Source organism: Sapajus apella, unplaced genomic scaffold, assembly GCF_009761245.1.
Source record: "Sapajus apella isolate SASKATOON/1434 unplaced genomic scaffold, GSC_monkey_1.0 scaffold102, whole genome shotgun sequence".
NCBI classification, from domain to species: Eukaryota; Metazoa; Chordata; class Mammalia; order Primates; family Cebidae; genus Sapajus; species Sapajus apella.
Window position 1 is genome coordinate 3563048 of NW_022437042.1, and position 72089 is coordinate 3635136.

At 42.9% G+C, this 72089-nt stretch overlaps 2 protein-coding genes, 1 long non-coding RNA gene and 1 pseudogene across 3 annotated transcripts in view; 2 read left to right on the plus strand and 2 right to left on the minus strand.

Moving 5' to 3' along the window:
* Positions 1 to 2746, minus strand: part of NKAP (NFKB activating protein) — a 19551-nt gene extending 16805 nt beyond the window's left edge. The window contains exon 1 of the mRNA XM_032258388.1: positions 2196 to 2746. Coding sequence (XP_032114279.1) covers positions 2196 to 2581 — 386 coding nt within the window. The 5' untranslated portion in view covers positions 2582 to 2746. The remainder of the gene's footprint in view (positions 1 to 2195) is intronic.
* Positions 2747 to 23933: 21187 nt separating this feature from the next.
* On the plus strand, positions 23934 to 26145 carry LOC116536624. Its single transcript, XR_004262728.1, has 2 exons — positions 23934 to 24442; positions 25797 to 26145. It is a non-coding gene; the product is annotated as an uncharacterized LOC116536624 (long non-coding RNA).
* An 8347-nt stretch (positions 26146 to 34492) lies between these two features.
* LOC116536575 lies at positions 34493 to 35609 on the plus strand (annotated as a pseudogene).
* A 14726-nt stretch (positions 35610 to 50335) lies between these two features.
* LOC116536625 (rhox homeobox family member 1-like) lies at positions 50336 to 51998 on the minus strand. Its single transcript, XM_032258389.1, has 2 exons — positions 51603 to 51998; positions 50336 to 50676 (listed from the first exon to the last, which is right to left on the minus strand). Exons 1-2 carry the CDS (start codon positions 51806 to 51808, stop codon positions 50604 to 50606), a joined length of 279 nt encoding a protein of 92 aa, XP_032114280.1. The 5' UTR covers positions 51809 to 51998; the 3' UTR covers positions 50336 to 50603.
* Positions 51999 to 72089: the final 20091 nt, after the last annotated feature.

Below are 72089 nucleotides of genomic sequence, written 5' to 3' on the forward strand. Positions count from 1 at the left end.
ACATAGCAAAACCCTATCTCTACTAAAAATACAAAATTTAGCTGGGTGTGGTGACACATGCCTGTAATCCCAGCTGTTCAGGAGGTTGAGGCAGGAGAATCACTTGAACCCAGGAGGCAGAGGTTGTGGTGAGCCGAGATCACATCACTGCATTCCAGCCTGGGAGACAGAGTGAGACTCCATCTCAAAAAAAACGAACAACTGGGATAAAAGATAAATTATTTATTTTCTAAATATACATATGCAAGTTTCATCCAAGCAGTTCTGACATCTTTTGGTGAGGATTCTCTAAGAAGAAACCATTTACTTTTTGATTGACATAGCCTGTGGATACTTTTCCGGAAAATTTACTTTGGAGAGAGATAGGTCTCCAACCTAACTCAGGACTGTTTTTACTGTTTTTACTCCCATGCATGAAACATTAATAGCTAACACTAATGCAATAGTTATTATGTTCCAGACACCTAATTATTACAATCCCCAAATCCTTAGTACTTATTTTATCCCCTTTTAAATGATGAAGAAATGGAGCTCAGAGAGGTTAAGTAACTTGACCAAGGTCACACAGCTATTAAGTGGCAAATAAGGGATTCATACTCAGTCTGATTCTGGAGCTTGTCCTTTTCCTTTCTTTCTTTCTTCCTTTTCTTTTTTTTTGAAACAGGATCTCCCCGTCACACAAGCTGGAGTGCAGTGGTAAGATCATGGCTCACTGCAGCCTGACCTCTCCAGCTCAAGTGATCTCCCACTTCAGCCTCCCCAGTAGCTGAAACTACAAGCACGTGCCACCGTGCCCAGCTAATTTAAAAAAATTTCTTTGTAGAGACCGGGTAACCCTATATTGCCCAGGCTGGTCTTGAACTCCTAGATTCAAGTGATCCTCCTGCCTTGGCCTCCTAAAGTGTTGGGATTACAGGCATGAACCTCTCCACCCAGCCAAAAATGGATAGTTTTAAGGAGAAAAGAAAAGGTTCATAATTATTGTTGTATCTTATGTTTTCTAACTGTTAAATTATGTCTCAGGCACTGTGCTAAGTTATTTATGTAAACATATGCCTAAAAATGAGAAAATTAGAAATATTACAGGCATTGAGGGACAGGTTAAAGTTCCAACAGTTGGGAGAAGTCTTGATTCTTTTCCTCCCAGCAGTGGGAGGTAATGAAGTATGGTGATGAAAAGGACAGGCTCGGCCAGGCATGTGGTCACACCTGTAATCCCAGCAATTTGGGAGGCCAAGGGAGGAGGATCACTTGACCCCAGGAATTTGATACCAGCCTGGGCAACAGGGTGAAACCCTGTCTCTACCAAAAAATACAAAAATAAGCCGGGCGTGGTGGTGCACACCTATAGTCCCAGCTATAAGACTATAGGAGCCCAAGGAGGTTGAAGCTCCAGTGAGCTAAGATCGCACCACTGCACTCCAGACTGGGCAACAGAGCTAGACCCTGTCTCAAAAACAAAACAAAACAACCCCCAAACTATGCATTCTTCCATTCCAATATTCACTTTCATTAGAGGTCTAGTCTCATCCTGGCATCACTTTTCGTGGTCAAGGTTGAGACCACTTAACAAGGCTTCTCAAGGTAGGGTTATCTATAGCTTATCAGATCACTTTCCCTACAGGCATCTAATCGTCCTGTCTGAGGGGAAGGTTTATTTCCTATCCAACTTAAACTTGATTTCATCCCTTCCTAATTCCCCACAAAACACTTCTACATATATATCCTGTTATCTCAGACCTGTGAGTTCCTTCAACAAGCAATGGTTGAGCGCCTATTAAGTACTAGGCACGTAAAATTCTGTGATCAGAACTCTTCTCTGATCACAGGCTCCTCCATGAGCTCAGTCTAGTGGGGAATACAAATATGTTCACGAATGATAATGACACAACCAAGGAAAGGCTACAATTTTGGTAGGTCTGAGGCTGTCAGCATTATCTGCTAACAAGACAGGAGGCGGAAGGGGGTAGCGGGAGAATAGGGTACCATATGAAGAGGTCTGAGGGTAAGGGAAAACGTAACGGAAGAAAAGGACGAATAAAGGGTTGCCGTGGGTGGATTAAAGAAAGGAATGAAAATGGGCGCAAGGCAAGCAGAGTGAGCGAAATGCGAATTGTCAGAAGCGGAATGAATGATAGATCGGACTCCAAAGGCACGTAGGCTCGTACAAGAGAAAGTGCGGCGGTCTCACTCACTTCTGCCGCAGGCTCTCCTCCCTCTCCTTGTCGAGGAGGCTAGGCCAAGGCTTGTCGCTCCCGTAGGGGCGCGAGTAGCTGCCATAATAGACTGACGAGGAGGCAGAAGCGAAAGGGATGCCCCGGGGCGCAGAGGGCCGCTCTCGAGAACGCGACCGCGAGCGTGAGCGGTAGGACTGGTTTCGGGAGCCTTGGCTGAGGCCACCTAGCTGATGGCTGAGTCCATTCCGGTCCCCGGACCGAGAGCAAGAGTGCGAGCGAGAGCGGCGGCCCCGCGGGGAGCGGGCAGATTTGCTGGGCTTCGGACTCTTCGACGAACTGCGACGTCTTCCTCCCGAACCCGAGACCTCCCCATCCGGGCTGCGCGAGCCGGACACCGGAGCCATTGCTACTGGGGGAGCCCAGCAGCCGTGGGAGAAGGGGGCGCTCTCGCGAGCCTAGGAAGAGCTCTGTTTCCTTGGGTCCCGGGACCCGCCACTGCGGAACACCCCCAAATCTGAGGAAACCTTGCAAACAGTTCCCTGTACGTCTGCAAAACCCTTCCCCGGACCTACGCATGCGTCGCCGACCGGAAGCGATATGTGTATCGATATAAATAAGCCGGTGGGGCAACTAGATTGTATGCATCCTGCCAGTTCCGAGTGAGGCTCCTCAAGCCTAACAAAGAGACCAAATCCTTTCTCAGCCTTGAACTTGAAACACCTGAAAGGAAGTATATTTCATTGAGTATATATTTCTTTTTTTTTTTTTGAGACCGAGTCTCGCTCTGTCGCCCAGGCTGGAGTGCAATGGCGCGGTCTCGGCTCACTGCAACCTCCGCCTTCGGGGTTCTAGCGATTCTCCTGCCTCAGCCTCCCGAGTAGCTGAGATTACAGGCACCCACCACCATGCCGAGCTAATTTTTGTATTTTTAGTAGAGACGGGGTTTCACCATGTTGGCCAGGATGGTCTCGAACTCCTGACCTCCTGATCCGCCCGCCTCGGCCTCCCAAAGTGCTGGGATTACAGGCGTGAGCCACCGCGCTCAGCCGAGTATATTATTTCAAACACAGTATACAGTATACATTTCAATGAGTGGCTGTATGAACAACAGTTAATTCTGCTTGTGTTTCATGTGCTTTCTGTGTGTAATTATATATAAGTGTGTGTGTGTGTGTGTGTGTGTGTGTGTGTGATGTATGAAAGTATGAATGTGTCCGTGCGCGGTGGCTCACGCCTATAATCCCAGCACTTTGGGAGGCCAAGGCAGGCAGATCACAAGGTCAGGAGTTTGAGACTAGCCTGACCAACATGGTGAAAGCCCGTCTCTACTAAAAATACAAAAATTAGCCGGGCGTGGTGGCGCATGCCTGTAATCCAGGGTACCTGGAAGGCTGGGGCAGGAGAATCTCTTGAACACAGGAGGTGGAGGTTGCAGTAAGCCGAGATCGCACCATTGCACTCCAGCCTGGGTGACCGAGCGAGACTCCATCTCAAACAAAAACTAAAACGAAAGTATGAATGTAAATTTTCTTTTTCTTTCCAATACCAAGCAAATAAGGAGGACTTTTCGTGACGGGATGAGCTATGATGTCTAAGCCCCATATTGCCCTGTTTGCTTAAACGGCACAAATTTTGTTAATGACTCGGGCCTGATAAACGCCAATTAAGCTTCCGGCCTAGAGAACAAAAACTGCTTACTTATCCCTTAGCCACCTGTCTCCACCAATATGCCCCAGCAAAGGGAGGTTTTTGGTTTTTTTGTTTTGTTTTGAGACTGGGACTCACTCTGTTGCCCAGTGTGGAGTACAGTGGCCGGATCTCGGCTCACTGCAAACCTCCACCTCCTGGGCTCAAGCAATCCTCCCACCTCAGCCTCCTGAGTAGCTGGGACTACAGGCGCCTGCGACACCAAGCCCGGTTAATTTTTTTTTTAGGTGGGTGGGGGAGAGACAGGGTTTCACCTTGCTGCCCAGGCTGATCTCAAACTCCTGGGCTCAAGCGATCCACCAGCCTCGGCCTCCTGAAGTGCTGGGATTATAGGTGTGAGCCACCGCGTCCGGCCTGTATTTTTTTTGCCCAAGAAGTGTTATTTAATTTTTTAATTTTTGAGGCAGGGTCTCACTCTGTCACCCAAGCTGGAGTGCAGTGGCACGATTTCAGCTCACTGCAACCTCCGCCTCCCAGGTTCAAGCGATTCCCCTGCCTCAGCCTCCTAAGTAGCTGGGACTACAGGCTGTGCCACCACGCCCAGCTAGTTTTTTGTATTTTAGAAGAGCCGGGGTTTCACCATGTTGGCCAGGATGGTCTTGATCTCCTGACCTCGTGGTCTACCTGACTCGGCCTCCCAAAGTGCTGGGATTACAGGCATGAGCCACCGCGCCCAGCTCAGAGCCATCTGTTTGTGCCGCACTGGCTAACTCTCAGAGGATGCCCTATTCACAGCTCCCCTTTACTAAATAGCTACCTAAAAGTGAACATCAGCTCTGGGCCCAGTCATTGCCATGGGTTTCTTTCTCGGCTAGGTTTCCACAGCCTCCTTTTCCACTTCTGATTTTAAAACATCTTTTGTTTCATCTTTTTTCCCCTTGTTCAAAAAAGAAATGGACAGAGATTCTTCCTGAGATTCTTCCTTGCTTTCTACCTTGCCTCCATTTTTTTTCTTCTTAATCCAGAATTCTTGGGCCTAGCATAGGAAAAAGTCATGCTCCAAATCTGCACATCTCATAGTGGCCCTAATTTTGTCTGGGTGCTGTGCTTGGGATGAGTCTAGGCAAATCAGTTGTGGTGCCTATGCCTGAATGTCACCACTTCAATCTTCTGTGTCTTTTGTTTGTGAAAGTAAGAGCGGTGTATGAGGCATCTTTTGTATTCCCAGAATCTAAAATACTGGCATATACATGTTAGGAATTCACACATTCACTTTACGATCTACCCTTTGGCTGGATGTGGTAGCTCATGCCTGTAATTCCAGCACTTTGGAAGGCTAAGGTAGGAGGATTGCTTGAGGCCAGGAGTTTGAAACCAGCCTGGGTAACAAACTGAGACCTGGTCTCTACAAAAAATAATTTTAAAAAGATGTACACTTTGTATGGGGGAACCCAGCCCATTGGTGTGTAGTTGATAATTAAATTTTGTTTATACTGTGTTACCAGAAGAGGGTGTCCAGGTTCCTGGGTTTTGAACAAAGAATTGGACAAAACACAGAAACAAAGCAATGAAACAAGCCACAAAAGCAGAAATGTATTGAAAACGAAAGTACAGTCCACAAGGTGAAGCAGACCCAAGCAGCCGCTGAAGGGCCCAGTTACAGAATCTTCGCTGGTCCAAGTACCCCCTAGAGGTTTTCCACTGGCCACTTGGTGTTCACCTTATGTAAATGAAGTGGTGGCCTGCAATCAGTCTGATTGGTTGCAGAGAGCAAAAAAAGAGCCAATCAGAGATACTTTCAATTTCCCATCTGCCAGTGCAGAAAAGATGGGGGTTTGCAAAGGGAGTAGCCACTTGTCATTTTGTTACTTAGGCGTGGAAAGTTAGAGTTTTCCTTTTAATTTAGTTCTAGGAAGTCAGTGTGAAGTGGCCTTAGATTCCCTGCCTCCAGATCTTATTCTTCTGCCTCAATTGCACTCGGGTTCCCTGCCCCATAGTTCCGTGCTGATATCTGGGATATGAAGTGTGATACTGACTGAGGCAAAATATAAATTACCAATTTCGAAACAAATACTAATTGCATAATAACAGTTTCCAAGCTGTTAGACTGCTTTCCTAAAAAAGCACAGAAGTGGCTTTTGCTCATGGGTTATGTTTTCGGTTGGCAGATTTTGCTTTGCAAAAAGATTGGGAGAAATGAGAACTGTTGCAGATGAAGCATATTTGGCCTTTTCTGAAGAGGGTACAAATTGTATCAACCTCTCAAGGCCTGGAAGTGTTGACACAAGGACACTTACTACCTTCAAGAGAGGTTGATTACTTTTCCTAGAGGTAAAATGACACAGTGCTTCAGCTTGAGTGGGATCCTTGAGTTTTCAGCCCTTTGAAGGAGAGTTTTGTGCAGGATGGGGGTGGTTAAGTGCTGCGGAGCTGAACCTGGGTTGGTATGCACTGTCCATAGGATTCAGGACCCAGGGGAGGGCATGGTAGCTAAATGGCTGGTCTTCTCTGGGATGAACTGTGTGCTTTCTTTGGGAGGCTACCCTACTGCTCTGGGCCTGCACCCTGAATCTGCAAAATGAAGGGACAAGGATTCACTCTCCTTGGGACACCCTACTGCTTTGGCTTAATGGGCTGGAGTAAAAGGAAAGTTTCCAAGGAATCCCAAAATAAAGCTGATGTCCTGTAGCATTCTTAGAATGAGGGATATGTAGTGAGGGTTGTGTTATAGCGACTGACTTCAAAGGATGGCCACTTTTTTTTTTTTTTTTTTTTTTAAGACAGGGGTCTTGTTATGTTGCCCAGGCTGGCATTGAACTCTTGGCCTTGAGTGATTCTCCTACCTCAGCCTCCTGAGTAACTGAGTCTACAGGTCCATACCACTGCCCATGGCTTGTCACCTAGGCTGGGTGCACTGATGCCATTTCAGGCCACTGCAATCTCTACCTCCTGGGTTCAAGTGATTCTCATGCCTCAGCCTCCTGAATAGCAGGGATTACAGGCATACACCATTACGCAGGGCTAATTGTTGTATTTTTAGTAGAGATGAGGTTTCACCATGTTGGCTATGCTGGTCTCCAACTCCTGGACTCAAGTGATCTTTCCCGCCTCAGCCTCCCAAAGTGTTGAAATTACAGGCATGAGCCATTCATTGTGCCCGGCCACTTTTCAGAGTCTTTAAAACTCCAGTCCATGCCCTGGACTATAGGAAGTCGAATGAGACCTACTTGGGCTTAACAATTAGGAAGTCCATTGAAGGAGTCTATTTAAGCCCCACTATTTCACTTCAAGAAGTCCAATGTTTCTTAGAGGAGTCACCACAGTACCAAATGACTGCATGGGAAAATACCGCAACCACAGGTGTGCTCAGAGCATGCACAGTTGCAAGCACAACACCCTTTGATTAGAATTCAGACAAATGTATTTTTATTCTTTTGAAAACAACTCAGAATAAACTCTATTCCCCTAGTTTGTATATGTTTATTGTAACCCTTCTCTTTATTTAAAAAGTCATTTTTTTATACCTGTCTTGAAGGAGACATGTTTTTGATGTGAAACAACCCTAGAAACTTCAAAAAGCAGACCAGGCACAGTGGCTCACATCTGTAATCCCAGCAATTTGCGAGGCCAAGGCAGCCAGATCACTTAGATCAGGAGTTCAAGACCAGCCTGGGCAACATGGTGAAATCCCATTTCTACTAAAAAATACAAAAATTACCTAGGTGTGGTGGCTGGCACCTGTCGTTCCAGCTACTTGGGAGGCTGAGGCAGGAGAATCGCTTGAACCCAGGAGGCAGAGGTTGCACTGAGCCGAGATTGGGCCAGGAGCCAGACTTTGTCTCAAAGAGAGAGAGAGAGAGAGAAACTTCAGAAAGCAAAACCCAAAATTTTTTGATTACTATAGAATGCTGAAGCTACTAGACTCCGCCTGAGATTGTGTTCATAATTTTTCAGCTGAAACTAATATGTACAAAGATCACCTATCTTGAATGAATCTATTTACTGGCAGCCAGTGTTATATTTTTAATCAAAAATTTAATACTTGCATTACAATAATTAATGATCTTTGCCTTTTTAAGTATATATTTTAAAAAATCTATTTTTGAGAGATGAAGTCTCACTACATTGCCCTGGCTGGTCTGGAACTCATGCGCTCAAGCAATCCTCCCACCTCAGCCTCCCAAAGTGCTAGGATTACATGTGTGAGGCACTGTGCCGAGTCTGATCTTTGCCTCTGAAATATTTGAAGTACATTTTAAAATGCATGCTTTTTGTGGGATTATATTTAGAAGACTTCCCTTTTTTGAAACTTAGAAAGAGTGGAAATTATTATCCATAGCAGTGTTTTTGAATATTTCCTCTGCCACATGCCTTAATTCTTGTGGAACCTGGAAAAAGCAGAAATGCATTAAAAAATGCTACATATATCAGCCAGGCATGGTGGCTCATGCCTGTAATCCTGGCACTTTGGGACGCCGAAGTGGGTGGATTGCTTGAGCCCAGGAAGTTCGAGACCAGCCTGGGCAACATGGTGAAATCCAATCTCCAGTAAAAATACAAAAATCAGCCGAGCATGGTGGCACATGCCTGTAGTCCTAGCTACTTGGGAGGCTGAGGCAAGAGCATCCCTTGAGCCTGAGAGGTGCAGGTTGCAGTAAGCTGAGATTGCACCACTGCACTCTCCAGCCTGGGTGACTGAGGGAGAACCTGTCTGAAAGAAAAAGCGTATATATATATGTCTCTTGAAGACCCCATCAATTCTGGGAAAGGATATTCAGTATTCTTTCCCAACAGCCTGAGCATGAAAAAAAAATGCTCTGTTAGTGTGTGTCAGATTGAATGTTGGTGTTCATTGCAGGATTTGTGGGGAGTAGTTTTCCGGCTTTCAATCTCGATATGGCAAAGCCATGTGCTCAACTGTGGACACAGGTTAGAAGAGGTCAGAACTCAGTCTGATAGTATCCTGTGGCTTTTATCTTTATAGATCCTGCAGTTCTGTTTTGAGGGTACTTATAACATTGAGGAAGCTGATGTTTAAAAATAACAGGTGCCCACATTGGGAAATAAGAAATGTTGGTTTCAGAATTATCTGGTGAGGATGGCAGTGGGCATGCACAGGTGCATTCCTAGCTATTCCCCACTCCCGCCAGGTGCTGGGGCCTCTGGGTAGTAATAACTCCTCTCTGTGCAGAAGTCCCACATTACATGCAACTGCTTTGCTGACGTTTCATATCCACAACTGTGAAGGTCCCAGAGTGAAATAGTGGACAACACAGCAAAAAATGTATGCTTTCCTAAGAAAACAGAGCCTTGCTTTACACTGGGAACACACAAATGTTGTGAAACTGGACTTTGATTTAACCCCTGCGAGAGGAAATTCTGATGGAATCATGGCACTTATCTTAGCAATCACTTCATAGTGTAACCTTGGTGCTAACAGTTAAGCACTTTTAATAGCAAATGAGAAGACTTGCATTGCTAGAGATTGCTCAAAAAGCAAAGTCTGTATGGAGAAGAACTTAATGCTTTTTTAAAAAGAGGGCCTGGGCCAGGTGCGGTAGCTCACGCTTGTAATCCCAGCACTTTGGGAGGCCAAGGCGGGCAGATCACAAGGTCAGGAGTTTGAGACCATCCTTGCCAACATGGTGAAACCTTGTCTCTACTAAAAATACAAAAATTATCCAGGCATGGTGGTGCATGCCTGTAATCCCAGATACCTGGGAGGCTGGATTCTCCTGCCACAAAGGAGAATCACTTGAACCCAGGAGGCAGAGGTTGCAGCAAGCTGAGATCACGCCACTGCACTCCAGCCTGGGTAATAGAGCAAGACTCCATCAAAAACAAAACAAAAACAGAAACAAAGTGGGCCTGGCCTCCTTTATCCTCCCATTTTTCTTTTCCTTGTTTTCTCTCTGGCAGTTGCACAGGAAGAAGACAGCATGAACAAATGGCTGCCGATTCCAGTGAATCATGAGTCTGGATCACTGCTCAGGGAACCATCTCCTTGCTTTGAGTGTCAATAATCCCAAATATTCCCTTTCTATTTTTAATTAGCAGGAATTCGAGATCTCTTAAGGATGAAGAGAGCAACAAAATACATTGGGCATTGTGATTTTCCGTTTCGAGTTGGAGAATATGCAATAATGTGCCTTCTGGGCTGGGGATGGAGGAGAAAAGGGAGAACAGCCTCATTCTGGCTTTGGTGGAGTCTCCTCTCATGACTCTTCTGAAGCAGCAGGACCTTTGGGCCACAATGGCTCCTATTCCTTTGTGTCCCCCACAGAAAGTGAGGGTGGTGGACAGAATTTGGAGCACGTTGGATGAATGTGTACCTGCCACCTTCCCATAAATATTGAGTAGCCGCTTAGGAAGCTTCCCCTAGAGTCCAAAGTTGGGCCTGAATGTTCCTATTAGAACAGATGGAGCTCTACTCTGTCTGAAAACACAGTTCTCTCACTAGGGACTCACCCACCTCATCTTGCATATGTATGTGGTCCCAAAGGGTAAGAGTGAGGATGGAGTGATGGAGAGCAGAGGAGAAAAAGTGTGGATCAGTAAACACATCACGAGTACCTGGAGGACTTCTCTGAAGTACAGGGTCCATTCATGCTGACTCAGGGAGGTCACCTCATGAAAAGAGGCCTCCTCACCATTCTGTTTCAACGTCATTCCTTTAGAAATATGCATCCATACATAATCAACCCCATTTGACACACACACATACACACACACACACTCTCTCTCCCCCCCCCCCCCCCCACACACACACAAAATGGGGCACTGACTTTGTGTATTCAATTTACTTAACAGGCATTTGGTGAATTGCTCTTGACGTTGTGCCCCATACAATTAGAATCTGCCAGAAAAAACAGTTTGGAAACTGTCATGAAGACCGTACCTTAGAGAAGGGACTACAAAATGGCAGCTGATGACAGGGGATCATTCCAGGCCAAATGGGGCCAGGCCAAAGGAAGGCTACAGCAGAGGAGGTGTGGTGGTGTAGGCAGCCTTGGCAATGGTGGCTCCAGAAGAGCCCATCTCCAATAGGGCTCTGGATCAAGCATGACGTGATAAAGCCCATCCAAGATTATGCCTACCCAGTGGCCCAGGGGGAGAGGGCCATTGCCATGTTATTTTGGAATATTAATTAATGTCCCCTGACATCTCCTCTACCTGACCCTTCTATTTTTAATGCAAACCTTCAATCAGAGGTTTTATAAAGAGATCGATTTAGTATATTGAACAATTAATATCATAAGGAAAAAAACCACAACATGTAACTCCATGCCATTGGCGTTTTAAACTCCACAGGGAGAAACTAATTCCTTATTTGTAAACTATTTTAGGGAAGTTAATGCTGTACACCTTCTCTTCAGTTCTGTTTTGGACTATGCTTATTGATTTGTCTCTCTGCTTTTCATTTTCTTTAAGGGTGTTTTCCCAGCTCCTGCATGTGAGTCTAGTGGACACATGTCACTCAGTACCTGCTGTTAATGCTGTGCTTCGTAACAGGATAAAGAAATGTCAGTATCTTGATAGTGGACCATCGGGGTGTCCAGCTGCCTCACTTCATAGTGTCACCCTGGTTGTGAGGAATAGTTGAGCAAGGCATAAGGTGGGCCCCATTTGCAGTTACATGAAAGGGAATGGTCCCTCCATTTGTGAAGCTAATCTTCAGTCTGAAGTAACTAAATAAATAGGAGCAGGTTAGATTTTTAATCAGGTTTCCTCAAGGATGTCTAAGGGGCCATTTATCCTCTGAAAACTCTTCAGAGTGAACAAGACAGACTGCAAAGAAAAGGCTTGGTCATCAGGGTCCCAGAGAGTTTGTGGCTTATCTAGCTAGGACAAAAGAGTCCTGATGCTGTGACTATCACCTTGCTATTTTAGCTGCAGAGTTGAGGAAAATTGAGCTAACTAGGTCTAAATTCACTAAAAGTCACCTGCACCGGTTCTGCAGCTCCTTTCCATCAGGGCACTCACACGAACTGCAGAGTGAGGCTCCTAACCTCATCCTGGATTTTGTTTTTGTTTTGGAAAATTATCTCTTAATAAAACTTAAGTAATCTTAGTAATCCTTTGATCCCATGACTTACAAGTTAATCATCACTGCATGGGAAAATAAAAAAGCATTTCAAATTAGCACAGGTAAGAATCTAGTCAAAATTGAGCATGCTCTTCACCAATTAAGTTTCATAAATCCATCTCTTTAAAACTGTACCACCAGCAGGTAGTGGTGGCTCCTGCCTGTAATCCCAGCTCTTTGGAAGGCTGAGGCCAGTGGATCACCTGAGGTCAGGCATTCAAGACCAGCCTGGGCAACACAGTAAAATCCCATCTCTACTAAAAATACAAAACTTAGCCGGGCATGGTGGCAGGCACCTGTAATCCTAGCTACTTGGGACGCTGAGGTGCGAGAATTGCTTGAACTTGGGAAGCGGAAGGTTGCAGTGAGCCATGATCATGCCACTGCTCTCCAGCCTGGCGACAGAGCGAGACTTCATCTCAAAAAATGAAAACAAAAACAAAAAGAAACAGAACACTGTACCACCAAAAACAGTTGTTAGAAATTCCTCAAGATGGCCAGGCGCGGTGGCTCAAGCCTGTAATCCCAGCACTTTGGGAGGCCGAGGCGGGTGGATCGCGAGGTCAAGAAATCGAGACCATCCTGGTCAACATGGTGAAACCCCGTCTCTACTAAAAATACAAAAAATCAGCTGGGCATGGTGGCGCGTGCCTGTAATCCCAGCTACTCAGGAGGCTGAGGCAGGAGAATTGCCTGAACCCAGGAGGCGGAGGTTGCGGTGAGCCGAGATCGCGCCATTGCACTCCAGCCTGGGTAACATGAGTGAAACTCCGTCTCAAAAAAAAAAAAAAAAACTTATACAGAAACTCCTCAAGAGAATATTCCCTCATAAAGTTCAATTTGTGCCTTATCTTCAAGGTATATATTTGAGTGTACCCAATTCTTCTTTAACCTTTTCACCCTTCTTAGGAGAGTGGAACCTTATTCAAAATTGCTCTTGTTTTTTCCAATTTTTAGGTAAATTTCCAGTTTGCAAACCTGCCTCCCACACCCCCACTGTAATGTGACAATATTAGCACTGTATTCAGGCTTACAAATCGAAGTAATCCAGAAATTTAAAATTGAGGGCTGACACTTTCTAAGTGGCTTCATCAGACCCTTAAAAACACCAGCAGGAACACCAGGCACTTGGACTTCTAAGCTCTCTCCTCCCCATCAGTCTCAGTGAAACTAAACATACATTGATTACTCATATAGTGTTCTCTGTGTGTGTAACTTATTCCTTTACCACAATGCCTGAATGTTTACGTTCACTCCTTTAGCTAAGAACTTACCCTGGTTTAATTACTTTAAATACAGTTGAACAGTCTCTCATCCTAGCTCATTCGTGTATTAATTTGCATACTTCTCAAGTCAGACTCAGTCCCAACATAACTCCACACAGAAGTGTTCTCTGAAGGATACCATTGTTAGAGGGAATCTAATTTTATACTTAATTTTGTACAGGAAATAGAAGTCGCAGTTTGGTTTGGTTTAATTTTATTTTTCCACTAGAAATTATATTCCCTCTGGTAATGGGAAATTTCCATAAACTGAGGTTTACTTATCCCATTTTTCACTCCCTAAAGTCAAAACTCACTTCAAAAACAGAGAAAAGGCAACAAAAACAGTCAATAAATTAAACCATTTTCATAGGCTGCTAAAAGTACCCTAGACCCCATTCACTTTGCCCAGTGTGCCCGACAGATAAGTCTCTCCTGTCTCCTGTTCCTGGAGGGTAGATAGAAAACCAGCTACAGGATGGTTAGTTGACCAATTCACTCTGAAAAAGCTGTCAGGGAATTTCGCACCCACAGCCTGTCCCTGACGTTAACCATGACGTCTCCTCCTCAGGCTGCTTATTGCAGGCTTCTGCAGACCTCACCCTTCTCGTGGCCAGACACCCTGTGATGAATTTTGGCCTGAGATCAGTTATTATGTGAAAGTCCTACAATGGTTTTAATTATGGTGTGCATTAGCCCAGCTAGGACACCTGTCAGAATTGGAGTCGTGTAGGATCTCACAGCAGAGATTTCCATGACTTGCTTCAGCGCCTTCAAAGCCTCAGTAGTCATTTCTGTGTTCCTTTGGTGAGTGTTACCCATCAGGGTATCAATCAAGGTAGTATTTACTTAAAAATTTTAGTTACATTGATTCACTTCTTGCAAATGTTACGTATGTAATTGAGTGTCAGCTAGGTAAATGTAGGCCCAAATGATGGGTTTGATGTCCTAGATTTATGAAGGCAGGGATCCTGGAGCCATACTGCTGGCATCTGCATCATGGCATTGCTTGTCATTTGCTAGCTAGCTAACCTGGTGAGTTGCTTTTTCTCCTGTGCTTCAATTTTCTCATCTGTAAAATGGGGTGATAATAATAACTACCTAATGGAGCTGTTGCAGAGATTAATTGAGATGATACTAACAGTAGCTCACACTTACCTGGTTCTTACTGTGTTCTAGGCAATGGTCTAAGTGATTTGTTTACATTAACATATTTAATCCTCTTAACCTTGTAGACATGGATGTGCTATTATTGTCATTTTACAGGTGGTGTTATTGAGTCACCAAAATGTTAAGTAATCTGTTCAAAGTCACTCACCTGGAAAATGTCCAGAGCTGGGATTTGAACCCATTCTCTGAGCACTATCCCTGACACAGATGACATGCTCAATAACCTTTGCTATTATGCTATAATTATTGTTCTCTTGTAATTAGTTAGAGATAAACAGAAATAAAAGTATCATTCTGCTCAAAATTTCCTTCACTTGTTTGAATATCGAATTAGTGCCGTGGATATCTAGTGGTACTTCCATCGTTAGTAACCAAGGGATAAATGATGATATCTAGAATAATGAGTTTAAACCAAGTTGCTAAAAAAAGTGGTTGAATTCAGGAAGTTAACCATTCTCCTCAACACCACATTTTTGTCTATTGTTGGACTCAGTCCTATAGTTAACTGCTTGAATGCAGGAAACTAGTTAAATAGTGATAACTACAGCTCCTAATTACAAAAGAAAATTATAGCATATAGCACGATAGCAAACATCCTCTGTATCACGGATAATACTCAGGATAGGTTCAAATCCAAACTCTGGACTTTTCCCAAATGGATGACTTCAAGCAGGTTACATAACATCTCTGTGGCTCAATAACACACACCTGTAAAAAGTCAATAATAAATAAAGCCAGGGAATGGAGAACACCTTCCTCCTATAACCAACTTCTTGTTTCTTGTTAGCCTAATAAGTTAGTTTTATGTAACTAGGGGTACATAGGTAACTACTGAACTGGAGATAACTAGAAAACCTCAGAAAAGCCTGGAACCTGAGAAGCAATCCTCAACAAGTCGAAATTCTTACCTTTCCTTGACAAAATGAGTTTGTGCTATAGATATCTAGTGGTATGTAGGTTGCTAGTGAATTCGAATTAAGTAGAAGTAATTAGAAAAACGATGTGAAGGCACGAATCTGAAAAATCATGATTTACCACTCTAACCTCTGATTTCTTGTTATAATAATAAGCTAATACTATAGATAGCTGATAATACCTGTTTAAGTTACTACAGGTAACTAAAGATAATTAGAGCATGCATTTGAAGTCAACATTGAAATGCACAGTCTTAATTTTGTTTATTCTTGGAGATGGGGTTTTACTATGTTGCCTCAGCTGGTCTTGAATATCTCTGTGCAAGCAATCTTCCTGCCTCAGCATCCTGAGTAACTGAGATTATAGGTGTGAGACATTTGTATTTGTACAAATTTATGGGATACAGGAGAAATTTTGTTGCATATCTTTAATGCATAGTATCAAGTCAGGGTATTAGGGTATCCATCACCCAAACACATTTTTGTTAAGTATAGTCACCCTACTCTGCTATCAAACATTGAATTTATTCCTCCTAGCTCACTGTGTGTTTGTACCCTTAATCCCACTTCTTTTCATCATCTCCCTCCCTCTATTCTTTCCATTCTTTATCTATTTTTCAACTATTTACCTCCATGTGTTCACAATTTTTTAGCTCCTGCACATAAATGAGAACATGTGATACTTGTCTTTTTGTGTCTGGCTTATTTCATTATAAAGATAATGGCATCCAGTTCCATCCATGTTGCTGCAAATGACATGATTTCACTCCTTTTTTATGGCTCAATACTATTCCACTGTGTATATATACCAGATTTTCTTTATTCATTCATCTCTTGATGGATACAAATTGATTCCATATCTTTGCTATTGTGAATAGTGCTGCAATAAACATGCAAATGCAGGTATCCCTTTAATATTTTGATTTCTTTTTCTTTGAATAGACTCAGTAATGGGATTGCTCGATGAAATGTTACTTCTGTTTTTAGTTTTTTTGAGAAATCACTACATCATCGTTGATAGTGGCTATACTAGTTTACATGCCCACCAACAGTGCATACGAGTTTCCTTTCTCTGTATCCTCAGTAACGTATGTTATTTTTTGTTGTTTTAATAATAGGCATTCTGACTGGGGCAAAGTAATATCTCATGGTTTTGATTTTCATTTCTCTGATGACGAGTGATGCTGAGCAGTTTTTCATATACCATTTGTATGTCTTCTTTTGAGAAATGTCTATTCATGGTTTTTGCCCACTTTTAAATGGGATTGTGTGTTTTTTTCTACTTGAGTTTTTTGAGTTCCTTGTATTTTCTGGATATTAGTTTCCCGTTAGTTGAATAGTTTGCAAATATTTTCTTCCACTCAACAGTTTGTCTCTTCAGTCTGTTGATTATTTATTTTACTGTGCAGAAGATTTTTAGTTTAATTAAGTCCCATTTGTCCATTTTTGTTTGCCTGAAATGCACAGTCTTATATACTATATCCTTACTCCTTGCTGGAATGTTGCCTTAGAACTATAGAAAAGTAGCGATACCTAAAAACAAACAAACAAAACAAAACAAAACAAAAAACTAGGACCAGGCTCAGTGGCTCACACCTGTAATCCCAGCATTTTGGGAGGCCAAGGCGGGTGGATCACTTGAGGTCAGCAGTTCGAGACCAGCCTGGCCAACATAGTGAATCCCTGTCTCTACTAAAAATACAAAAATTAGCTAGGCATGGTGGCGCATGCCTGTAGTCCCCGCTACTTGGGATGCTGAGGCAGGAGAATTGCTTGAACCCTAGAGGCGGAGGTTGAAGTGAGCCAAGATAGCACCACTGTACTCCAGCCTGGGCGACAGAGTGAGACTCTGTCTCCAAAAAAAGAAAACAAACAAACAAACAAACAAACAGGATATCTAGGGATAACTGGAGATAACTAGAATGACTAGCATGAGCTAGGAAGCCAAGAAGCATTCTTCCCAACTCTTACATCATATTTCTTGTTGGTCTAATGTGTTCATGCTATACATAAGTCAGGATACCTAGGGAGAAAGTAAACTACAGATAGCTTGCGATAAGTAGTAAAATTAGTTGAATCCAGGAAGATTAAAAATATATTCTCAAGTCTACCTTTTAATTTCCTCTGGGAATAAGGAGTTAATAATACAGATATCTGGGAGTACCTAAAGAACTAGTTAACTAGATGCAAATAGAGTTGAATAGAGAAGTACATAGTAGCCCATAATATAAAAAACACATTTTTCTCAAAGCTAAATTTTTACTATAGTGCAATAATGAGTGAGTAGTGCAGTTATCTAGTGTTCCGTAGGTAATCAGTTAAATAAAGGTGAATAGAAATAACCAGGGTGAATATATGACTCTAGGAAGTTAATAAAGATTTTGTTTTCCATTCTTTTATTTATTTTAAAAATAATAATGAGGTAATATTATTGATAAATAGTGATACTTATTTATTTAATTAGAGGGAATTAGATATACCTAGAACAATAATTTGAAGCCAGGAAGCTAAAAAACCATTGTTCTCAACACTAAATTTAATTGTTGCCACATGTATTAGTGCTATAGACAAAGACAGGTACCAAGGTAACTACTTTACTAGGGATAGCTAGAAATAAAGGAAAATCTGTTTGAATCCAGAAGTTGAAAGACCGTTTTCCACCAACCTAAAATCTTGGTTTGTTTGTTTTGAAACAGGGTCTGGCTCTGTCGCCCAGGCTGGAGTGCAGTGCTGCCATCTCTGCTCACTGCCACCTCCATCTGCCAGGCTCAAGCCATCCTTCCACCTCAGCCTCCTGAGTAGCTGGGACCAAATGCACGAGCCACTACATCAGGCTAATTTAAAGATTTTTTGTAGAGACGAGGTCTCACTATTTGCCTAGGCTGGTCTCGAACTCTTGGGCTCAAGCAATTCACCCACCTTAGCCTAAGTGCTGGTATTACCATCCTAAATCTTAATCTCATATTTGAATAAAGACTCAGTACTACAGATAATTAGTAGTAACAGGTTAGCTAGTTTACTACAGATATCTGGTTGAAGCTAATATGTGGAACCATAATCTACTCAGCATGAAATTCTTAATTCTGGTTGAAAGAACGTATCAGTAGTAAAGTTAATTGGGGTCAACTGTTTTCCAGCTATGTAGAGAAACTTTGACTTTAGGAAGATGAAAAACACACTCTTCCTAATTCTCAATTCTTAGTGTTTTTGAATGTGGATTTAGGAATGTAGGTTACTAGATGAACTTGGGTAGAAGTTAAATAGAGATAACCAGATAAAAGCAGAACAAGTAGTTGAAGTCACAAGACTATTAAAATTCTTCTCAAGTCTGAATTCTTGTTGGAATAGGATGTTGGTAGTATAGATAAATACTGGCACTTAGATGTTACTTACATAGAGATGGCTAGAGATATCTCAAATAGTTAATCGAGGTTAGGATCTGAAATAAAGATTTTTCCAGACTCTACATTCATATTTCCTGTTGATTATTAAGTTAGTGCTGCAGATGAATAATGATACATAGGTATCTAATTAAAGAATATTAGAAGGTTAGGCCGGGTGGGTTACACCTGTAATTGTAGCACTTTGGGAGGCTGAGGAGGGCGGCTCACTTGAGGTGAGGAGTTCTAGACCAGCCTGGGCAACATGGTGAAACCCCGTCTCTACTAAAATTACAAAACATGTTGGTGGGTGCGTGCAATCTGAGCTACTCAGGGGGATGAGGCAGGAGAATTGCTTGAATCCGGGAAGCAGAGGATGCAGTGAGCTGAGATTGTACCACTGTCCTCCAGCTTAGGAGACAGAATGGAATTCTGTCTCAAAAAACAACAACAAAGAATACTAGAATACCTAGTTCAAACCATGAATTGGAAAATAACACTTCTCAATCGAACTTCTTATTTCGTGATGAAATAGTTCATAAGACCAACAGATGACCAGTGGGACCTAGGTAACTAGTCTGTAGATGGTATCTAGAGATAATCAGGAATACTGATTGAAGTCAGAAAACAGAAAAGGACATTCTTCACAAATTTAAATTCTTATTTCCTGTTGAAATAAAGAGTACCATAGATACATAGTGGCATCTATATAGAATTAAACATAGATAACTAGAGATAACTGGAATAGCTAGTCAGTCAGAAAGCTGAAAATCATGATAATCTCATGTCTATATTCTTATTTCCTTGTTGGAATAATGAATTAATTGAAGAGCTATCCAGTGGGATCTAGGTAATTTGTAAACTAGAGGTAGCCAGAGAAAACCAGAAAAACAAGTTGCACTTTCCAAGCTAAAAAAAAAAAAACAAAAAAAAAAAAACAAAAAACTTCCTCTCATTCTAAATTAATGTTTCATCTTGGATTGAAATGTTAATACTGTCGACAATAGTAATACCTAAGTAACAGCTTTATTAGAGTTAACTAAAAGTGACTAAGAAATCTCGGGAGACTTCGACACATTTTTCTCACATTAATTTCTTATTGCTTATTGGAAAAATGAGTTAATACTAGAGATACCTGTGGATAACTTGATAACTACTTAAACGCAGGCATAAAGCAATCATGGCTTGAAGCCAGAGAATGCAAAACCAATCTTTTCTCACATCCAAATTCTTGTATCTTATTGAATTAATGAGTTAGCCCAATAGGTAATTTGTCACATCTTGTTAACTAGATATAACTAGATATACTGATTTAAATTTAGAATTTTAAGAAACCCATCCTTCTTACATTTAAATGTTTGTATCTTTTGTAATATGAAAGTAGTGCTATAGACATAGCTATCTATGTAAGACTTATGTAAAGATAACTAGATATTACTAGAACCAGACTGAGCATGTGAAGGTTGGATGCTGTCAAACACGTTTTCCTCAAATTCAACTTCATAATTCTTATTTTAAAAAATTTGTTATAATATAGGTAATATGTGGTTCCTAGACAAGTACTTACTTAGAGATTTTGGAAATAAGTAGAAAAATACCTGAATCTAGGATGTTGAAAAACATATTATTTTTATATCCAAATTTAATTTCTTTTTGAAATAAGGTATTGGAAATATAGATAACTCATGGTAGTTATGTACTTTTTAAAAATTAGAAATACCTAGAATTAGCTAGAAAGCTACTTAAAGCTCTAAAGCTGAAAACTCCATGCTTTTTATCTCTAAATATCCATTTTTGTATTTCCTTTTGAAACGTGGATGTAATATTAAAAATATCTAGAATACTAAGGTAAACTTTATATTTTTTTTTTTTTTGAGAAAGGATCTCACTCTGTTACCCAGGCTGGAGTACAATGGCACCAACATGGTTCACTGTAACCTCAAACTTCCTGACTCAATTGATCCTTCTGCTTTAGGCTCCCATGCAGCTATAACTAAAGTCATACACCACCATGCCTGGCTGATTATTTATTCATGTATTTATTTTTTTGGTAGAAATGAGGTCTTACTATGTTGCTCAGGCTGATCTGGAACTCCTGGTCTCAAGCAATCCTCCCACTTATGCCTTCCAGAGCACTGGGTTGACAGGCATGAGCCACTGCACCCAGCCTCTAAGGTAAGCTTTATATAAAGGTAACTAACTAGACATAACACAGCCCGGGCAACATAGTGAGAACTTATCTGCACCAAAAATTTAAAAATGAGCCAGATGTGGTGGTGTGAGCCTGTAGTCCCAGCTACTCAGGAGGCAGAGGCGGGAGGGTCAATTGAGCCTGGGAGTTAGAGGCTGCAGTGAGCTATGATGGGCTCACTGTACTCCAGCCTGGGCGACAGAGTGAAGCATGTCAAAGGTAAATTAATAATAATAATAAAAGATACAACCTGAAGGACTGGTTGAAGGCAGAAAGCTAAAGAACACATTTTTCTCAGTCTAACTTCTTATCAGTGAAGGAATATGTTAGCAACATAGATGACTAGTGTTACCTACATAACTACTTATAGAGAAATAACTGGAAATAACTAGAAAATTTATTGAAGCCAGGATGTTGAAAAACATTTTTCTGAAGTGCAACTTCTTATTTCCTCTTGAAGTAAAGTACTGGAAAGGTAGATAAGTAGTGGTACAGAGATATATCTAGAAATAACTGGAAAATACTCTGTCCAAAAAAGAACAACCAAAAAGCTATATTTCTCCACTCTATATTTTTTGAATGCTGTTACTACAAATCAGTAGTGATCAAGAGGCAAATGGTTTACTATGGATAAGTAAATATGAGTGGAATAACTAGTTAAAGCTGGAGAACTAAAAAACACAACACAAACTTGTCAATTGTAAATTCTTCTTATGATTGGAATAATTAGTTACTACTATAAATGTTCGATTGGTACCCTTGTAATTATTTTCCTAGAAATAACTAGAAATAACAAGAATACCTAGTTGAAGGTAGGAAGTTGCCAATCACGTTCTTTTCAACTCTAAATTCTCTGCTGAAGAAAAGTTGGTCAATCCAGGAAGTTGAATCAATATTCTTTCTTTTCAGCACTACAGTCTGATCTATTGTGGATAGAATGAGTTAGTGCTGTAGATAACTATTTGTACCCAGGACACTAGCTAATTGGAAATATTTATTAATATGGAAGTGAAGATGACATAGGAGGCCAGCAGAACTTGTTTTCCAGTCACAAGGTCACGGCCCCCCTAATGGAAATAGAACCTGGTAAAAACAGGATGCAGTCGACAGTGGGGGCGGGGGCGGGGGGGAGGGGGGGGTGGTGGCTGGCACCTGTAATCTCAGCACTTTGGGAGGCCAAGGTGGGGGTATCACCTGAGGTCAGGAGTTCCAGACCAGCCTGGCCAACACAGTGAAACCGTGTCTCTACTGAAAAAAAAAAATACAAAAGTTAGCTCGGCATAGTGGTGGGCGCCTGTAATCCCAGCTACTCAGGGGCTGAGGCAGAAGAATCGCTTGAACCTGGGAAGCATAGGTTGCAGTGAGCCGAGATCGCACCCTTGCACTCCAGCCTGCCCAACACAGTGAGACTCCCTCAGAAAAACAAAAAACAAACAAAAAAACCCAAAAGCCAGGTTGCAGTGAAGAAGCCAGCCAAATCCAGCAGGTGGCGACAAAAGCTACCTCTAGTTGTATTCATGGCTTATTAGCATCAAGGCACTCCCAGAGTAAAGACAATTTACAGCTGTCATGGCAACGGGCCCTGGCAATAGCCAGGAAGTTATCTTGTTTTTTTCTGGAAACTCTTCGCTCCTTTTCCAGAGAGTTCTGAATAACCTGCTTCTTGATTAGCACGCAATTAAAAGTGGGTATAGGCCGGCTGCAGTAGCTCACCCCTGTAATCCCAGAACTTTGGGAGGCCGAAGCGGGAAGATCATGAGGTCAACAGATCGAGACCATCCTGGCTAACATGGTGAAACTCCGTCTCTACTAAAATACAAAAACTAGCTGGGCGTGGTGGTGCGCGCCTGTAGTCCCAGCCACTCCTTAGGCTGAGGCACGAGAATCACTTGAACCCGGGAGGGGTAGATTGCAGTGTGCCAAGATCGCTGCTGGTCTTAAACGATGCTCCCGCCAAAGCCTCAGGAGTAGTTAGGATTACGGGCCTGCACCACCCAGCCCAGAATCATCTGGAGGCACTATCTATATACCTATATGTATATATGTGTATATATATCCTATATCTATATCTATATCTATATCGAGAGAGGTACAGGGTATCACTCTGTCGGCCAGGCTGGAGTGCAGTGGTGCTATCATAGGTCACTGAACTCACACCCTGCATCATCCTGAGGCACACCTCTTGAAGTGAGAAGAAACACAGACCTCCCGATGTAACCTGGCTCTTTTTTATTTGACATTTACCAGCAAGGAGCAAAAGGTCAGAATGATAGTTCTAGGCAAAGAGTAGGAAAAGAAGAGCAGGAGGAGGACGGGGAGGGTGGCTAACATGAGGGGATGAGGAGCAAGGGAAAGTGGGAACTAACCCAAGTCCACAGCGTGCGCCCAGCACACGGAGCACCTGCGCTTCTGCAACCTAAGGCGCGGGAGTGGAGCAGAGCTTAGCAGACATTGCATGCTCCTCAGTCGCGTCTAGAGCCTGTGGAAGTGACACTTGCAGTGTAAGCCTTCTGCGAGGCACTAAACAGCAGGCAGGGTTCTACATGTGTACTCTGACTTGGAGTACTTGGAGTTTTGCAAGCGGCGGGTTAGGTTTCTTGCAGCTTGCCTCTGAGCATCCAGAGTGCTCTGCAAATCCCAGCCCCAAACTCTCCTTCAGCAGACCCCTTGGAGAGCGTGGCACACTCAACTTTTTGGCCATTGCTGCAGAAACCTAGCAAGCAGCCTCCGACCTCATCATTTCATCTTAATTACGGTCAGATTAGCGGACTTTGGGTGGGAACAGAACAGAACTAGAGAAACTCATTCATTAGTCATCAACTACCCAGTGGGGAGGGAGAGTGGTTCCGGGAGCCCACACCGCTAGGTGTACTGACTTCAGCTTGTCTGGGCTCTCCCCTGCGGAAGCTTTATTTTGGCCTGCCTGCCTGGAGGGCTGGACAGAGACGTGTTCTGCAAACTTTCTGCAAGGGCTTGGGGACTAGATTGGGTCTCGCTCCTCCTCTCCTCCTCCTGTCCCAAATAGGCATCTGCCAGACAGCTCAGCCTTTTCCTGCCGGCAGTCACTCCGCCCGGGGTGGGGGTGTATAAAGAAGCCACAAAGTGGAGCGCGGGTTCCCCACACCGCGCCTGACCAGGAGCGCGTCCCTGACTTTACGGCCACGCCCCGGCCGCGGCCGCGAGCCCTTGCCAGCAAGACTCTCTCTCTTCCCCTCTCTCCCTCCCTCCCTCCATCCATCCTGCTCTCTTCTTCCTCGATCTGTTTTCGCCTTTCCTTCTTTCCAGATGCGATGGATATAGAGACCTCAGTGACTGAAGCCAGAGAAGACGGTGAGAAGAAAGTACGGGACGAACGCGAGCACGGAGCAGGAGCAGAAAAAGAAAGTCACGTGTGCGCAGGGAGCTGCGGACCCCAAGATCAACGAGAACCAGAAGGGCAGCGGTGGTGGTCACCAGGAGCCCTGGCAGCAGCAGCCTGAGGAGTTGGCCCAGGACTCCTCCGCAGACGATCCGCGGCCTCAAGATCAGGAGCGCCTCTTCAGCCCCAGCATGTTCAGCAGGTTGCACCTGAAGGAGCCAGACAGCATTTTCTGACCTTCTCAATATGTTTGCTGGGTAAACAGCTGGCTCTGGGGGTGCCCAGTTCCCAGGACGCTAGGGCCGTTCTTGGGCGGCCTTTGGCCCTACCCCAGTCTCCTTCCCTCCCCTCCAGAGTCAAAAGTTACGTAGGGGGGTCAAGGTCACTGGCTATTTAGGGGTCCCAAGAGCACAGGGCTCAAGGACACAAGGCTAAGTTTCGGATTCCAGGCCGCTCTTGTGCTGTGGGGGTGGGGGCGATGCCTACTGGGCATCAAGGTATTTTTCCTGCAGTATAGAAACGAATCACTCTGGGAAACTTTGACCAGACTCCTGTTTTTGTAAATGTTTTATTGGAATCGCGATTGACATGGGGTGAGGAGAGTGAGTTGTACAGGGTTGGATATTCCCTTTCTTGAAAATGCGGACAATTTGGTTATTGTGGATTTTTTTCATTTGTCTTGATTTTTTAAAATATTTGCATTAAAAAATCTTAATCTTTGGGCTTGTGTGGTGACTCACTCCTGTAATCCCAGTGCTCTGGGACTCCAAGTCAGGAGGCTCACTTGAGTCCAGGCGTTCAAGACCAGCCTGAGCAATATGGTGAGACTCCATCTCTACAAAACATTTTTTTTTAATTAATTGGGCATATTTGCAGGCACCTGTAGTCCAAGCTACTCTGAAGGATCGCTTGAGCCCAGGAGTTCAATGCTTCAGTGAACTGTGATCATGCCATTGCCCTCTAGCCTGTGTGACAGACCTAGACCCTATCTGTAAAATTAGATACATAGATTAGATAGATAGATGATAGACAGAAAGATACATAGGTAGATAGATACATACATACATACATACATACCTACATAGGTAGAGACATCTTGAATCCTGAGTGTTTTAGTGCTCTCTTAAATTCTGCACACAGGCAGGTCATGGTGGCTCCCACCTGTAATCCCGGCACTTTGGGAGACTGAGGCGGGCGAATCACGAGGTCAGGAGTTCAAGACCAGCCTGGCCAACATAATGAAACCCTGTCTCTGCTAAAAATACAAAAACTAGCCAGGCATGGTGGTGGGTGCCTATAATCCCAGCTACTCAGGAGGTTGAGGCAGGAGAATCATTTCAACCCCGGAGGCGAAGGTAGTAGTGAGCTGAGATCACGCCACTGCACTCCAGCTGCTGCAACAGTGCCAGACTCTGTCTCAAAAAAAAAAAAAAAATCTGCACACAAAGGACAACCATCTCTACCTAATGCAAGCCTGGGGGTAGGTATCACAGAAAAATGTGATGGAGTGGCTGGGAGGATAGACATTTTCAATGTGTATGAAATGTTCACAGGTGTATTTCATTTCACCCACAATTCCAAATACTAAACTTTTGTTGTTTTCTTCCCCAGAAAGCAGCTGGCAATATGCATGGATGTGAGTGAAGCTGAAGTGCAAGCCAGTAAGCCTGATGAAAGCAACTGATCACAGTAGCCACTCTGAAACCAGCCTCAGTCCTTGGATACCTTTGTCCTACACATTCTCTAATTGGCCTGTTTTCGTTGCCTTTCTGTTTGTGAAGTGAGTTTTGAACTTTAGGGGGTGAAAAATAGGATACGTAAACCTTAGCTTATGGAAATTTCCCATTAACAGAGGGAATGTGCTTTCTAATGGAAAAATAAAATTAAGCAGAACTGAACTGATACTTCTATTTCCTGTACAAAATTAAGAATAAATAAAGTTCAATTCCTTCTAACAATGGTATCCTTTAGAGAACACTTTTATGTGGAATTATGTTGTGACTGAGTGTGATTGAGAAGTATGCCAATTAATGCACTCAAGAGCCAAGATGTGAGAAGTTTCAACTGTGTTTAAAATATTTAAACCAGGCTACTTTCTTAGCTAAATGACTGAATGTAGGCATTGGGGTAAGGGAATAAGTTACACACAGAGAGAGGACACTAAATGAGTAATTAATGTATGTTTAGTTTCACTGAGACTGATGGGGAGCACATAGCTTAAAAGTCCTCTTGGCTGGTGGTCCTGCTGTTGTGTTTAAGTGTCTGATGAAGCCATGTGGAACGTGGCATCCCTAAATTCTAATTTTCTGGAATACTTTGATTTGTAAGCCTGAATGCACTGCTAATATACTTGCATTACAGTGGGGGTGTGTGAGGGGGGCAGGTTTGCAAACTGGAAATTTCCCTAAAAATTAGAATAAACAAGAACTATTTTGAATAAGGTTCCACTCACCTTAGAAGACTGAAAGAGTTAATGAAGAACGTCATACACTCAAATACAAGTGCTTCTCAGCTTTCCAACCCATCCCATTGGGTTAGATGGCTGGCTAGACAGGGCTGGAGTTGAGTTTCCCCTCCCTGTGGTTGGTCAGGCTTTGGTGAAACCCAAGTTGGTTAGGCTCTGATAAAATAGTTGCCTCCCAGAGTAGTCCTTGGTTAGGGAAGGACTCTGCTTAATTTTTATCCAGAACTAACCCCCTATCTTTGGCATTCTGCTGAATTCAGGATTCAGTTTAATATGTCGCTATGCACAATGTCTGGATCATAATCAGCCTAGTGGAAGAACAGATTTGGTTATGGATACCTCAGAAGTCCAAGTCTCTATGTTAAACAAACAGTGCAAGAACCAATTTAATGCCTTTCAAAATTTCTTTCTGACTTGCTGTTGGAATTGCAGTTTTGATTTGGTGAGTAGGCCCATAGAATTAATTGATCATTCTTGGAAATATCTTCTGATTCAAATGAAGAAATAGGATAATCCTGGGTGTTTCCTGGGGTGTTGGGTTTGGGGAGCTGCGCCAGGGCCAGTCACATTGTGAGATGCCCCTCTCAGTCCTGACTTTCCCTCCTTCTTAACCAATATTTCAATCCTGTTAAGCCCCTTAAGGTGACCAACGGAGTTAAAAGGAAGGTAGGTGAGAGAGAAAAAGAAAAGACAGCCCTACTGCTTGACCTTGTGATGGGGGCTGTGGAAGGAGGTGTTAGAAACTCATTTGTATATGAACCTGAGTTCTGTTTCCTTTCTCCTATAAAGCCCAATTGACCACAGCCATCTTTTTGAGTCCCACTCAGTGGATGCCCTACTCCCATTACCACACAGCTCCCTCAAAGTGAACAGCAGCTCTGGGTTCAGTCATTCCCATGGGCTTCTCTCTCCGCTAGATTCCTCGGCTTCTTTCTCCACTTCTGATTTTAAAACATCTTTTGTTTCATCTTTTTTCCCCTTGTTCAAAAAAGAAATGGACAGAGATTCTTTTTTGCCTTCTACCTTGCTTCCATTTTTTTTTCTTAAAGGAAAATTCTTGGGCCTATGATAGGAAAAAGTCATGCTCCAAACATGCATATCTCATAGTAGCCCAAATTTTGTCTGGGTGCTGTGCTTGGGATGAGTTTAGGTAAATCAGCTATGGTGCGTATGCCTGAATGTCACCACTTCAATCTTCTGTGTCCCTTGATTGTGAAATCAAGAGTGTGTGTACGAGGCATCTTTTGTATTCCCAGAATCGAAAACACTGGCATTTAAATGTTAGGAATTCACACATTCACCTTAAGATCTATCCTTTGTCTGGCAATGGTGGCTCAGACCTGTAATTCCTGCAGTTTGGGAGGCTGAGGTAGGAATAGTGTTTGAGGCCAGGAGTTTGAGACCAGCCTGGGTAACAAAGTGAGACCCAGTCTTTACAAAAACATAATTTTGAAAATATTTACCCTTTGTATGGGGGGATCTAGCCCATTGGTGTGTAGTTGCAGTCAGGGTCCCTGCCCCACAGTTCTGTGCTGATATCTGAGAAGGCACAAGTGTGATATTGATTGAGGCAAACCAAAAGTTACATATTTCAAAATGAGTACTAATTGCATCATAGTACGCAAGCCTGTAGCCTGCTTTCTTAAAAATGTTAATTTAACACAAACACAGAACTGGCTTTTGCACTTGGGTTGTACTGTTGGTGGGCTGACTTTGCTTTGCAAAAAGATTGGGCGAAATCTTTTTGAGTCTAAGTCTCTCTTTTGAAACTTAGACTGAGTGGAAACTATTATCTGCAGCAGTATCTTTGACTATTTCCTCTGCCCCATGCATTAATTCTTCTGGAACCTGGAAGAACTAGATATGCATTAAAAATACTATATATGTCGGCGGGGCACAATGACTCACGTTCAAATGATCCCCAGAGGGTGGATCTCTTGAGCCCAGGAGTTCGAGACCAGCCTGGGCGACATGGTGATACCCCATCTCCACTAAAAGTACAAAAATCAACTGGGCACTGTGGCACATGCTTGTACTCCCAGCTACAAGGAAGGCTGACGTGGGAGGATCCCTTGAGCCTGGGAGGTGAAAGTTGCAGTGAGGTGAGATAGGGCCACTGCACTCCAGGCTGGATGACAGAGTGAAACCCCGTCTCAAAAAAAAAAAAAAAAGAAAAAAGTATATACATGTCTCTTGAAGAGTCCATCAATTATAGGAAAGGGTTTTCACTATTCCTTTCCTGAGCATGAAAAAACTGTTCTATTAGTGTGTGTCAAATTGAATGTTGGTGTTGACTGCAGGATTTCTGTAGAGTTGTTGTCTGGCTTTCAATCTCAATTTAGCAAAAGCATGTGCTCAACTGTGGACACAGGTTAGAAGAGGTCAGAACTCAGTCTAATGGTGACCTGTGGCTTAGATCCTATAGTTCTGTTTTTGAGGGTACTTACAGCATTGAGGAAGTCGACGTTTAAAAAGGACAGGTGGTAACATTGGGAAATAATAAATGTTGGTTTCAAAAGTATCTGGTGAGGATGGCAATGGACATGCACAGGTGCATTCCTAGATGTTCCCCGCTCCTGCTAGATGCTGGGGCCTCTGGGTAGTAATAACCTCCTCTCTGTATGGAAGTCCTACATTACATGCAACTGCTTTGCTGACGTTTCATATCCGCAACTGTGAAGGTTGCAGAGTGAAATAGTGGACAATACAGCAAAAAAAGCATGCTTTCCTAAGAAAACAGAGCCTCACTTTATACGAGGAACATGTAAGTGCTATGAAACTGGACTTTGATTTAACCCCCATGAGAGGAAATTCTGATGGAATCATGGCACTTATCTTAGCAATCACTTCATAGTGTAACCTTGGGGCTCCCAATTAAGCACTTTTAATAGCAAACGAGAAGTCTTGCATTGCTAGAGATGGCTCAAAAACAAAGGCTGTATTGAGAAGAACTTAATGCTTTTTAAAAAGTGGGCCTGGCCTCCTTCACCCTCCCATTGTTCTTTTCTTTGTTTTCTACTCTGGCAGTTGCACAGGAAGAAGACAGCATGAACAAATGGCTGCCTTTTCCAGTGAATCATGAGTCTGGATCACTGCTCAGGGGACGATCTCCTTGCTTCGAGTGCCAGTAACCCAAAGTCTCCCTTTCTATTTTTAATTAGCCGGAATTGGGGATCTCTTATGGATGAAGAGAGCAACAAAATACATTGGACCGCGTGATTGTCTGTTTTGAGTTGGAGAATATGTAGTAATATGCCTTCTGGGCTGGGGATGGGGGAGAAAGGGAGAACAGCCTCATTCTGGCTTTGGTGGAGTCTCCCCTCATGACTCTTCTGAAGCAGCAGGACCTTTGGGCCACAATGGCTCTTATTCCCCTGTGCCCCCCCAAAAAGTGAGGGCAGTGGACAGAATTTGGAGCATGCTGGATGAATGTGTACCTGCCACCTTCCTATAAATATTGAGTAGCCGCTTAGGAAGCTTCCCCTACAGTCCAAAGTTGGGCCTGAATGTTCCTATTAGAACAGATGGAGCTCTACTCTGTCTGAAAACACAGTTCTCTCACTAGGGACTCACCCACCTCATCTTTCATATGTGTGTGGTCCCAAAGGGTAAGAGTGAGGATGGAGTGATGGAGAGCAGAGGAGAAAACGTGTGGATCAGTAAACACATCACGAGTACCTGGAGGACTTCTCTGAAGTGCAGGGTCCGTTCATGCTGACTCAGGGAGGTCACCTCATGAAAAGAGGCCTCCTCACCATTCTGTTTCAATGTCATTCCCTTAGAAATACGCATCCATGCATTATTAACCCCATTTGACACACACACACACACTCTCTCTCTCTCTCTCTCTCACACACACACACACACACACACACACACACAAATGGGGCACTGACTTTGTGTATTCAATTTATTTAGCAGGCATTTGGTGAACTGCTCTTGACATTGTGCTCTTCACAATTAGAATCTGCCAGAAAAACAGTTTGGAAACTGTCATGAAGACCGTACCTTAGAGAAGGGGACTACAAAATGACAGCTGATGACAGGGGATCATTCCAGGCCAACTGGGGCCAGGCCAAAGGAAGGCTACAGCAGAGGAGGCATGGGTGGTGTAGGCAGCCTGGGCAGTGGTGGCTCCAGATGAGCCCATCTCCAATAGGGCTCTGGATCAAGCATGACATGATAAGGCCCATCCAAGATTATTCCTACCCTGTGGCCCAGGGGGACAGGGCCGCTGCCATGTTATTTCTGAATATTAATTAATGCCCCCTGACAGCTCTTCTACTTTTACTTTTAGTTTTTTTAACCACCTCTTTTTAAAGCAAAACTTCAGTCAGAGGTTTTACAAAGGGAACAGTTTAGTATATTGAGCAATTAATATCATAAGAAAAACAACCCACAACACATAACTCTGTGCTATTGACATTTTAAACTCTACCCAGAGAAGCTATTTCCTTATTGGTAATCTATTTCAGGAAAGTTAATGCTGTATCCCCTGCCCTGCAGTTCTGTTTTGGACTATGCTTATAGCTTTGTCTCTTTCCTCCCATTTTTAATATTCTTTAAGGGTGTTTTCCCAGCTCCTGGATATGAGTCTTGTGGACACATGTCACTCAGTACCTGCTGTTAACGCTGTGCTTGGTATTAGGATGAAGAAATGTCTGTATCCTGACAGTGGACCAAACGGGTGTCCAGCTGCCTCTACTGCCTCTTCATTAGGTATAGTGTCATCCTGGTTGGGGGATTAGTTCAGCAAGTTATAAGATGGGCACCATTTAAAGTTATACAGAGAAGAATGCCCCTACCCCATGTGAAGAGCGCATCTTCAGTCTGAGGTAACTAAATCAATAGGAATAGGCTAGATTTTTAATCAGGTTTCCTCAAGGATGTCTAAGGGGTCATTCATCCTCTGAAAACTCTTGAGAGTGAACAAGATGGCCTGAAAAAAAGGCCTTGTTATAGGGGACCCAGAGAGTTTGTGGCTTATCTACCTAGGACAAAAGAGTCCTGATGCTGTGACTATCAACTTGCTATTTTAGCTGCAGAGTTGAGGAAAATTGGGCCAAACTAGGTCTAAATTCACTAAAAGTCACCTGCACCAGTTCTGCAGCTCCTTTCCATCACTGCACTCACAAAAACTGCAGAGCGAGGCTCATATCCTCATCCTGGATTTTGTTTTGTTTTGGAAAATTCTCTTAAAACTTAACTCATGTTGGTAATCTTTAGATCCCATGACCTACAAACTAATCATCACTGCCTGAGAAAGTGAAAAAGTATTTCAAATTAGCACAGGTAAGAATTTGGTCTAAATTGAGCATGCCCCTCTCCCACCAAACAAATTTCATAAACGCACCTTTTTAGACAGTCCTACCAAAAAAATTCCTTAGTTGTTACAAATTCCTCAAGAGAATATTCCCTTATAAAGTTCAATTTGTGCCATATCTTCACGGTATATATTTGAGTGTAGCAATTCTTCAACCTTTTCACCCTTCTCAGGTGAGTGGAACCTTATTCAAAATTGTTCGTCTCTGTTCCAATTTTTTACACAAATTTTCAGTTTGCAAATATGTTTCCCCCTCACCCCTATTGTAATGTGAGTATATTAGCAGTGTTTTCATATTGACACATAGAAGTATTCCAGAATATTAAAATTTAGGGCTGCCACTTTCTACATGGCGTCATCAGACACTTTAAAACCACAGCAGGACCACCGGGCACTTGGACTTTTAAGCTCTCTATTTCCCATCAGTCTCAGTGAAACTAAACATACATTAATCACTCATATACTGTTGTCTCTGTGTGTGACTTATTCCGTTACCTCAATGCCTGAATATTTATACAATCACTCGCTGATCTAAGAACTTAGCCTGGTTTAAATATTTTAAATACAGTTGAACCTTCTCACATCCTATCACTTTGGTGCATTAATTTGCATACTACTAAGTCAGACACAGTCCTAACATAACTCCCTACAGAAGAAGTGTTCTCTAAAGGATACCATTGTTAGAGGGAATCAAACTTTGTTTATTCTTAATTTTGTACAGGAAATAGAAGTAGCAGTTTGGGTATGTTTAGTTTTATTTTTCTATTAGAAATCATATTCCCTCTGGTAATGGGAAATTTCCATAAGCTGGGTTGTTTTTTTTTTTAAATATCATTTGTCACCCCCTAAAGTTCAGAACTCACTTCGGAAACATAGAAAAGGCAACAAAAACAGGCCAATTTGAGAATGTGTAGGACAAAGATATCCAAGGACTGAAGTGGCTACTCGGACCAATTACTTTGATCAATTGCTTTCATCAGGCTTACTGGCTTCCACTTTGGCTTCACTCACATCCATGCATATTGTAAGCTCCTTTCTGCAGGAGAAAACCACAAAAGTTCAGTATTTGAGCTATTTCAGACTTGTGGATGAAATGAAATACACCTGTGAACATTTCATACTTGTTTGAAAATGTCTATCCTCCCAACCTCTCCCGCATATTTTCCTGTGATGCCTAGCCCCTGGATTGCCTTGGGGATGACTGTCCTTGGTGTGCAGAATTTAAGAGAGCGCTAAGACACTCACGAGTCAAGCTCTCTCTCTCTCTCTCTCTCATTTTAGAGATAAGTTCTAGCTCTTTTGTCGGGGCTGGAGCGAGTTGGCACGATCAAGGTTCACTGTACTCACGAACACCTGGGCTCAAGCGATCCTTCGGAGTGTTATAACCGAGCGAGTTTAAACAGAAGCGCCATGCACTGAGTTTGTTGAGAGTCCACCTTTATGCCGGCGCCTGAGAGTCAGCTAGTGCTCAAACCTCTCCGCCAAGAACAAAGCGCGGTCCACATTTTTACACCCGTTTAGGGTCAGGGGGCAATAAGCAGATTATTACAGAAGCAGAAGGAGCAGGTTAGGGGAGAAGGGGGTCCTAACAAAAAGTTCTACTTAAAATTGTTTTTTTACTCAGGATGTGGAGTTGCAGTTACAGAGTTACAGACACAGGATGTACAGGGCCGGTGGGCCCTGTTTCTCAGAAAATTGGTTAAAAAGATTCCAGGTGTCTCAGTCCACAAGCTTTCGGAAAAGAATGCCCTACATAACTCAGGGTAGGCAAACAGCTCAGGGTGAGCAAAATGGAGTTGGCAGGATTGTTTAAAATGAATACATGATAGCCAAGCTCAAGCTAGGGTATTTCAGGAGTAGCTGGGACTACAGGTGTGTGCCACCAGGCCTGTCTAATTTTTACAATTTTTCTGTAGCAATAAAGTGTCACTATATTGCTCAGGCTGGTCTGGACTGCCTGGATTCAAGTGATCCTCCTGCCTCAGGCTCCCAAGGTGCTGGAATTACAGGCGTGAACCACTGAACCAGCCGGAAGATTGTTAATTTTTAAGTCATTATTTTAAAAATCAAGTCGAATGAAAAATATCAACAAGAACCAAAATATTCAAATGTTCAATAAAGGCAAGATCCAACCCTGTATGACTCATCTCCTCACCTCGATGTCAATCGCGATTCCAATAAAACATTTACAAAAACAGGAATCTGAGTAAAGTTTCCTGGCTCGATTCGTTTCTATATTGTGGGAAAAATACCTTAATGTCCAGAAGGCCCCACCCCACAGCTCAAGAGCAGACCTACTCAAGTGGCCTTGGACCCCCGACAAAGCTTTCGACTCTGGAGGGGAGGGAAAGAGACTGGGGCAGAGCCAAAAGCGTCCCGGGAGGAGCCCTAGCGTCCTGGGAACTGGGCACGTCCAGAGCAAGCTGCTTACCCAGCGAACGCGTCGGGATAGTGAGAGCGTTGGAGAATGCTGTCTAGCTCCTTCAAGTGCAACCCGCTGAACCCACTGGTGCCAAAGAGATGCTGCTGATCTTGGGGTTGCGGATTGTCCGCAGAAGAGTCATGGGCCGACTTCTGGTCGCCACCACCGCTCTTCTAGTTCTACTCGAAAATGGGGTCCGCAGCTCCCGCGCAGTCGTAACTTTCTTCTTCTGCTACTGCTCCCTGCTCGGGTTCCGAATGTATTTTCTTACCGTCTTCTCCCGCTGCAATCACCGAGGTCCCTATAGCCTTCGCATCTGGAAAGAAGGAAAGGCAAAGAGGAAGGATGAAACATCGCAAAAGACAGAAGAGAGGAGAGAGAGAGAGAGGACGGGGGGGGGGCGGGGGAGAGAGAGAGAATATTAGGGCACTTGGTGCTGACACAGGGCGTTCTAAACTGGTGGCGGCCACCTCTGACGGAGGCCCCAGAGCGACTGCAACAAAAGAAGCCCGAGTACACTCGGGTGAGAGGCTCCCTCCCTCCCTCCCTCCCTAATAATGCAAGAACTGTGGTCCCCAGCCCGGTGGAGGCAGCAGGGGCGAGCGATTCCGCGGCGGCCCGTAACTGACTGGCCGAGGGCCCCCAGCAGGAGGAGGAGAAAGGCGAGCAGGTGCGGCTGCTGTCTTCGTCCCCAACCGACCGCCAGCTGCAGCTTAAGAAGCCCTTCAGGCAGGGAGGTTGAATCCGGGGAGCATCGGACATTACGATATGCCCGATCTGAATCCGAGCTACAAATGCCCGATATCATGAGACTGATCACCAAAGATCTCTCCGAACCCTACTTCGTTTATACCTATAGATATTTTATCCACAACTGGCCACAGTTGTGCTTCTTGGCCATGGTAAGGGAAGGAGTGTGTAGGGTGCCATGGTTTGCAAGTTGGATATGCACAAAAAGATGTTCCGCCGAGGTTATATAGCCATGTTAGCCATGGATTCCAAATACAGGAGAAAGGGCCTTGGTACTAACTTGATTAAGAAAGCCATATACGCCATGGTTGAGGGAGACTGATGAGATTGTTTTGGAAACCTAAATAGCAAATAAGTCCGCATTGAAACTTTATGAAAATTCTTGGTTTTGTTCGAGATGAGAGGCTGTTCAGATACTATTTAAATGGAGTTGATGCCCTGAGACTTAAACCTTGGCTGCGTTGAGAAACTGACATCAAAGAACAACTATCAACCACACAGAATCGACCTCTGCAGACAATGCAATTTGTACAGAATTGCTTTGCAGGTGGGTTTAGTAATTTCCATACAGCTCTTATCTGTCAGTGTCTCGTTGAGTGTTGCACAATATTTGTTGCAGTTTGGAATGGTGCATGTGTTCTGAATTAAAAGATTGTTTTAAACTTCAGGAGTTCTTTTGGTACTAACAAGATGTGCCAGTTGAGGGCCGGGCACGGTGGCTCACGCCTGTAGTTCCAGCACTTTGGAAAGCTAAGGCAGGTGGATCGCCTGAAATCAGGAATTCGAGACCAGCCTGACCAACATGGTGAAACCCTGTCTCTACTTAATATACAAAAATTAGCCGGGTGTGGTGGTGGGCGCCTGTAATCCCAGCTACTTGGTAGGCTGAGGCAAGAGAATCCCTTGAACCCAGGAGGCAGAGGTTGCAGAGAGCCGAAATCCTGCCATTGCACGCCAGCCTAGGCAACAAGAGACAGACTCCATCTCAAAAAAAAAAAAAAAAAAGATGTGCCAGTTGATATCCAAGATTTATATGTTCATTTGCAAAGTTGGCTGACAATGTTATTTACACAGCGATCATTTTATCACAGAACCAGTAAGTGAAACATACTGACACACAAAACCTAGTGTGCCCTAGTTTTCTGAAGGGGCTCAGAAAAACGCTTCAGTCTTACGTTTTATTTTTTCAATATTAAATTTTCCATTCTTGAATATTGGTACCTCAGTGATTAGTGAATGAAAAAAACATAGGGTGGGCTATGTCTTACAATGAGTAAAGGCAACGATTAAATTTTGTCTGCCAGTGCCTGTGTAGATAAGTATATTTGTCTTCATCTCTAGCTTTTGAATACATGCTTTCTTTTACTTTTGTCTAAGGTCTTTGCAAGCAAACTTTTGTTTTCATTTAGATTCTAAATTTGCTAATAAATTATTTCAGATTTTTATAATTTGGATACTTTTCTTTCAGGTGAATGACAGAGTGGTTTACTTTAGAAGTCAATTTTTCCTTACAGTAACAAGTTGAATCTACTTGGAAAATTGAGAAATGGCTCAAAAGGGATAAGAAAAGTTCATGGAGCTGGGCATTGCTGGGTCTTAGATGCACTTTTTCTTTTGAGAGTAAGGGAAGTTTTGGAAAAGAATAGAAAATTAGTGTAAATTGATATGATTTTATTTAATCAAAATTACTGCTGATCAAAATTACTGTTGTGATGTGACAAACACTTTTTTTTTTTTTTTTCCCGGAGGAGTTTTGCTCTTGTTGCCCAGGCTGCAGTGCAATGCCACAATCTCGGCTCACCGCAACCTCTGCCTCCTGGGTTCAAGCGATCCTCCTGTCTCAGCCTCTGATTCTCCTGCCTCAGCCTCTGGAGTAGCTGAGATTACAGGCATGCGCTACCATGCTGGCTAATAACGTATTTTTATTAGAGACGAGGTTTCACCATATTGGTCAGGCTGGTCTTGAACTGCGATCTCAGGTGATCCACCCACCTCGGCCTCCCAAAGTGCTGGGATTACAAGCAGGTGTGAGCCACTGCATCCAGCTAAGAACAGCTTTTACAAAGTAGCTACATTTGTTTTTCCCATTTGATTTGAATTCACTTTGCTTTTATTATTTAAAATGCTTCACTTTAGGTTCGTGCTCTTGGAAATAAATTTCAAGGTGCATTGTATCCATTTTAAGCTGATTTATTTTATTTTCACTTGTATTAGCAAATTCTTGGTGGAGCTTTGCTTTTCTTCTTCCAGAAAAACAAAAGGGGGAAATGAAAATCTTTCTGGGAATGAGCTCTATGATTTTTCTTAACCGCCACCATATTTATTAGTTATATTGTGTTTTGGCCAATCAGTGCAATGTAACAAATTTTAAAGTTAATTGCTTTCAGCAGAATCAGTAAAGCTGTAATAGATAATTTATTTAACTGGAAAACCTAGTAGGTACCCATAAGAAAAAAGATTCATTCCCTGTGAAAAATGTTTGTAGGAATCTGTTGTTGTTGTTGCTGTTGTTGTTATTTGAATATGCTCTATGACTGCTCTAGGGTTTGGTTTGGAATATATTTTGTGGCTCTAATTACTGTATTTAAAAAAACCCTACCTCCACTAACAGTTGGTAAAGGCCCATTTTTAGGAAAGTTTGTTGCTTTTTTTTATTTTTTAAAGGAAAGCTGCTCTTTGCTCAGTATAGTGTTTTGAAAGTGAACATGGTAAAAAATACTTTAAAAATAAAGATACACAATTTATATTTGAAAATAAAAACTTTCTGCTGGTGGGATTATTTATAGTTTCTTATTTTTAAAGGAAACTTTCAATTTTATATTGCTCTTGAAGGTCTAATGGGCAGAAAACCTATTATAATAAAAATATGGTAACCACACAGCACTCAGCTTTTCAGTATGTTTTTGGTCAAACTTCATTTAGACACTAGCATTTAGAAGAACATCAGCCACAGTGATGTTTCTGTTATTTATTATGAAGGAAATTGAACTAAAACATATTTATGTCATCAAATTTTATTTCACCCCTTTATATTTGACTTGCTGATTGATATATAATGGTTGATGAACATATATTTGCTTGAATCACTAATGGGGATGGTTGTAAAGTAGGTAGATGGTAGGTCATTGGTTCAACCACTTTTGTGTTTTTGCCAGATTGTCAATGAAACCATATACTGACTTTTTTCTCCAAAATTGCCGAATTGACTGAAGTGATTGACTGGGTGTTTGTAAACATGACGTTAACTGTGTTTCTAAAAAGTCAGATGGTTGCCATACCGTCTGGTGTATGTTGAATGTCAGTATATGCCTTATGTCTTTAATTGAGTATGCAAATTTTTTTACTTAAGTAGATTAAAATTTTAACCTCTAGCATGATAAGCCAGCACCAACACTGAAAGATTACATTCAGCTTCAAGTAGCATCAAACATTACTTTTTGATAATAGGTTTTTCTTTTTCTTTTTCTTTTTCTTTTTTTGAGACGGAGTTTCACTCATGTTACCCAGGCTGGAGTGCAATGGCGCGATCTCGGCTCACCGCAACCTCCGCCTCCTGGGTTCAGGCAATTCTCCTGCCTCAGCCTCCTGAGTAGCTGGGATTACAGGCATGCGCCACCATGCCCAGCTAATTTTTTGTATTTTTAGTAGAGACGGGGTTTCACCATGTTGACCGGGATGGTCTCAATCTCTTGACCTCGTGATCCACCCGCCTCGGCCTCCCAATTATTTTTCTTATATAAGCTTAAAACAATTCTATTTGAAATTCATAGCATGGGTTCACTTGGCTAAAACTGAGCAAAACTGGTATAACTTTCTTGCTTGAGGCAAATTTGAGACCAGCCTGGGCAACATAGCAATACCTCACTTCTTAAAAAAGAAGTATCCAGGTGTGGTGACTGAGGCAGGAGAACAGCATGAGCCCAGGAGTTGGAGGCTGCATGACTATGATCAATCCACTGTGCTCCAGCCTGGATGACAGTCTGAGACCCTCTCTCAGAAACAAAGTAAAATAAAGAAAAGTGAAGAGAAAACTTTCCAATATGACAATAGAAATTTCCTAAACTGAAAAGCAAAGAGAAAAAATAATGAAAGAAAAACCAAACAAAATATCAAGGAACTATGGATAATTACCAAGGTGTAACATGTGCATAATGGGAGAAGAGAGAAAGAAATGAAAGACATAATTAATGTAATAACAGCACAGAATTTTCCAAAGTTAATGTCTGAGACCAAACCACAGACCCAAGAAGGCCTAATAACATCCAACAAGATAAATACCAAAAAAATCTACATTTAAGCATATCATATTCAAACTTCAGAAAATCAAAGACAAAGAGAACTCCTGAAAGAAGACAGATGAAAACAATACCTTACCTATAGAGGAACAAGAAGAGGTGTTCAAAGAAAAACAACAACCTAGAATTCTGCATCCAGTGAAATTACCCTTCAAGAGAAGGAGAAATATACACTTACTCAGACAAACAAAATTGGGAGAAATTGTCACCAGTATAACTGCCTGGCAATAAATGTTAAAAGTTTTTCAAAGAATAGAAAAATAATACAGGCCAGAAATTCCAATTTACATGAAGAAGAGCATTAGAGAAATCATCAATGAAGGTAAAATAAATCTCTCATTTTTCTTATATTAAATTGATCTGACAGATAACAGTGTTCAGAGTAATTATAGCAAAATTATGTTCAGTGATTATAGTTTACGGATAAGTGAAATGAACGACAGCAATGTTATAAAGGACAACAATGTTATAAGGAAGGAATCGGGAATACTGAGTTATAAAATAGTTGTGCTATCCATGTAATGATATAGTGTTATTTGAAAGTGAACTTACATTAGTAGTAAATGTATATTGCGAACACTAGGGCAATACTAAAAATATTTTAAAAGTATAATTAGCCATGCGTGGTGCTGTGTATCTGTACTCACAGCTACTCAGGAGGCAGAGGCAGGAAGATTGCAGGTCAAGGCTGCAGTGAGCTATGACTGTGCCACTACACTCCAGCCTGAGTGACAGAGTGAAACCTTGCCTTTAAAAAAGAAGAAGAGTCAAAGAACACACACACACACACACACACACACACACACACCATTAAATAAAATTTTAAAAAAGAAGTGTAACTGATATACTAAGAGAGGAGAGGAAATGGAATCATAATTAAAAGCTCAGTTACAACCAAAGAAGGCAGAAAGAGAGTAGAAGACAAAATAGAAACCAAGAACAATAGAAAATAGTTACAAATATGGTAGACAGGAATCCAGAGATATCAATAATCATTTTAATTGTGAATGATCTAAATACACCAACCGAGAGACAGAAACTTCATGCTATGAACATGAAGAGGAAAAAAAAGGCAAAAACTCTGAGTGGATAAAAATACAAGATCCAACTCTATATTGTCTTGAGAAACCCATATTAAATATATATGTATATAAACAGACCAGGTGTGGTAGTTAACAACTGTAATTTCAGAACTTTGGGAGGCCAAAGCAGGCAGATTGCCTGAGCTCAAGAGTTCAAGATTAGCCTGAGAAACACGGCAAAACACTTGGGTAATATAAAAATTGGCCAGGCAGGGTGGCCTGTGCCTGTAGTCCCAGCAACTCAGGAGGCCGAGGTGGGAGGCTCACCTGACCCCAGGGAGGTTGAGGTTGCAATGAGCCGTAATCATGCCACTGCACACCTGCCTGGGCAGCAGAGTGAGACCCTGTCTCATAAACAAATAAACAAACAAACAAATAAAATAAAATATAAAGACATGGATCAAAAGGAAAAGGAAAAGGATAGTTTTGATTTGGAGACAGGAGAGGTTTTCAAAATTTTGCCAAGGGAACAAAGGAGGTTTTTTTGTTTTTTTTTTTTTCGTTTGTTTGTTTTTTTAGGGATGGAGAAAGACTATGCTATAGTAGCACTAATCAAAAGAAAGCTGGGCCAGGTGTGGTGGCTTACACCTGTAATCCCAGCACTTTGGGAGTCAAAATCGGGCAGATCGATGGAGGCCAGGAGTTCTAGACCAGCCTGGCTAACATGGTGAAACCTCCATGTCTACTAAAAATACAAAAATTAGCCAGGTGTGGTCACGCACACCTGTAGTCTCAGCTACTTGGGAGGTTGAGGCCTGAGAATCCTTTGAACCCGGGATGCAGAGGTTGCAGTGAGCTGAGACAGCACCACTGCATTCCAGCTTGGGCTAAGGAGTAAGACTGTCTTAAAAAAAAATGGAAAGAAAGCTGGAGTAGCTATATTAATTTCAGACAAAGCAAACCTTGAAGTAAGGAAAATTAGCAGGGATAAAGAGGGCGCGTGGAAAGGACACTGCTGTTCTTCCTCAAGGACAGAAGGCTAAGTAAGGGGCTCAAGGCTCCTAGCTCAAGGCCACTCTTGAACTGTGGGATGGGGCGATTCCTAGGGGTCATCAATATATTTTCCATGAAGTATAGAAATGAACCAAGTGAAATGTTTGCATTAAAAATTATTAATATTCAGGCTGGTGCAGTGGCTCATGCCTGTAATCCTAGCGTTCTGGAGGCTGTCAGGAGGATCACTTGAGTCCAGGCATTCAAGACCAGCCTGAGCAATATAGTGACATTTCATCTGTACAAAAATGTTGTAAAATTAGGTGGGCATGTTAGCAGCATGCACCCATAGTCCTAAATACTCTATAGGATTGCTTGCGCCTAGAGTTCAAGGCTTCAGTGAACCATGATTGGGCCACTGCCCTCCAGCCTGTGGGACAGAGTTAGATCCTGTCTCTAAAATTAGATGCATAGATTAGATAAATAGATGATTGATTGATGGATGGATGGATAGATAGATAGATGGAGATATCTTGAATCCTGAGTGTTTTAGCCCTCTCTTAAATTCTGCACACAAAGGACAACCATCCCTGCCTAATGCAAACCTGGCGCTAGGTATCACAGAAAAATGTGCTGGAGTGGTTGTGAGGATAGACATTTTCAAACAGGTATGAAATGTTTATACGTGTATTTCATTTCATTCACAATTCCAAATACTGAATTTTTGTGGTTTTCTTCCCCAGAAAGGAGCTTGCAATATACATGAATGTGAGTGAAGCTGAAGTGGAAGCCAGTAAGCCTGATGAAAGCAATTGATCACAGTAGCCACTCTGAAACCTGCTTCAATTGGCCTGTTTTTGTTGCCTTTCCTATGTTTGCCAAGTGAGTTTTGAACTTTAGGGGGTGAAAAAATGGGATATGTAAATCAGCATATGGAAATTTCCCATTGCCAGATGGAATAAGCTTTCTAATGGAAAAATAAAATGAAACAGAACTAAACTGTTACTTCTATTTCCTGTAGAAAATTAAGTACAAATGAAGTTCAATTCCTTCTAACAATGGTATCCTTCAGAGAACACTTCCATATGGAGTTATTTTGGAAGTGAGTCTGACTTGAGGAGTATGCAAATTAATGCACCAAGGAGCTAGGATGTGAGAAGGCTCAACTGTATTTAAAATATTTAAACCAGGCTACCTTCTTAGCTAAATGACTGCATTTATAAATATTCAGACATTGGGGTAAGGGAATAAGTTACACACAGAAAGAATACAGTATATGAGTAATTAATATTCATTTAGATTCACTGAAACTGATGGAGAGGAGATAGCTTAAAAATCAAAGTGCCTGGTGGTCCTACTATTGCTTTCAAGGGTCTGATGAAACCATGTAGAAAGTGGCAGCCCAATATTTTGATTTTTTCAAATGCTTTGATTTGTAAGCCTGAATACACTGCTAATATACTTGCATTACAGTGGGGGTTGGGGGAGGCAGGTTTGTAAACTGGAAATTTGTTTAAAAATCTCCCCCACCCACCAAGTTGTCCTTAAAAATTCTGCTCCCCGAATGCTCGAATGCTCGGGGAGACTGATTTGAGTAACAATAAAACTCTGTTCTCCAGCAAAAAAAAAAAAAAAAAAAAAGGAATAAAAAACAATTTTGAATAAGTTTTCACTCACGTAATTAGGGTGAAAAGGTTAATGAACAATTGCATACACTCAAACATATACCTTGAAGATATGGCACAAATGGAGCTTTATGAGGGAATATTCTCTTTAGTAATTTCTAACAACTAAGGATTTTTTTGTTGGTGTTACTGTTCTAAACTGGTGGGTTTTATGAAATTTGTTTGGTGGTGGAGTGGGGCACGCTCAATTTAGACCAGATTCTTACCTGTGCTAATTTGAAATGCTTTTTCATTTTCCCAGGCAGTGATGATTAATTTGAAGGTCATGAGATCAAAAAATTACTAAGATTACTTAAGTTTTATTAACAGTATATTTTCAAATCGAAAAGAAAAATTAGGATGAGGTTATAAGCCTTGCTCTGCAGTTTGTGTGACTGCAGCAATGGGCCTCCCATGACCAAGCCTTTTTTTTCAGACCATCTTTTTCACTCTCAAGAGTTTTCAGAGAATGAAGGCCAGCCCAGTGGCTCTTGTCTGTAATTCCAGCAATTTGGGAGGCTGAGGCAGGCAGATGACTTAAGGCCAGGAGTTCCAGACCAGCCTGAAACCCCACGGTGAAAATACAAAACTCAGCCAGACGTGGTGGTGCACCACTGTAGTCCCAGCTACTAGGGAGCCTGAAGCAGGTGGATTGCTTCAACCCAAGGAGCAGAGGTTGCAGTGAGCCGAGATCATGCCACTGCACTCCAACCTGGGTGACAGAGCAAGACCGTGTCTCAAAAAAAAAAAAAAAAAAAAAAAAAAAGGGCTTTCAGAGGATGCATGTCCTCTTAGACATGCTTGAGGAAACCTGATTAAAAATCCAACCTGCTCCTATTGCTGTAGTTTCTTCAGACTGAAGATGGGCTTTGCAAATGGGGTTGCAGTGAGTAGAGATCATGCCATTGCACTCCAAACTGGGTGACAAGAGTGAGACTCCGACTCAAAAAAAAAGAAAAGAAAGAAACACTTTAGAAAGCAAAACCCCATTTAAAGAAATTTTACTACAGAATGCTCAAGCTACTGGACTCCTCCTGAGATTTTATTCATAACTTTTCAGCTGAAACTAACATCTACAACAACCGTCTATCTTGGGTGAACCTATTTTCTGGTAACCAGTGTTAAAATATATTTTAGTAAATACAAAAATTTAAACTTGTAGTAGAATAATTTCTCATCTTTACCTTTTTTCCTTTTTTATATGTTTTTAAAAATCCCTTTTGAGAGATGAGATCTTAATATGTTGCCCAGATTGGATATGAACTCCTGAGCTCAAGCGATCCTCTCACCTCAGTTTTCAAAAGTGCTGGGATTACAGGCCTGAGCAGTGGCAACTGGCCTGATCTTTGCCTTTGAATCATTTGAAGTACATTTTAAAACACACTCTTTTTGTGGGATGACTTTTAAAAGAACTCTCTCTTTTGAAGCTTAGGCTGAGTGGAAACTATTATCTGCAGCAGTATTTTTGACTATTTCCTCTGACCCATGCCTTAATTCTTCTGGAAACTGGAAGAACTAGAGAGGCATTAAAAATAATATGTATGTAAGCAGGGCGTGGTAGCTCCGTTCAAGCGATCCTTAGGGGTGGATCGCATGAGCCCAGGAGTTCGAGACCAGAGTGGGTAACAAGGTGAAACCCCATCTCCACCAAAAGTACAAAAATCAGCCAGGCATGGTGGTGCATGAGTGTAGTCCCAGCTACAGGGGAGGCTGAGGTGGGAGGATCCCTTGAGCCTGGGAGGTACAAGTTGCAGTGAGAGTGAGGCGAGAGTGGGCCACTGCACTCCTCTTTGGATGACTGAGTGAGACCCTAGGTCAGAAAAACAAAACAAAAAAACAGAACAGAAAACCAAGTATATACATGTTTCTTGAAGACTCCATCAGTTATGGGAATGAACACTCACTATTTTTTTCCTGAGCATGAAAATAATGTTCTGTTAGTGTGTGTCAGATTGAATGTTAGTGTTTACTGCAGGATCTGTGTGGAGTGTTTCTTTGGCTTTCAATCACAATATGGCAAAGCCGTGTGCTCAGCTGTGGACAGGTCAGAACTGGGTCTGATGGTGTCCTGTGGCTTTTATTTCTACAGATCCTGTAGTTCTGTGTTGAGGGTACCTATGGCACTGAGGAAGTTGATGTTTTAAAAGAACAGGTGCCCACATTGGGAAATAAGAAATGCTGGTTTCAAAATTATCTGGTGAGGATGGCAGTGGGCATGCACAGGTGCATTCATAGATGTTCCCCGCTCCCGCCAGGTGCTGGGGCCTCTGGGTAGTAATAACCTCCTCTCTGTATGGAAGTCCCAAATTACATGCAACTGCCTTGCTGACGTTTCATATCCGCAACTCTGTAGGTCACAGAGTGAAATAGTGGACAATACAGTGAAAAACACATGCTTTCCTAAGAAAACAGAGCCTTGCTTTACATTGGGAACGGATAAGGTCTATGAAACTGGACTTTGATTTAACCCCTGCGAGAGGAAATTCTGATGGAATCATGGCACTTATCTTAGCAATCACTTCATAGTGTAACCTTGGGGCTCCCAATTAAGCACTTTTAATAGCAAACGAGAAGCATTGCATTGCTAGAGATTGCTCAAAAACAAAGGCTGTATTGAGAAGAATTTAATGCTTTTTTTAAAATGGGCCTGGCCTCCTTCACCCTCCCATGTTTTCTCTCTGGCAGTTGCACAGGAAGAAGACAGCATGAACAAATGGCTGCCTTTTCCAGTGAATCATGAGTCTGGATCACTGCTCAGGGGACCATCTCCTTGCTTCGAGTGCCAGTGACCTCAAATATTTACTTTCCATTTTTAATTAGTAGGAATTTGGGGATCTCTTAAGGATGAAGAGAGCAGCAAAATACACTGGACTGTGTGTTTGTCCGTTTTGAGTTGGGAAAGGTGCAATAATATGCCTTCTGGGCTGGGGATGGGGGAGAAAGGGAGAACAGCCTCATTCTGGCTTTGGTGGAGTCTCCTCTCATGACTCTTCTGAAGCAGCAGGACCTTTGGGCCACAATGGCTCCTATTCCTTTGTGTCCCCCACAGAAAGTGAGGGTGGTGGACAGAATTTGGAGCACGTTGGATGAATGTGTACCTGCCACCTTCCCATAAATATTGAGTAGCCGCTTAGGAAGCTTCCCCTAGAGTCCAAAGTTGGGCCTGAATGTTCCTATTAGAACAGATGGAGCTCTACTCTGTCTGAAAACACAGTTCTCTCACTAGGGACTCACCCACCTCATCTTTCATATGTGTGTGGTCCCAAAGGGTAAGAGTGAGGATGGAGTGATGGAGAGCAGAGGAGAAAACGTGTGGATCAGTAAACACATCACGAGTACCTGGAGGACTTCTCTGAAGTGCAGGGTCCGTTCATGCTGACTCAGGGAGGTCACCTCATGAAAAGAGGCCTCCTCACCATTCTGTTTCAATGTCATTCCCTTAGAAATACGCATCCATGCATTATTAACCCCATTTGACACACACACACACACTCTCTCTCTCTCTCTCTCACACACACACACACACACACACACACACACAAATGGGGCACTGACTTTGTGTATTCAATTTATTTAGCAGGCATTTGGTGAACTGCTCTTGACATTGTGCTCTTCACAATTAGAATCTGCCAGAAAAACAGTTTGGAAACTGTCATGAAGACCGTACCTTAGAGAAGGGGACTACAAAATGACAGCTGATGACAGGGGATCATTCCAGGCCAACTGGGGCCAGGCCAAAGGAAGGCTACAGCAGAGGAGGCATGGGTGGTGTAGGCAGCCTGGGCAGTGGTGGCTCCAGATGAGCCCATCTCCAATAGGGCTCTGGATCAAGCATGACATGATAAGGCCCATCCCCTATTAGACATACCCATTGGCCCAGGGGTTCAAGGCCACCGTCGTGTAACTTTTGAACATTAATTAATGCCCCCAACATCTCCTCTATTTGACCCTCCTATTTTTAAAGCAAGCTTTCAATCAGAGGTTTTATAAATGTGGGTAACCCCCAATATAGGCACCGAGGAAGGAGAGCTAAGCAGAATCCTGGCACAATTAGTGCCTGAAGAATATCTCAGTTTATAGTGTTACTACTCACTTATTTCCTGTTATATAATCCTTTATATATAATCCTATATTACTTCATAGAATGAATGCCTAAAGAATATCTTACTACTTAGTTATTTCCCTAAATATATATAATAATGTATCTTACTTCAAAGTCGGAGGAATGCCTAGAGCAGACACAGTACAGAGCATGAATTAAGGAATAAGCAGCTTATAGTCGGAGGAATGTCTGGAGCAGACACGGTGCACAGCATGATTTAAGGGAAAAACAGTTATACCAGGACAAGAATCCATGGCCCAGGCGGCAGCGTTCAGTATCGTAAAGATACCTGCTGTATGGCAGGCTTGGGGCAAGAGCCACTCCTCCTGATAAAGGAGTTGTAGGACATTGCTCCAGTTCTTGTGGAAGGTTGCCATTAAACCGGCAATCCTTCAAGCATCCGAGAGCTCACAATAATCGCACCTTGGTGACTGTGAACTTTGTCAGCTCTTGTTACTGTGCTGCTGGAAAAGCATCCTCCTATAGATCTCACTGGAAGCTGCCAGCAAGTGGTGGTAGACCCTGACAGCTCTGTCACTGCTGGGTGACTTAAAGCATCCTCCTATATATAGTCTTAGAAGTAGCATGCCCATAGATAAGAGATACTGCACACTGCACCCTCTTCACTGCGCACAGCCCACCTCCTTGCCTCGATGACTTAATGGGGGTGGACACCTTGCTGCACACTGTCTACCTCCTAGCCTAGGTGACCTAATGGGGGTGGATCCCTTGTTTATTGCTCACGACCCTATCACTATCCTTAAAGATGACTTCACTCACTACCCTGCCCCCTAACCTATACTCAATAAATATAGACTCTTCTGGACATTTGGGCCCTCGCCTGTCTCCGTTTATAGGTGGCGTGGCCCCCCTCAGCCCAGCTTCACTTTCTTTGTATTTCTGTGTCCTGTCTCTTTATTTCTCAGATCCTGTGCCTCAGCACAGCATAAGGGACACCCCATGACCCTGTGGGGCCCTTAGCCCTGCAATAAAGGGATAAGTTTAGTGTATCAAACAATTAATATCACAAGAAAAAACCCCACAAGATGTAACTCTATGCCATTGATATTTTAAACTCCACTGGGAGAAGCTATTTCCTTATCGGAAAAATATTTTAGGAAAGTTAATGTTGTACCCCCTTCTCTTCCTTCCTTTCAGTTCTGTTTTGGACTATACTTATTGCTTTGTCTCTGTACTCCCATTTTGAATATTCTTTAAGGTGCTTTGACAGCTCCTGCATGTGAGTTCAGTGGACATATCACACTCAGTACCGGCTGTTAATGCTACACTCCATAACAAGATGAAGAAATGTCAGTATCCTGACAGTGGACCACTGTGGTGTCCAGCTGCCTCTGAACCCTCTTCATTAAGTATAGCGTCATCCTGGTTGTGGGGATAGTTGAACAAGGAATAAGGTGGGCTCCATTTAAAGTTATACTAGGGGAATGCCCCCTCCCATTTGAAAACTTCATCTTCAGTCTGAAGTGACAAAATCAGTAGGAGCAGGTTGGATTTTTAATCAGGTTTCCTCAAGGATGTCTAAGGGGCCATTTGTCCTCTTTCTCTCTCCCTCGCTCTTTTTTTTTTTTTTTTTTTCCGAGACAAGAGTCTTGCTTTGTTGCCCAGGCTGGAGTACAGTGGTGCCATCTCGGCTCACTGCAGCCTCTGCCTCCCCAGTTCCAGGAATTCTCATTCCTCAGCCTCCTGGGTAGCTGGGATTACAGGCACGCAACACCACATCTGGCTCATTTTTTGTATTTTTTAGCAGAGACAGGGTTTCACCATGTTGATCAGGCTGGTCTCGAACTCCTGACCTCAGGTGATCCACCTGCCTAGGCCTCCCAAAGTGCTAGGATTACAGGCATGGGCCACCTCTCCTGGCCTGAAAATTCTGGAGAGTTAACAAGATGGTCTGAAAAAAAGGGCTTGGTTATGCGGAACCCGGAGAGTTTGTGGCTTGTCTAGCTGGGACAAAAGAGTCACCTGCACCAGTTCTGCAGCTCCTTTCCATCACCGCACTCACACAAACTGCAAAGTGAGGCTCATAACCTCATCTTGGATTTTCCTTTTGTTTTGGAAAATTTGCTCTTAATAAAACTCAAGTAATCTTATTAATCTTTTGATCAAAACAAACAAATTTCATAAAACCCACCTAGACAGTCCCACCAAAATAATTCTTTAGTTGTTAGAGATTCCTAAAGAGAATATTAACTCATAAAGTTCCATTTGTGCCATTTTTTTCAAGGTATATATTTAAGTGCATGCAATTCTTCTTTAACCTTTTCACCCTTCTTAGGTGAGTGGAACCTTATTCAAAGTCGTTCTTGTTTGTTCCAATTTTTAGACAAATTTCCAGTTTGCAAACCTGTCTCCCCCAACCCCCATAGTAATGTGAGCATATTTGGCAGCGTTTTTAGGCAGATATATCAAAGTATTCCAGAAAATTAAAATTTAGGGCTGCCACTTTCCACACAGTTTCATCAGACACTTAAAAACCACAGCAGGACCACCAGGCACTTGGACTTTTAAGCTCTCTCCTTCCCATCAGTCTCAGTGAATCTAAACATACGTTGATTACTCATATAGCGTGTTTGCTGCATGTGTGACTTATTCCCTTACTCCAGTGCCTGCATATTTACACATTCACTCATTGAGCTAAGAACATAGACTGGCTTAAATATTTTAAATATAGCTGAAACTTCTCACATCCTAGTTTCTTGGTGAATTAATTTGCATACTTCTTTTTTTTTTTTTTTTTTTTTTTTTGAGACGGGGTTTCACTCATGTTACCCAGGCTGGAGTGCAATGGCGCGACCTCGGCTCACCACAACCTCCGCCTCCTGGGTTCAGGCAACTCTCCTGCCTCAGCCTCCTGAGTAGGTGGGATTACAGGCACGCACCACCATGCCCAGCTAATTTTTTGTATTTTTAGTAGAGACGCGGTTTCACCATGTTGACCAGGATGGTCTCGATCTCTTGACCTCGTGATCCACCCGCCTCGGCCTCCCAAAGTGCTGGGATTACAGGCTTGAGCCACCGCGCCCGGCTGCATACTTCTAAGTCAGTCTGTCCAAACATACCTCCGCACAGAAGTATTCACTAAAGGATAACGTCGTTAGAAAGCAGTGAACTTTATTTATACTCAATTTTGTACAGGAAATAGAAGTAGCAGTATGGTATGTTTTATTTTTCCATTAGAAAGCACATTCCCTCTGGTAATGGAAAATTTCCATAAGCTGGGGTTTCCCTATCCCATTTTTCACCCTCTAAAGCTCAGAACTCACTTTGCAAACATAGAAAAGGCAACAAAAACAGGCCAACTGGAGAATGTGTAGGACAAAGGTATCCAAGGACTGAAGCAGGTGTCAGAGTGGCTACTCTGATCAATTGCTTTCATCAGGCTTACTGGCTTCCACTTTGGCTTCACTTACATCCATGCATATTGCCAGCTGCTTTCTGGGGAAGAAAACCACAAAAGTTCAGTATTTAAACTTTTCAGAATTGCAAATGAAATGAAATACACTGATGAACATTTCATGCCTGTTTGAGAATGTCTATCCTCCCAATCTGTCCAGCATATGTTCCTGTGATGCCTAGCCCCAGGATTGCCTTAGGGATGGCTGTCCTTGGTGTGCAGAATTTAAGAGCACTAAGACACTCACGAGTCAAGGTATTTCTGTCTAACTGTCTATCTATCTATTTAATTTTAGAGATAGGGTCTAGCTCTGTCGTCCAGGCTGGATGGGGATGATGCAATCACGGTTCACTGAACCCATGAACACCTGGGCTGAAGCGATCCTTTGGAGTAGCTGTGACTACAGGTGTATGCCACCATGCCGGTCTAATTGTTTTAATTTTTATGTAGAGATGGAGTGTCATTATATTGCTCAGTCTGGCCTGGAACGCCTAGACTCAAGTGATCCTCCCTCCTCAGCCTCCCAGAGTGTTGAGATTACAGGCGTGAGCCACTGAAAGAGCCCAAAGATTACTAATTGTTAAGGCGTTATTTAAAAAACCAAGACCAATGAAAACCAAAATCCACAGTAACCAAATTGTTAAAATGTTCAATAAAGGCAAGATCCAACCCTGCACGACTCACTCTCCTCACCCTGATGTCAATCGCGATTCCAATAAAACATTTCCAAAACAGGAGTCTGGACAAAGTTTCCTGGCTTGATTTGTTTCTATATTGTGGGAAAAATGCCTTAATGCCCAGTAGGCATCGCATCCAGCCCACAGCTCAAGAGCAGGCCTACTCCAGAGGCCCTGGGCTCCACATGTAGCTTTTGACTATGGAGGGGAGGGAAGGAGACTGGGGCAGAGCCAAAGGCGTCCCAGGAAGAGCCCTGGAGAACTGGGCAGCTCCAGAGCAAGCCGCTTACCTAGCAAACACGTCGGGATATTGAGAGCGCTGGAAAATGCTTTCTAGCTCCTTCAGCTGCAATCTGCTGAATCCAACGGGGACAAAGGGATGCTGCTGATCTTGGGTCTTTGGCTCAGAGGAGGAGGAGTCCTGGGCCGACTCCTCAGGCTGCGGCTGCCAGGACTCCTGGTGGCCACCGCCGGCCTTCTGGTTCTTGGTGAACATGGGGTCAGCCTCTCCAGGGCAGACGTGACTTTCTTCTTCTGCTCCCGCACCCTGCTCGGGTTCAGACCGTATTTTCTTCTCATTGTCTCCTCCCGCTTCAGTCACCGAGGTCTCTATAGCCTTTACATCTGTAAAACAGGAAAGGGAAGGTGGAAGGGAGAGATCTCCCTAAAGAGAGGGAAGAGAGACAGGAGAGAGACAGGAGAGAGGGGAGAGAGGGGAGAGAAGGGAGAGAAGGGAGAGGGAGGAGAGGGGGGAAGGGCGGGAGAGGGGGAAAGAGAGGGGAAAGGGGGGAGAGGGGAGGGGGGGGAGTGGGGAGGGGGGAGAGGGGGAGCGGGGAGTAGGGACGGGGAGGGGGGAGCGGGTAGCGGGGAGTGGGGAGGAGGAGAGGGAGAGGGAGGGGGAGGAGGAGAGGGAGAGGGAGGGGGAGGGGGAGAGACCAGGGAAGAGAGAGGAGAGATATAAGGGCACTGGACCCCGGGGAGGCGGGAGGGGGAAGTGGAGAGGGGGAGGGGTGAGAAGGAAAAGGGGAGAGGGAAGGGGGAGGGGGAGGGGGGAGAGGGAAGGGGGAGGGGGAGGGGGGAGAGAGAGATGAGGGGGGGGGGAGAGGAGAGAGAGATATCGAGGTGTTGGGCCCGGGGACAGAGTGGCCTAGACCCTCGGCCTGAGGGAGGCGGCACAGCAGCCTCGAGTCCAGGCTCCTCTCCCGAGGAAAGTTCCTTTGCTAGAGTTCACCAAATCACTGGTCCGGGTCCCCAGACAGGCACTGACCGTCGCCTTCCTGCAGCTCATGGAACACGAAGCCCACGCCGAGGTCTCCAATATCTTCGTGTCCGGACCTGGGCTGGGCCGCCATCTGGGAGCCCGGTGGATGAAGCCTCCGCAGTTTCTGCGCTGGGACCCCTCTGGCTCCTGGTCCCGGTTCCTGCACGCGGACTTCCGGTCTGAGGCCTGCACGTGGCGGGGAGCCGGCTGCTGCTTCCGGTCTGACGTCTGTAGTGGCTGGGAGCAGACTGCTGCTCCAGTCGCTTCCCGTCGTGGGTGGGTGGGTGGGGGTGTGTGTGTGTGTTCCCGTCGTGGGTGGGTGGGTGTGTGGGTGTGTGTGTGTGTGTGTGGGTGTGTGGGTGTGTGTGTGTGTGTGTGTGTGTGTGTGTGTGTGTGTGTGTGTGGCGTAGGAATTTCCCAGCATGCGCTCGCGGCTGGGTCAGCTGGGTAGTGGCCGTAAAGTCAGTAGCAGGCTCCTGGTCAGGACGAGGGGAGGGGGCGGGCATGTGGGGAAACCCGCGCTCCATTTTGTGCTTCCGTTGACCACTCGCACCCCGTTGACCACTCGCACCCCGGGCAGGGTGACTGCCAAGAGGAAGGGACCGAACTGCGTGGTGCCAACAGATTTGGGGCAGGGGAAGGGTCAGAGGAGCGAGACCCAATCTGGCCCCAGAGCCCTTGTAGAAGCTTTGCAGAATTCGTCTCTGTCCAGCCCTCCAGGCACGCAGGCCGGCCTAAGGCTTCTCCAGGGTGAAGGCGCGGCACCCTGAAGGCCGTGTACCTTGTGGCGTGGGCTGCTGGCACCACCCTCCCCTGTGGGTAGTTGGTGACTAACACACGAGACTCTGGTTATGTTCCATTCGCAACCAAAATTCACAAATCGGACCGTAATTAAGACGAAATGAGGAAGTCGGAGGGTGCCTGCTAGGTTTTTTCAGCAATGTCCAGAAAGTTGAGCAGGTCATACTCTCCAGGGGGTCTGGGGAAGCCTGCGTTTGGGGCTGGGTTTTGCAGAGTGCTGTGGATGCTCAGATGCAAGCTGCAAGGCCTAACACGCCCCTTGCAAAAGTCCAAAGTACTCCACGCCAGAGTACAAGTGTAGAACCCTGCCCAGTGTTTAGAGACACTGCAGGTGACTCTTGCTTCGTGCAATGTCTGCTGAGCTCTGCTTTGCTCCTGCACCTTAGGTCGCAGGCCCTCTGCAGAAGTGCGTGTGTTCCCTGTGCTAGTCGGACTGAGTGGACTTGGGTTAGTTCCCACCTTCCCTTGCTCCTCACGCGCTTCCGTTACCCACCCTCTTTGCCATCCTTCTGCTTCGCCTTTCCTACTTTGTCTAGAACTATCTTTCTGAACTTTTGCTCCCTACTGATAATGTAAAATAAAAAAGAGCCCGGGTTGACTGGGAGCTCTATGGTTCTCCCTTCAAGAAGTGTGCCTTAGGACGATGCAGGTTGTGGGTTGATTGATTTCTTGCAAATGCCACGTCCTAATTGAGCCTCATTCCAATAAAAATAGGCACCAATGATGGGTTTGAAATCCTAGATTTATGATGGCAGGAATTCTGAAGTCCGAATGCATCTGCATCATAGCTATGCTTGTCATTTGCTAGCTAGCTAACCTGGTGAGTGGATTTTTCTCCCTGTGCTTCAATTTTCTCATCTGTGAAATGGGGTAATAATAATACCTGCCACATGGAGCTGTTGTGGAAATTAATTGAGATGATACTAACAGCTCACACTTACTGGTTCTTAGTGTGTTCTAGGCAATGGTCTGATTCATTTGTTTATATTAACACATGTAATCCTCTTGATAACCCTATAAACATAGATGTGCTATTACTGTCATTTTACAGGTGGCGTTGTTGAGTCACTGAGTTGTTAAATATCCTGCTCAAAGTCACTCACTTGGGAAATGTCCAAAGCTGAGATTTGAACGCATCGTCTCAGTACCATCTTTGACACAGAGGATGTTATCAATAACGTTTGCTATTCTGCTATAATTATTATTCATTTGTAATTAGTTAACTAGAAATAAACAGAAAGGAAAGTATCATTCAGCTCAAAATGTCCTTCACTTGTTTGAATATCAAATTAGTGCCATAGATATCTAGTGGTACCTCCCTCATTAGTAGCCAAGGGATAAATGATGATATCTAGGATAACCAGGTTGCTGAAGCAAAGTGGTTGAATTCAGGAAGTTAATCATTGTCCTCAATACTACACTTTTGTTTCTTGTTGGAATCAGTTTTCCTATAGATAACCACTTGAACACAGGAAACTAGTTAGCGATAATTACAGCTACTAAGTACAAATGAAAATTATAGCATATAGCACCGATAGCAAACATCCTGTGTTTCAAGATAGTACTCAGGATAGGCTCAAATCCCAGATGTGGACTTTTCCCAAGTGGGTGACTTTGAGCAGGTTACGTAACATCTCTGTGACTCAGTATCATCTAATTATTTACCTAGAAATAACCAGAAATAACAAGAATACCTAGTTGAAGGCAGGAAGTTGCCAATCATGTTCTTTTCAACTCTAAATTCTCTGCTGAAGAAAAGTGATCAATCCAGGAAGTTGAATCAATATCCTTTCTTTTCAGCACTACAGTCTGATCTATTGTAGATAGAATGAGTTAGTGCTGTAGGTAACTATTTTTACCCAGGACACTAGCTAATTGGATATAACTATTAATATGGAAAAGAAGATGAGGTACGACGCCAGCAGAACTTGGTTTTTGGTCACAAGGTCAGGACTCCCATTTATGGAAACAGGATCTGGTAAAAACAGAATGCAGTTGGCAGGGCATGGTGGCTTGCACCTATAATCCAAGCACTTTGGGAGGCCGAGTTGGAGGATCACTTGAGGCCAAGAGTTCCAGAGCAGCAGCCTGGCCAACACGGTGAAAGCCTGTCTCCACTGGAAAAAAAAATACAAAAAATTACCCAGGAGTAGTGGCGGGGGCTTATAATCCCAGCTACTCTACTCGGGAGGCCGAGTCAGAAGAATCACTTGAAACCCAGAAATGTAGGTTGCAGTGAGCAGAGATTGGGCCCTTGTACTCCAGCCTGGATGACACAGTGAGACTCCCTCAAACCCCCCCCCCAAAACCAGGGTGCAGTGAAGAAGCCAGCCAAATTGGCTGATGATGATAAAAGCCACCTCTAGTTGTCTTCACTGCCCATTAGCATCAAGACACTCACAGTGTAAAGACAATTTACAACTGCCATGGCAATGCACCTTGGCAGTAGCCAGAAAGTTAACTTGTATTTTTGGGAAACTCCTGACTCCTTTTCCAGAAAGTTCTGAATAATCTGCCCTTTGATTAGCACATAATTAAAAGTGGTTATAAATACAGCTGCCAACAGCCCATCCGCTGCTGGCTCTGGGTGCACTGCCTGTGGGTTAGTGCTGTTCTGCAAGGAGCAGTACCGGTTCAATACAAGTTGCTCTGTCTCACCACCTGCTCACCCTCCACCCTGGCTAAATCCCAAGCTGGGGGCTTGCCTGTCCTGCATCAAAGACAGGGACATGAGAAAATATTCTCATAAATAACTTTCTTTCATTTTCCTTTCTGTCTTTTTCTTTTTTGTGTGTGTGTGTTACAGAGTCTTGCTCTGTCGCCAGGTGCCAGGCTGGAGTGCAGTGGTGCAATCTCGGCTCACTGCCACCTCTGCCTCCCGGGTTCAAGCAATTCTCCTGCCTCAGCCTCCCGAGTAGCTGGGACTACAGGTACACGCCACCACGCCCAGCTAATTTTTGTATTTTTAGTAGAGACAGGGTTTCACCATGTTGGCCAGGCTGGTCTCTATCTCTTGACCTCGTGATCTGCCCGCCTCGGTCTCCCAAAGTGCTCGGATTACAGGTGTGAGCCACCACTCCCGGCCATTTCTGTCTTCTTTTCTATTTAGCTTTCTTCTCTTTTCCTTTTCTTCCTTTCTTTCTCTTATTTTTCTTTTCCTTCCTTTTTCTTTCTTTCTTCTTTCTATCCTGTCCTTTCTTTCTTCCCTTTCATCCTTCCTTCCTTTCCTTTCTTTCTTGAGACAGAGTCTCACTGTGTTGCCTAGGCTCAAGTACAGTGATGTTTGAAAGCACAGTCTTCACAAACTTAAATTCTTGTTTTTTGTGTGAAATAATGAGTCTGTACTACAGATATCTGGTGGTACCGGTGTCAGTAGTGAAATAGATTTAAATAGAAATAACTAGAAAAAAATGAAGTCATGAAGTTGAAAAAAATCATGATTTACCACTCGAACTTCTCTTTTTTTCTCCCCCAAAATTGGATGTCAATCAACTTCTTATTTCGTCTTATTATAACGAGCTAGTAGTGTAGAGATCTGGTGATGCCAATTTCATTACTTAACTCAAAGTAACTGGAGATAATTAAAATAAGTATTGGAACCCTGGAAGGGGAAAATCAAAGTCATACAGAAATTTAATACTACTATGTACTATTTAAATTTCTGAAGAATGTTGACAGGAAAAATGAATATAGACTCTGGAGAAACTTTATTTTAGCTCCTAACCTCAACTACTTATTCTAGATATCTCTAGCCATCTCCATGTAAGTAACATCTAAGTGCCACTATTTATCTATACTACCAACATCCTATTCCAACAAGAATTCAGACTAACATTTGATAATAATTGTAATAGCCTTCTGGCTTCAACTATTGTGCTTTTATCTGGTTATCTCTATTTAACTTCTACCCAAGTTCATCTAGTAATCTACATTCCTAAATCCGCATTCAAAAACACTAAGAATTGAGAATTAGGAAGAGTGTGTTTTTCATCTTCCTAAAGTCAAAGTTTCTCTACACAGCTAGAAAACAGTTGCCCCCAATTAACTTTACTACTGATACATTCTTTCAACCAGAATTAAGAATTTCACATTAAGTAGATTATGGTTCCACATACTAGCTTCAACCAGATATCTGTAGTTAACTAGCTAATCTGTTACTACTAATTACCTGTAGCATAAGATGAAGATTTAGGGTGGTAATCCCAACACTTAGGCTGAGGTGGGTGAATTACTTGACCCAAAGAGTTTGAAACCAGCCTAGGCAAATAGTGAGACCTCGTTTTTACAAAAAAATCTTTAAATTAGCCTGCTCCTCCTTGCGGTTCCAGCTAGTCAGGAGCCTGAATTGGAAGAATGGCTTTAGCCCTGCAGGTGGAGGTGGCAGTGAGCCGAGATGGCGCCAGTGCACTCCAGCCTGGGCGACAGAGCCAGACCCTGTTTCAAAACAAACAAACAAACAAACAATCTTAGAAGTCCAAGTGCCTGGTAGTCCTGCTGTTGTTTCTAAGTGTCTGATGAGGCCACATAAAAAAATGACAGCCCTAAATTTTTACTTTCTGGAATACTTTGATTTGTAAGCCTGAGTACACTGCTAATATACTCACATTACAGTGGGAGTTTGGGGAGGCAGGTTTGCAAACTGGAAATTTGTCTAAAAATTGGAAAAAACAAGAACAATTTTGAATAAGGTTTCATTCACCTAAGAAGGCTGAAAATGTTAAAGAAGAATTACATACACTCAAATATATACCTTGAAGATATGGCACAAAGTGAACTTAATGCAGGAATATTCTATTGAGGAATTTCTAACAACTAAGGATTTTTTTTTGGTGGTGCTGTTTAAAACTGGTGGGCTATATGAAATTAGTTTTGTGGAGGGACACACTCAATTTAGACCAGATTCTTATCTGTGCTAATTTGAAACACTTTTTCATTTTTCCAGGCAGTAATGATTAATTTGTAGTTAAAGGGATCAAAAGATTACTAAGATTACTTAAGTTTTATTAAGAAAGTATTTTTACAAAAAAAAAAAAAACCAGAAAGAAAGAAAATCCCGGATAAGTTTATGAGCCTTGTTCTGCAGTTTTTGTGAGTACAGTGATGGAAAGGAGCTGCAGAACTGGTGCTGGTGACTTTTAGTGAATTTAGACCCTAGTTGAGCCAGAATTTCCTTAACTCTGCAAGCTAAAATATCAAGGCAGTATCCAAGGCATCAGCAACTCTTCTGTCTCACTTAGACAAGCCAAAAACTCTCCGGGCCCCTCATGCCCAAGCCTTTTTTTCAGACCATGTTTTTCACTCTAGGGTTTTCAGAGGATGAAGGCCAAACCTGGTGTCTCATGCCTGTAATCTGAACACCTGGGGAGGCCGAGGTGGGCAGATCAACTGAGGTCGGCTGTTCGAGACCAGTCTAGCCAACATGGCGAAACCTCATCTCTACTAAAAATACACAACTGTAGTCCCAGCTACTAGGGAGGCTGAGGCAGGAGGATTGCTTGAACCTGAGAGGCAGAGGCTGCAGTGAGATGAGATTATTGCTGCACTCCAGCCTGGGTTGCAGAGTAAGACCCTGTCTCAAAAAAAGAAAAAAAAGAGTTTTCAGAAGATGAATGCTCCCTTAGGCATCCTTGAGGAAACTTTAATAAAAATCCAACCTGCTCCTATTGATTTAGTTACTTCAGACTGAAGATGTGCTTTTCAAAGTGGGAGACGTTTCCCTTCCTATAACTGTAAATGAGGCCCACCTTATATCTTGCTCAACTATCCCCACAACCAGGGTGACACTATCTCTATTGAAGAGGCAGCAGAGGCAGCTGGACACCCTGATGGTCCACTGTCAGGATACTGACATTTCTTCATCTTGTTACCAAGCACAGCATTAACACCAGGCACTGACTGCAATGTGTCCACTAGACTCACATCCAGGAACTGGAAAAACACCCTTAAAGAATACTAAAAATGGGAGAAGGGAGACAAATCAATAAGCAGAGTCCAAAACAGGACTGAAGGGAAGGGGGTACAGCATTAATTCTCCTAAAACATTTTACCAATAATAACTGAACTCCAATATAATTTTGAGTTTCTGACCTCTATCCTTTTTATTTTCTTTGAAAAACTTTTAACATTTATTGCAAGGCAGTAACACTGGTGACAACTTCTCTCAATTGTGTTTCTCTGCGAAAGTCTATTTCTCCTTCTCTGGAAGGGTAATTTCACTGAATGCAGAATTCTAGGTTGATGGTGTTTTTCTTTGAACACCTCTTCTTACTCTTCTATAGTCTTCCTTCAAGAGTTTCTCTTTGCTTTTGATTCTCTATGGTTTGACTATGGTATGTTTATATGTAGATTTTTTTGGGTATTTATACGGCTTGATCTTCTTTGACCTTCTTTGATCTGTGCTTTGCTCTTTGCATTAACTTTGGAAAATTCTCTGCCATTATTAATTTAATTATTTCTTCTATTTCTTTCTCTCTTCTCCCATTATGCCTATGTTACACTTTTATAATTGTCCACAGTTCCTTGATATTCTGTTTAGTTTTTGTTTCCTTATTTTTTCTCTTTGCTTTTCAGTTTGGGAAATTTCTATTGTCATACTGGGAAGTTTTCTTTTCTTCTCTTTTGTTTTCTTAATTTTATTTTTATAGTTTGAGACAGGGTCTCAGTCTGTCACCCATGCTGGAGTGTACTGGCATGATCATAGCTCACTGCAGCCTCCAACTCCTGGGATCATGCAATCCTCCTGGCTCAACCACAACATCTGGATAATTTTTTTAGAGATGGTGTCTTGTTATGTTGCCCAGGCTGGTCTCAAACTTGCTTCAAGCAGTCCTCCAACCTCAGCCTCCTAAAATGCTGGGTTTACAGGTGAGTCACTATGTGCAGCCCATATTGGGAAGGTTCTATTGTCATATCTTCTAGTTTACTGATGCTTACCTGTCTTCTCTTGTCTATTGATGAGCCCATCAAGAACATTCTTCATTTCTGTTACAATGTTTGTAATTTCTTACTTATTTTTTCTTAGAGTTTTTATCTCTCTATACATCACTCATCTGTTCTGGCATGTCGTCTGCTTTTTCCAATAGAGCCCTTAGCATAATTGCCATAGTTATTTTTAATTCCCAATCTAATTATTCTGAAATCCCTTAGAATAATTATTGCAGTTATTTTTAATTCCCAATCTAATCATTCTGAAATCTCTGCTATATTTTAGTTGGTTTCTGATTCTTCTTTGCCTCTTCAGAATATGATTTTTTTTTGAGACAGGATCTCACTTTGTTGCCCAGGCTGGTCTGGGCAGTGGCACGATCATGATTCATTGCAGCCTCAACCTCCAGGACGAAAGAGATCCTCCCACCTCAGTCTCCCAAGTAGGTAGGACAACAGACATCCACGACCATGCCCAGCTAATTCTTCTTGTTTTCTGTAGAGATAGGGTTTCACTATGTTGCCCAGGCTGGTCTAGAATTTCTGGGCTCAAATGATCACCTAGCCATGGCCTCCTAAGGTGCTGGGATTACAGGTGTGGGCCACTGCACTTGGTTCTACAGTGTTTTTTGACTTTTAGTAGTCTTATACGTTTTTGTTGAAAATCATACATGACATATTCAGTAGAAAGAACTGAGGTAGGCTGGGTGTGGTGTTGGGTGCTTGTAATCCGAGCACTTTGGAAGGCCGAGTCAGGAGGATCCCTTGAGTGGAGGAATTCAAGACCAGCCTGGGCAATTCAGTGAGACCCTATCACTACAAAAAAAGGAAAAATGAAAAAAAAAATGAGGTAGATAGATCTTTTGTGTGAGGTTTGATGGTTATCTTACTAGTATTTCGGCTATTTACTCCTTGCTATAGCTTTAGGTGTCAGAAGCTAAAGTTTCTTGTAGGGTCCTTGTCTTCCTCTCCTTTGTTGTCTTTGAGTTTTTCTAAAGGCTCCTTCTTAAATAGAATCTAAGGCTCGCAGTCCTTTCAGCTGTAATTCACCTATAATCCACAGTTATTATACAAGATTCTTACTGAGTGGTGGTAAGGCTGGGAGGAAGGGAAGCATTCTATCATCTCATGATTAGAACTCAGTCTTTCACTGCGCCTGTGTCCCTGGGCTGTGACCTTTACAAGTGCTTCTCAGCTTTCCCACCCATCCCATTAGGTTAGATGAAACACTAGACAGGGCCGGAGCTGAGTATTTCCTTTTCCCAAGGTGGGTCAGTCTTTGGTGAAATGCAAGTTGGTTAGGGTATGGTAAAATAGTTTCCTCCCAGGGTAGTCTTGGTTAGGAAAAACTACCTTGTCTGCTTGCTGGAAGCAGGGAGGGATTCCCGTCCCCTCCCTTCACAGTAACAACTTGGTGGGACTTCTGGAGATAAAACTCATAAAAGTGTGGAGTTTCCTTAAGCCTGTGCCCATCCTTGGAGTCTTAACTCTCTAGATAGTCCATAAAGAGCTTCTAGAAATTCATCAGTTACAGTTGAAAGTGTTCCTACTCATACTGCCTCCAACTGTGGGTTTCTGCTGGTGGGCTTCTACTCTTGGTAAGCTGTAATTCTCTGTATCTGCCTGACTGTGTCTCTAGTTTTCAGGGCAGCAGTTCACCCTGTGACTGTAATTCTCTGATATATCCAAGAAGAGTTGTTTTTAGCTCGTTAGCTTGTTCAGCTTTTTTTCTTGTTGTGAAGATAGGAAAGATGACTTCCAAGCTGTTTACATGTTGGACTGGAAAGTGCAAGTCCTTGTCTTGCTTTTTAAAATGTGAGTTTCACACACCAGTTAGAATGGCAATTATTAAAAAACCTGGAGACAACAGAGGCTGGAGAGGATGTGGAGAAATAGGAACACTTTTACACTGTTGGTGGGAGTGTTAATTAGTTCAACCATTGTGGAGGACAGTGTGGCAATTCCTCAAGGACCTAGAAATAGAAATTCCATTTGACCCAGCAATCCCATTACTGGGTATATATCCAAAGGATTATAAATCGTTCTATTATAAGGACACATGCACACGAATGTTCACTGCAGCACTGTGTACAATAGCAAAGACTTGGAACCAACCCAAATGCCCATCGATGATAGGCTGGACAGGGAAAATGTGGCACATGTACACCATAGAATACTATGCAGCCATAAAAAACGATGAGTTCATGTCCTTTGTAGGGACGTGGATGAACCTGGAAACCATCATTCTCAGCAAACTGACACAAGAACAGAAAATCAAACACCGCATATTCTCATTCATAGGCGGGTGCTGAACAGTGAGAACACATGGACACAGGGAGGGGAGCATCACACACTGGGGCCTGTGGGGGGAAATAGGGGAGGGACAGCAGGGGTTGGGGAGTTGGGGAGGGATAACATGGGGAGAAATGCCAGATATAGTTGATGGGGAGGAAGGCAGCAAACCACATTGCCATGTATATACCTATGCAACAATCTTGTATGTTCTTCACATGTACCCCAAAACCTAAAACGCAATAAAGTATATATTTAAAAACTGTGAGTTTCAGGTTTCCATAATACACTGCTTCACACAGGGAAATGGACATTGTATTTTCTTTGAAAATAAAAAAAAAAAAAAGAAAATAGCAGCTTAGTCCACTGTTAATTGTTTTAAACAATCACTTTTCATTTTTCTTTTCTAATTGTATTATATTCATCTTATATGTTATATATTCCCTTAAATTCTAAGATGACAGACAATAATGGATGAATAAGTGAATAACAAAAAAGACAGTTTAAAGCAATGGAAAATGAATGCATTTAGTTGGTCCAGGTATAAGAACAAATGAGAAATATTTGGTCCATTCCCTAAGGTATAATCTGCTTAATTTTTATGCAGAAGGAACCCCATATCTTGAGCATCCTTCTGAATTAATGGTGTATTATACCATTATGCAATATTTCTGGATCATAATCCACCAAGTGGAAGGACAGATTTGGTTATGGAGAGCTCAGAAGTCCAAGTCTCTAAATAAACAGCAGAAGAACCAATTTAACATCTTGCAATATTTCTGTTTGGATTGAAGTTTCGATGTGGTGAATAGGCCCATAGAATTAATTGGACATTCATAGAAATATTTTCTGATTCAAATGAAGCAATAGGACAATCCTGGGTGTTTTCCTGAAGTGTTGGGCTTGGGGACCTGGGCTAGGGCCAGTCACATTGTGACATGCTTCGCTCAGTCTTGACTTTCCCTCCTTCTTAACCAATATTTCAATCCTGTTAAGCCCCTTAAGGTGACCAATTGAGTTCAAAGGAGGACAGAGAAAAAGAGAAAAGATAGCCCTGCTTCTTTACCTTGTGATGAGGGCTGTGGAAGATGTTAGAAACTCATTTGCATATGAACCTGAATTCTGCTTTTTTCTTTCATCAATAAACCCCAGTTGACTGGAGCCATCTTTTTGTGCCCCACTAGCTAACATTCAAGGCATACCCTATTCCCAGCTCCCCCTTACCCCACAACTCCCTGAAACTGAACAACAGCGCTGGACTCAGACATTGACATGGATTTCTTTCTCGCCTAGGTTTCCACAGCCTCCTTTTCTACGTCTGATTTTAAAACATCTTTTGTTTCATCATTTTCCTTTTGTTCAAGGGAGAAATTAACATAGATTCTTCCTTGCTTTCTATCTTGTCTCCATTTTATTTTCTTAAACCAAAATTATTGGGCCTAGCATAGGAAAAAGTCATTCTGCAAATTTTGTGTCTCATAGTGACCCTAATTTTGTCTGGGTGCTGTGCCTGGTATGAGTTTAGGCATGTCAGTTATGGTGCCTATGCCTGAATGTCACCACTTCAATCCCTGTGTCCCTTGACTGTAAAAGCAAGAGCACGTGTACAAGGCATGTTTTGTATTCCCAGAATCTAAAACACTGGCATGTAAATGTTAGAAATTCACACATTCACCTTAAGATATATCCTTCAGCTGGACGTAGTGGCTTATACCTGTAATTCCAACACTTTGGGAGGCTGAGGTGGGAGGATTGCTTGAGGTCAGGAATTTGAGACCAGCCTGAGTAACAAAGTGAGACCCAGTCTTTACAAAAACATAATTTTGAAAATACCCTTTGGATGGGGGGATCCAGCCCATTGGTGTGTAGTTGAAAATTAAATTTTGTTTATACTATTGCAGTCAGGATCCCTGCCCCATAGTTCTGTGCTGATATCTGAGAAGGAGCAAGTGTGGTATTGATTGAGGCAAACCAAAAGTTACATATTTCAAAACGAGTACTAATTGCATCATGACAGCTTCCAAGCTGTTAGCCTGCTTTCCTAAAAAAGTTAATTAACACAAGCACAGAACTGGCTTTTGCTCATGGGTTGTGCCATCGGTTGGATGACTTTGCTTTGCAAAAAAGATTGGTGGAAATGAGGGCTGTTGCAGAGGAAACATACTTGGCCCTTTGTGAAGAGGGTACAAATTTCATCAACCTCTCAAGGCCTGAAAGTGTGAACACAAGGATACTGAGTACCTTCAAGGGAGGTTGATTACATTTCCTAGAGTTAAAATGACCCAGGGCTTCGATTCAGGTGGAAGCCTTGAGTTTTCAGCCCTTTGAAGGAGAGTTTTGTGCAGGATGGAGGTGGTTAAGTGCTGCGGAGCTGAACCTGGGCTTGTGTGTACTGTCCATAGGACTCAGGACCCAGGGGAGGGAATGATCATTAAATGGTTAGTCTTCTCTGGGATGAACTCTGTGTGCCTTCTTGGGGAGACTACTCTACTGCTCTGGGTCTGCACCCTGAATCTGTAAAATGAAGGGACAAGGATCCATTCTCCTTGAGACACGCTACTGCCTTGGCTTAATGGGCTGGAGTAAAAGGAACATTTCCAAGGAATCCCAAAATAAAGGTGATGGCATGTAGCATTCTTAGGATGAGTGGTATATAGTGAGGGTTATCTTTTTTTCATGAGGCATTTTATTTGTAAATATATGTATTACATCCCTAGAAAAAGAATCCCAGGATTTTCCCTCCTGTATATTTTCTTCTTGCTTCTTCATGGTCCATGATGCCAGCTGAGATTGTCAGTACAATGAAACCAAACTGGCAAGACAGAAGCAGATTATTCTGCCATTTTTCTAGATCTCTGAGTTACACATCAAATCTGGGGCTGATCACGCCACACTTGTTTAGCCTGCCTATGAGGTTCATAACAATTTTTCCAGCTCTGCGATCATCAATGATTTCAAATTCGTCAATGTAACCATGTTTCATCATCACAGCGGGAAACCAACGATGACTTTGGAGCACGGCCTAATAAGCACCTGGTGTTTTCCTCTCTTTTCAGCATTGTTGATGAGAGCATCAGCCAGGACATTCATGCGCAACATTGTGGCAGTGTGGAAAGATGGCAGAAAGAGCTATAGTGGAGGTTATCTTATAGCAACTGATTACAAAGGGTGTCCACTCAAGATTTTGGGTTTTCCTTTTTAGAGACAAGGGTCTTGCTATGTTGCCCAGGCTGGCCTTGAACTCCTGGGTTTGAGTGATCCTCCCACCTCAACCTCCTGAGTAACTGGGGCTACAGGTTCATGCCACCGCCTTTGGCTCTTCTAAGTGTTTTTTTTTTTGTTTTTTCTTATTTTCAGAAACGATCTCACTTTGTGGCACAGGCTCGAGTGCAGTGGTGTGATCATAGCTCACTGCAACTCCACCTCCTAGATTCAAGCTATTCTGCTGCCTTAGCCTCCCAAATAGCTTGGATTACAGGCACCTGTTCACCACGCCAGTACAATTTTTGTGTTTTTAGGAGAGACAGGGTTTCACCATGTTGGCCAGGCTAGTCTTGAACTCTCGGCCTCAAGTGATCCGCCCACCTCAGCTTCACAAAGTCCTAGGATTACAGGCATGAGCCACTCTGCCTGGCTGCTTTTTATAGTCTTTAAAACTCCAGTCCATGCCCTGGATTACAGGAAGTCAAATGTTACAGAGTTGTGCTTAACATCAGGAAGTCCATTTAAGCCTCATTGTTTCACTTCAAGGATTCCAATATTTCTTAGTGGAGTCACCACAGCACCAAATGATGGCATGGTAAAACAATACAACCATATGTGTGCTAAGAGTGTACACAGTTGCAAGCACAACATCCTATGATTAGAATTCAGACAAACATATTTTTATTCTTTTGAAAACAACTCAGAACAAACTCTATTCCCCTAGTTTGCATATATTTATCATAGCTCTTCCCTTTTTAAAAAAAGTCATAGTTCATACCTCACTTGAAGTGAAGACAGCTTTTTATTTTTGTTAGTTTGTTTTTTGTTGTTGTTGTTTTATGTGAAATAACTCTAGAAACCAGAAAGCTGGCTGGGTCAGTGGCTCATGCCTGTATTCCCAGCAGTTTGGGAGGCCGAAGCAGGCAGATCACTTGAGGTCAAGAGTTCAAGACCAGCCTGGGCAACATGTTAAAACCCTGTCTCTGTTGGAAATACAAAAATTAGATGGGCGTGTTGGCTCACACCTCTGGTCACAGCTACTGGGGAAGCTGAGGCAGGTGAATCACTTGAAAACGAGAGGTTGAGGTTGCAGTGGGCTGAGATCAAGCCACTGCATTCCAGCCTGTGCAACAGAGTGAGATGCTGTCTCAAAAACAAAAAGAGAGAGATAAAAACTTTACAAGCAAGACTCCAAATTTTTTTATTACTATAAAATGCTGAAGCTACTGGACTGCTCCTGAGATTGTGTTCATAGCTTTTCATCTCATACTAACATCTACAAAGTCCATCTATCTTGGGTGAACCTGTATTTTGCTGGTACCTAGTGTTAAATATTTTTTAATAAACATTTTGAACTTGTATCAGAATGATTAATTTCTGATCTTTGCCTTTTTAAATAAATTTTTTAAACCTTTTTTGAGAGATGAAGTCTCACTCTGTTGCCCAGGCTGATCTCGAGCTCCTGGCCTCACACAATCCTCCTGTTTCAGGCTCCTAGAGTTGGGATTACAGGCATCAGCCACCACACCAGGCCTGATTTCTACCTTTGAAATATTTGAAGTACATTTTAGAATCCGTGCTTTTTGTGGGATTACATTTAGAAGACTCTTTCTTTTGAAACTTAGACTAAGTGGAAATCATTATCTGCAGCAGTGTTTTTGTATATTTCCTTGGCCCCATGCCTTAATTCTTCCAGAATCTGGAAGAAGCAGAGATGTAGTAGAAGTAGTATATATGTCGGCCCGGCGTGATGGTTCACGCCTGTAATTCCAGCACTTTGGGAACTTGAGCCAGGTGGATCGCTTGAGCCCAGGATTTCGAGACCATCTTGGGCTATATGGTGAATCCCCGTCTCCACTAAAAATACAAAAATTAGCCAGGCATGGTGGTGTCCGTCTCTAGTCCCAACTAATTTGGAAGCGGAGGTTGGAGGATCCCTTGAGCCTGGGAGGTGGAGGTTGCAATGAGACCCTGACTCAACAACAAAAAAAATAGTATATATATATTTCTCTTGAAAACCTCATCAGTAATGTGAAAGCGTATTCACTATTCTTTTTCCAGGCAGCCTGAGCATGAAAAAAAAGTTCTGTCAGTATGTGTCAAATTGAGTGTCAGTGTTTACTGAAGGATTTGTATGGAGTATTTCTTTGGCTTTCAATCTTAACATGGCAAAACCACGTGCTCAACTGTGGACACAGTTTAGAAGAGGTCAGAACTCGCTCTGATGGTGTCCTGTGGCTTTTATTTCTATAGATCCTGTAGTTCTGTTTTGAAGATACTTATAGCATTGAAGAAGCCGATGTTTATTTTCTATTTATGTATTTATTTTTGAGATGGATTCCTGTTGCTGAGGCTGGAGTGCAGTAGCACAATTTCAGCTCACTGCAACTTCTGCCCCCAGGGTTCAAGTGATTCTTCTGCCTCAGCCTCCTGAGTAGCTGGGATTACAGGTGCCCACCACCATGCCAGGGTAACTTTTGTATTTTTGGTAGAGGCAGAGTTTCGCCATGTTGACCAGGCTGGTCTTGAACTCCTGACCTCAGGTGATCCACCTTCATTGGCATTTCAAAGTGCTGGGATTACAGGCGTGAGCCACTGCATCTGGCCAGATGCCAATATTTAAAAAGAACAGGTGCCAACAGTGGTAAGTAAGAAATGTTGGTTTCAAAATTATCTGGTGAGGATGGCAGTGGACATGTGCAGGTGCATTCCTAGATGTTCCCCACTCCTGCCAAGTGCTGGGGTCTCTGGGTAGCAATAGCATTCTCTCTGTGCAGAAGTCCCACTTTACACGCAGTCGCATGTGACATTTTATATCCATAACAGTGAAGGTCGCAAAGTGAAACAGTGGACAATACAGTAGAAAATGCATGCTTTCCTTTGCATTATCTTTGTAATCACTTCATAATGCAGCCTTGGTGCTCACAATGAAGCACTTTAATAGCAAATGAGAAGCATTGCATTGCTAGAGATGGCTCAAAAGCAAAGGCTGTATTGAGAAGAACTTAATGCTTTTTAAAAAGTGGGCCTGGCCTCCTTCACCCTCCCATTGTTCTTTTTGTTGTTTTCTACTCTGGCAGTTGCACAGGAAGAAGACAGCATGAACAAATGGCTGCCTTTTCCAGTGAATCCTGAGTCTGGATCACTGCTCAGGGGACCATCTCCTTGTTTCAAGTGCCGATGACCCCAAATATTTCCTTTCCATTTTTTTTTTTTTTTGAGACAGAGTTTCACTCTTGTTACCCAGGCTGGAGTGCAATGGCGCGATCTCGGCTCACCGCAACCTCCGCCTCCCGGGTTCAGGCAATTCTCCTGCCTCAGCCTCCTGAGTCGCTGGGATTACAGGCACACGCCACCATGCCCAGCTAATTTTTTGTATTTTTAGTAGAGACGGGGTTTCACCATGTTGACCAGGATGGTCTCGATCTCTTGACCTCGTGATCCACCCGCCTCGGCCTCCCAAAGTGCTGGGATTACAGGCTTGAGCCACCGCGCCCAGCCTCCTTTCCATTTTTAATTAGCAGGAATTGTGGTTCTCTAAAGGATGAAGAGAGCAACAAAATACCTTGGATGCTGTAATTGTCCATTTTGAGTTGGGGAAGATGCAATAATATGCCTTCTGGGCTGGGGATGGGGGAGAACAGGGAGAACAGCCTCATTCTGGCTTTGGTGGAGTCTCCTCTCATGACTCTTCTGAAGCAGCAGGACCTTTGGGCCACAATGGCTCCTATTCCCCTCTGAACCCCCCAAAAAGGGAGGGCAGTGAACAGAATTTGGAGCATGTTTGATGAATGTTTACCTGCCACCTTTCCATAAATACTTAGTAGCCACTTTAGGGAGCTTCCCCTAGAGTCTGGGGTTGGGCCAGAATGTTCCTATTAGCATGGATAGGGCTCTACTCTGTCTGAAAACACAGGTCTCTCACTAGGGACTCACCCACCTCATCTTGCATATGTGTGTGGTCCCAAAGAGTAAGAGTGAGGATGGAGTGATGGAGAGCAGAGGAGAAAAAGTGTGGATCAGTAAACACGTCACGAGTACCTGGAGGACTTCTGTGAAGTACAGGGTCCATTCATGCTGACTCAGGGAGGTCACCTCATGAAAAGAGGCCTCCTCACCATTCTGTTTCAATGTCATTCCCTTAGAAATATGCATCCATGCATTATTAACCCCATTTGACACACACACACACACACACTCACACTCTCTCTCTCTCTCTCTCTCTCTCTCTCTCACACACACACACACACACACACACACAAAATGGGGCACTGACTTTGTTCAATTTATTTAACAGGCATTTGGTGAACTGCTCTTGATGTTGTGCCCCATACAATTAGAATCTGCCAGAAAAACAGTTTGGAAACTGTCATGAAGATCATACCTTAGAGAAGGGGACTACAAAATGGCAGCTGATGACAGGGGATCATTCCAGGCCAACTGGAGCCAGGGCAAAGGAAGGCAAGGGCAGAGGAGGTGTGGGTGGTGTAGGCAACCTGGGCAGTGGTGGCTCCAGAAGAGCCCATCTCCAATAGGGCTCTGGATCAAGCATGACATGATAAGGCCCATCCAAGATTATACTTATGCAGTGGCCCAGGGGGACAGGACCACTGTCATGTTATTTCCAAACATTAATTATTACCCCCTGACATCTCCTCTACTTGACCCTCCTATTTTTAAAGCAAACCTCCAATCAGAGGTATTATAAAGGGATTGGTTTAGTATATAGAACAATTAATATCATAAGAAAAAATAAACACACAACATGTAACTCTATGCCTTGGACATTTTAAACTCCACTGGGAGAAGCTATTTTCTCATTGGAAAAATATTTAACAAAGTTAATCCTATACCCATTTCCCTTCAGTTCTGTTTTGGACTATGCTTATTGCTTTGTCTCTCTCCTCCCATTTTTAATCTTCTTTAACGTTTTTTTCCCAAGCTCCTGGATATGAGTCTTGTGGATACATTCCAGTCAGTACCTGCTATTAACACTATGCTTGGTAACAGAATAAAGAAATGTCAGTATCCTGACAGTGGACCATTGGGGTGTTCAGCTGCCTCTACTGCCTCTTCATTAGGGATTGTGGCATCCTTGTTGTGGGATTAGTTGAGCAAGGTATAAGGTGGGCACCATTTAAAGGTATACGGAGGGGAACAGCACCCCCCTCCATATTTGAAAAGTGCATCTTCAGTCTGAAGTAACTAAATCAATAGGAGCAGGCTGGATTTTTAATCTGGTTTCCTCAAGGATGTCTCAGGGGCCTTTCATCCTCTGAAAATTCTGGAGAGTGAACAAGATGGTCTGATAAAAAAAAATACCTTGTTATAGGGGGCCAGGAGAATTTGTGGCTTGTCTAGCTAGGACAAAAGAGTCCTGATGCTGTGACTATCAACTTGCTATTTTAGCTGCAGAGTTGAGGAAAATTGGGCCAACTAGGTCTAAATTCACTAAAAGTCGCCTGCACCAGTTCTGCAGCTCCTTTCCATCACCGCACTCACAAAAACTGCAGAGCGAGGCTCATAACCTCATCCTGGATTTTTTGTTTTGGAAAAACACTCCCTTACTAAAACGTAAGTAATCTTAGTAATCTTTTGATCCCTTGACCTACAAATTAATCATCACTGCCTGGGAAAATGAAAAAGTATCTGAAATCAGCACAGGTAAAAATCTGGTCTAAACTGAGCATGCCTTACCCCACCAAACAAATTTCATAAAACCCACCTCTTTAGATGCTCCCACCAAAAACAATTTTTTAGTTGTTAGAAATTCTTCAGAAGACTATTCACTCATAAAGTTCAATTTGTTCTATTTCTTCAAGGCATATTTTTGATGTATGCAATTCTTCTTTAACCCTTTCGCCCTTCTTAGGTGAGTGGAAGCTTATTCAAAATTGTTCTTTGTTTCAATTTTTAGAAAATTTCCAGTTTGCAAACGTGATCCCCCCACCTCCACTGTAATGTGAATATATTAGCAGTGTTTTCAGGGAAGTATTCCAGAAAATTAAAATTTAGGGCTGCACTTTCTATGTGGTTTCATCAGACACTTAAAAACAACAGCAGAACCACAAGGCACTTGGACTTCTTTTTTTGTTTTCAAGACAGGGTTTCACCATGTTGGTCAGGCTGGTCTTGAACTCCTGACCTCAGGTGATCCACCCGTCTTGGCCTCCAAAGTGCTTGGATTACAGGCGTGAGCCACCACGCCCGGCTGGCACTTGGACTTCTAAGCTATTTTCTCCCCATCAGTCTCAGTGAAACTAAATATACATTAATTACTCATATAGAGTGTTCT

Bases quoted from the DNA above. Each gene is read 5' to 3' on its own strand.
- LOC116536625 (XM_032258389.1), bottom strand. From the start codon at position 51,808: ATGTTCACCAAGAACCAGAAGGCCGGCGGTGGCCACCAGGAGTCCTGG. The intron at 50,677-51,602 runs GTAAGCGGCTTG...TTTCTTCCCCAG, and splicing joins TATCCCGACGTGTTTGCTAG to AAAGCAGCTGGCAATATGCA.